At 44.4% G+C, this 52,673-nt stretch overlaps 2 long non-coding RNA genes across 4 annotated transcripts; one reads left to right on the forward strand and one right to left on the reverse strand.

The window, feature by feature from the left end:
• Positions 1 to 7,924: 7,924 nt before the first annotated feature.
• LOC123381569 lies at positions 7,925 to 12,988 on the reverse strand. 2 transcript variants are annotated; one of them, XR_006588717.1, is made up of 3 exons: positions 12,714 to 12,988; positions 11,681 to 11,798; positions 7,925 to 8,287 (listed from the first exon to the last, which is right to left on the reverse strand). It is a non-coding gene; the product is annotated as an uncharacterized LOC123381569 (long non-coding RNA). The 2 variants fall into 2 exon arrangements; XR_006588718.1 differs by lacking the exon at positions 7,925 to 8,287 and adding an exon at positions 9,096 to 11,355.
• Positions 12,989 to 13,011: 23 nt separating this feature from the next.
• Positions 13,012 to 51,242, forward strand: LOC109493685. Of its 2 annotated transcripts, XR_006588716.1 has the most exons (5): positions 13,012 to 13,590; positions 13,972 to 14,075; positions 46,946 to 47,092; positions 47,318 to 47,489; positions 50,545 to 51,242. It is a non-coding gene; the product is annotated as an uncharacterized LOC109493685 (long non-coding RNA). The 2 variants fall into 2 exon arrangements; XR_002147990.3 differs by having other exon boundaries at positions 13,013 to 13,590; positions 47,318 to 51,242.
• Positions 51,243 to 52,673: the final 1,431 nt, after the last annotated feature.

Raw genomic sequence — 52,673 nt, forward strand, 5'->3', positions numbered from 1 at the left:
AAGTGTTCTGTCGACCAAGACATAAGGAATCCAGTGGTAAGCAAAAAATGAGAGTTCCTGTCCCCATGTGATTATCAACTATGGAGTGAGATAGCTTAGGAAAGCAAAACATGCAAACAAGTTATTTTAAATCACAAAATGATTTGAAGGTGAGAAACAGGGTTGGAGAGGAAATTAGTGATGCGTATTTGCATAAGAAAAGGCGCTATGGGAGCTCAGAGCCCAATGCCAGTTGGCCCCAGTGAAGCCGGGCTGAGGAAGCACATTCTAGGTGGAAGGAATAAAAACTGCATGCAAAGACCCAGGCTTCTTTTAAAAATTGGACAAGACCCACTGTGAATGTGGCCGAGTAAAGGAGGGGATGAGAAGGGGCCAGGTGAGTGGAAACTAGGCTAGGGGGGCTTATGAGCACAGATCAGCATGTAGGTCAACTACCCAAGGCAGGGCAAAGAATGACCTCAAAATATCAGAAGGAACAAATCCCTAGAACCCACACACTGCCAAGAAAAATGCCTGGTCCCTCCAGCCAGGCATTTCCATACTGAATGGAAAACCACTCAGTATGTTGGTACTCAGAATGGTACTCAATCCTGAAAAGTGGGGACTCATTAACATCAACCATGCATTGGTTGGACCCCACCTAAAAAGCTTAAAAGCAAGACCCAAAAGGACAAAATTATTTTAAAGTCATTTAATTGCGTCCCAGAACCAAAGGCAAGAATATTTATAGAAATACTAAAATATTCAGCACCAAAAAAGTAAAAATTTCAATGACTGGCATCCATTAGATATTACTAGGTATGCTAAAAAGAGGGACAATTGAACCACAATGAGAAGGCAAAATAATGATCCATTAGAACTGATCCAGAAATGGAGAGATTAAAGCATTAGATGGAAATTAAAATGGATATTATAATTACATTCTATATTTTTGAGAAGTTATAGGAAGGAGTGAACATGTTCAGTAGAGAAAGGAAGGTATACAAAAGATGCAAATCAAATTTCTAGAGATTAAAATAGCTCAGGTCAAAAGTACTTTGGACGGGATCACCTGCAGATTAGGTACTGCAGAAAATAAATAGCGAACTTGAACAAAAAGCAATAGATATTATCCCAAATAAACTCACAAATAAAATTTTAGAAACTTAGAAAAGAAATGAATACCAAGGGGATGAGAAGACAGGCCACAGATAAGGGAGAAAATATTTGTAAAGCACAAATCTAATAAAAGACTCATATAAAAATATACAAAGAACTCTTAAGGCTCAACCTAAAAAAAAAACGGAAGAGTCTCATTTAAAAATCTTAATAAACAAAAAAAACCTTAATAAATGCCTCAACAAAGAAGCTATGAACATGTCAGATAAGCATATGCAAAGATGTTCAATGTCATACATCATTAGGGAATTACAAATTTAAACAACGATAAAGTCCCACAAAAATGTACCTATTAAACACGGCCAAAATCCAGAACACTGACAACATCAAATGTTGGTGAGGATGTGGAGCCACAGGAACTCTACTGCTGGTGGGAATGCAAAATGATACAGCCACTTTGGAAGACACTCTGGCAGTTTCTAAAAAAACTAAATATACACTTAACATGCAACCTGTCAATCAAACTTCTTGGCATATACTCAAATGAGTCGAAAACTTATATACTTACAAAAACCTATACATGAATGTTTGCAGGCTTCTATTCAGAAATTCCCCAAATTGGAAGGAACCAGGATGTCCTTCTTCAGTGGATGGGTAAATAAACCATTCTATACTCATGTTATGGAATATTATTTTTTAGTGATCAAAAGAAATGAACTATCCAGCCATGAAAAGACATGGAAGCACCTTAGGATACATCTTCCTAAGTGAAAGAAGTCGATCTAAAAGGGCTACATACTGTATAATTCCAACTCTATGACATTTTGGAGGGCAGAATTGGAGAGACAGTAAAAAGATCAGTGGTTGTTAGGGGTTTGGGAGGAAAGAGGGATGAACAGTTGGAGCATGAGGATTTTGGAGCAGAAACTATCCTGTATGATATTACGAACTAATACATGTTGTCAGCGTTCCCCAAAGAAAGAGAACTTGCATCGTGTGTGTGTGTGTGTGTGTGTGTGTGTGTGTGTGTGTGTGTGATGGGGAGTTGACTCACACAACAATGGAGGCTGAGAAGTTCCACAATCTGCTGTCTGCAAGCCGGAGACTCAAGAAAACAGGAGGTATAACGCAGTCCCACTCCAGGGACCTGGGAACCAGGAAAACCAGCGATGTAGATTCCAGTCTTGAGGGCAGGAGAAGATGAGAGGAGATGTTCCAGCTCAACAGTGAGGCAGGGGAAAGGGGGAAAATTCTTCCTTCCTCTGGCGCTTATTCTATTCTTATTCTAAGCAGGCCCTCAACAGGTTAGGTGATGCCCACCCACACTGGGGAGAGCAATCTACTTTCCTGAGTCCACCAAGTTCAATACTCATTTCATCTGGAACACCCTCAGAGAGACACCTGGAAATGATGCTTAATCTGGGCACTGCGTGGCCAGTCAAGTTGACACATAAAGTTAGCCATCACAAACAACAAACTCTGTGTCAACGTGACACTCATATGAATCTCCTTAAATAATACTTAACCTCTAAGAAAGACAATAGCAAGGCCATAATTCAACCTGATTCTAACATGACACAACAATCTTACATTCAACAGAAAAGGCACTAGCCCCATCCTCACAAGAGGAGGTAAAGTCCTTGAGTAATATAATGTAAAATCAGTAATGCTTATGTACTATGGTATAAAATAAATTCATCTTGATGTTACATGATAAGGGAATAAGAGAGGGAACCCCCCCACACACACACATACACACACACACACACACACACACACACTCATAACAAAAAAAAGGAGTAAATACTCCTTGCGATGATAGTCCTCATTTTTGTAGCTAGCCATGTGATTGTAGCTGGTATTTGTGACGACTATCTCTTCTGCTGTTCATTCTGTGTTCCCTTAGCTTTTGCAGGCACCCCAGCTGGCCGTGGTTCTTTAGCTGGTGGGGTGACCCAAGCCTTCATTCCTGAATGGTCTGGGTCATTGGTATTCATGCCTAAATCGGGTTGTTGTACGTTTTCCATTGAACCTAATTGCAGAGCATTAGGCCTCACTAAGAGATGCCTTGAGGAATCTCCTGTATATTCCAGATACACTCTCCCACCCTCACTGTGGAATGATAGTCTGCAAGCAGCCCCCTTGGTAGTCAGGATCAATGAACCTTACCTCCCTTCCTTGCCTGTGGATACAGAGGCAGGAGGAGCCCAAGATGGCCGGGTGGCAGTCTTAACTCCACAGTTCAATAGAATCATTTTTGTGACTCCTGGTAGAAGCATTCACCCTTTTGGATCTCAGACTGGCACAGAGCGTAAGATCACAGGAACAAGAAGCAAAAATTTTCTAATGGGTCACCAGGGGTAACAGTGGTACTCCTTCCATTTCAACCCTTTGGTTCCTGGGCCGATGAACACTGGCTATGGAAGAAACAGCACTACAAGATACCGATTCAGATCACATACAACCCTCTGGAGAACCTTACCCAGGACAAGCTTTATCTGAAGGTTATTGTCACCCAGCCAGCACTTAACTGAGTCTTCAAAAGGACATTTAATTGTTCTATCAAGCCAGTTGCTTTAGGATGGCGGGGAACGTGGTATGACCATGAATTCCACAACCATGGGCCCATCGCCACACTTCCTCTGCTATGATGTGTGTTTCTTAATCAGGACGAACGCGGTATGAAATACCATGCCAATGGACAGGGCATTCTGTAAGTCCGGAGGTAATAGTTTTGGCAGAAGTGTTGCATGCAGCAAGTGTCTATTTCAGTGAGCACAAAATGTAGACCCCTACATAATGGAAGCTATCCAATGTCATCAATCTGCCACCAAGTAGCTGGCTTATCACCCTGGGGAATGGGCCATATTGGAGACAGTGTTGGACTCTGCTGTTGGCAGATCGGGCACTCGGTGGTGAGTATGGCCAGGTTGGCCTTGGTGAATGGAAGTTCATGTTGCCGAACCCATGCGTCACCTCCATGATGCCACCATGAGTTGATAAGCTCATTGGGCAATGACAAGTGCGGCTGGGGAAAGAGGCTGACCGGTAGCCACAGAACGAGTCATCCTATGTACTTGATTATTAAAATCCTCCTGTGCTGAGGTTATCCTTGGGTGAGGATTCACATGGAATACGAATATTCTCACATTTTCCGTCCACACAGAGAAGTCTATTCATATACCTGTTCCTCGAATTACCTTATGATCCATTTTCCAGTCAAGTCCCGACCATCCTGCCAAACCATTGGTCACAGCCCATGTCTCTGTATAAAATCACTTGTCTGGCTATTTCTCCCTGCGAGAGTTTGTTTTTCAACCAGGTGAACTGTCTGAAGCTCTGCCCACTGCGGGGATTTCTCTTCACCGCAGTCCTGCAGGGATGTCCCAGAGAAGGTCTGTAGTGCTGCGGTAGTCCACTTTTTGGTGGGGCCTGTATATTATGCAGAACCATCTGTAAACCAGAATTGGGTCTTCTCTTTCTTTGCCAGCTAATTGTAGAAAACTCCTCAAGAGGCCACATGTGCAATGCTGAGAGAGGAAAGGCGGTGTAGCAAGAGTGGGGACCATGGGTATTTGGGTCATGTCTTCACGTAACTTATTTGTGCTTCGGGACCTGCCCTGTACTGATCATGTATACACCACTCCCATTTGATGATGGAGTGCTGCTGTGGAAGCCCAATTTCATGGCTTTGTGGGTAAGAGAGCACTCCGCGTATGATGGACAGCTTGGGTCACATGGTCACTTAGTGGTCATGGTTAAGTGTTCAGTCTCTTGGCCCAATAGCAGGCTAAGAGCTGTTTATCAAAAGGAGAGTGGTTACCTATGGAAGATAGAAGGGCCTTGCTCCAAAATCCTTAGGGCCTGTTCTTTGATCTCCCTATAAGGGCCTGTAAAAGGCTCCAAACAGCAATCCTATCTGCCATTGGCACTTTAAGCACCGCGTGGCCCAAATGGTGCCTCATATGGCCCAGAGCAGCTTGTACAGCAGCCTGGACCTTCTCTTGTTCTGGGTCTCACTCAACACGAGCAGCTTTTTGGGTCACTTGGCAAAAAGGCTGGAGTAACATACTCAAATGAGGAACACGTAGCCTCCAAAATCCAAAGACGGCCACTACCCATCACGCCCCGTTCGTGGTTTTAGGAGGAGTCAGGTGCAACAACTCATCCTTCATCTTTTTTTAAATATTTTTTTAAGTTCATTATTTTTGAGAGACAGAGCACAAGTGGGGGAGGAGCAGAGAGAGAGGGAGACACAGAATCCAAAGCAGGCTCCAGGCTCTAAGCTGTCAGCACAGAGCCTGACGCGGGGCTCGAACTCACGAACCGTGAGATCATGACCTGAGCCGAAGTCAGACGCTCAACTGACCGAGCCACCCAGGCGCCCCCCACTTATCCTTCATCTTCGAAGGGACCTCTCATCATGCCCCACACCCCTAGAAATCTCACTGAGGCAGAAGGCCTCTGCCTATTGTCTGATTTGCTTCCCGCCCTCTGACACACAAATGTCCCACCAATGAGTCTAGAGCAGTGACCACTTCTTTCTCACTAGGTTCAGGCAACATAATGTCATCAACATAATGGACTAGTGTGATATCTTGCGGAAGGGAAAGGCAATCAATCAAGGCCCCTGAGAACGAAATCAGGCTGGAGGGTTGACACGCCCCCGAGGTAGGGCCGTGAAGACATATCGAGGGCCTTGCCAGCTGAAAACGAAATGCATCTGCTGTCGGCCTGGTAGACAAGTAGGGGAAAAAGCCACTTGCCAGATCAGTGGCCGAACGTGAGGTTTCAGAGGATGTGTTAAATTGCTCAAGCGATGAAGCCATGTCCTGGAGTCACTGTCTGGTTAAGCGTGTAATCATCCACTGCCATTCTGGGAGCCAGACAGCGTGTGGCAGAAATCACTGCTGTTTCTCTCAGGTCCTTGATGGGTGCACTGACCTCTGCAGTCCCTCCGGGAATGTGGTCCTTCTCTTGTTTTTCTATTTTCCTACGGAGGGGCAGGGGCTCTTGCGGCTCCCACTTGGCTTTTCCCACATCAGTAGCCCTGACGCTACAGGTCAGGGAGCAAATATGTAGGGGTTCTGCTAGCAGCTAAGTTAGGTCCGTTCCAAACATACATCCCAGAAGCGGGAGAATAACCACAGGATTTGTTTGGGGACCCAGCAGGCCCACTGTGAGACGGAATTGAGCTAAAACTCCGTTGATCACCTGACCCCCATAAGACTTCATTCTGACTTCTGGGCCACCGTGATGTTTTGGGTCTCTTGGAATTAGCATCACTTCAGAGCCGCTGTCCAGAAGTCCTTTAAAGCTCTGATCAGATCCTTCCTTTTCCCCAAGTCACGGTCACTCTGGTACAAGGCGATGGGTCTCTTAGGGGAAAGCTGGGACGAGGAATAACAGTGCGGACTTTCAGTAGTATGCCGGACACCCAGCCTTCCCTTCATTCGAGAGCTTCTGGCTCATGTCATGTCTCGATCGAGGAGCCGTGACTTTCTATTTTATGGTTTAATGTAGGCTTTTGTTCACCTGACCCAAAATTTTCTGCTTATACAGATCACGTAAGAATTTGGTAGGCGTGGGGCGCCCGCGTGGCTCAGTTGGTTAGGTGTCGGCTCTTGAATTCGGCTCAGGTCACCATCTCAAGGTTCGTGAGGTTGAGCCCTGCGTCAGGCTCCGCGCTGAGAGCGCGAAGCCTGCTTGAGGTTCTCTCTCTCTCCCCCTCTTCTCTGCCCCGCCCCCCCTCAAAATAAATAAACTTAAAAACAATTTAGTAGGCTGTAGAGCCAATCAGCGTGGGCCCCGTTTTGGTCCACGTTTTGGTCAACCAACTAACCATTTAGAGCCCCTTCTAATTCCCTGAGCTGTGACATTAAATGCAGAAGCTCTGGACGCTTGTGGGGCTCAGGAAGTTAAGCGTCCCACTTTGGCTCAGGTCATGATCTCACGGTTTGTGAGTTCGAGCCCCGCGTCGGGCTCTGTGCCAACAGCTCGGAGCCTGGAGCCTGCTTTGGAGTCCGGGTCTCCCTCTGTCTCTGCCCCTGCCCCGCTCATGCTGTGTCTCTCTCTCTCAAAAATGAATAAACGTTAAAAAATTTTAAAAAATATTTTAAATGCAGATCTGTTTAAGTTCAGATCCAGACTTTTAATGAGTTCTTTCTTCCATTATCTCACATCCTTACTATCCATTCCCACACACGTTCCTCCTGTATAAATTATAAAACTGTATAAATTTTGTGGGTATAAATTATAAAGCCAAAGTAGTTATTCTAGAGTGTAGCACACCTCCTTATAAGTCATATTGCAGAGGCCATCTCTGCCAGAAGTGAGGAGGACAATAATGCTGATAAAGGAGTCTCACCACAAGAAGGTCTATTCCCCAGCTTCATCAGGATCTTCCCACAGCGCCTGTACCAACTTACAGGATCTTACCCTTTCCCAATCAATGGCCTCATTTTAACAGGAGACCCCCTTCAAGGCTGGGAGTTCAACTTGCATTGTAATTCAACCAGGTGCATGATAAGGTTCTGTGCGTGTGTGCCAGCCCAGTAGCAACAGGAGGTGACGGTCTCCTTTAGGATGCACATAGACACTCTTAGGTCATTTATGTGGCATTTGAACTGGGAATTCGAATCCCTAAGCTCATGCCTTTCTTTCAGCATCTTGTCCAATGACCTTAGGAGCAATCAACCAAAATCATATACGTTAGTTTTCCACAAATGTTCAAAAGTGTTATATAGAGAGTCATTTAGCCTCTTTATAATGTTAGAAGCATCCAATGCAGATATTTTTCATGTTTCTATAAATATTTCACACAATGGACTATCAGTGCTCTCTTTACTACTGAAACAGATTCATTCACATCTTAAAATATCAGATTAGAGAACCAATTCCAGGAAATCTAGAAACAATTCAGAAAACCTACCTTTTTAATTCTGTTTCTCTGGAACCACGGTCAATACCGAGAGAGCGATATCTATATCTATATCTATATCTAATCTATATCTATATATCTATCTCTACACACATATGGAAATTTATTATGTGGAATTGGTTCACATGACTCTGGAGGCTATGAAGTTCCACAGTCTGTTTTCTGCAAGCTGGAGACCCAGGAAAGCTGCTGATGTAATTCAGTCCAAGTCCAAAGGCCTCAGAACCAGGGGAGATGATGGTATAAATCCTAGTCCAAGAGCAGGAGAAAATGAAATGAGATGTTCCAGCTTAAGCAATGAGACAGGAAAAAAAAGGATAAATTTCTCCCTCCTCTATCTCTTGTTCTATTCAAGCCTTCAACAGAGATGGACATTATGTAAAGATAAAAGGGTCAACTCTACCAAAAAGATGTAACAATCCTAAATATATATGCACCAAACAACAGAGCCATGAAATATGTAAGGCAAAAACTGATGGAACTGAAAGGAGAAATATACAAATCAACAGTTATAGTTGGGAGATTTCAACATTCCTCTTTCAACAATTAATTGATAGAAAAGCTAGACAGAAAATTAGCAAGAATATGGACTAACTCAACAACACCATGAATCAATGGGATTTTATTGATATTTATACAACACTCCACCTGCCAATAGCAGAAAACACATTCTTGTCAGAATGTAAACCAGAAAAGACCATATCCTAAGCAATGAAATTAATCTCAACAAATTTAAAAGAATTTAAATCATGTACAATGTGTCCTTCATCCAAAATGGAATCAAACCAGAAATATAAAATAAAGATAACAGGCAAATTTCCACTTAGGAAATAAACAATACACCTCTAATTTCAAGGGAATTTCAAGGGAAATAATAAAATGCATTAAACTGTAAAATAAACTGTAATAAAATAAAACTGTAAAATAAAGATAATAGGAACATTTCCACTTAGAAAATAAACAATACACCTCTAATTTCAAGAAATTTCAAGGGAAATAATAAAATACATTAAACTGTATAAAAATAAAAATATAACATATCAAACTTTGTGGAACAGGCAAAGCCTTTGTTGAGAAGGAAATTTATTTTATTAAATGCGTATAATTAGAAAAGAAAAAAAGCTTCAAAAAATCTAAGCTATCGTATCAAGAAACTAAAAGAATAGTTGCAAAATAAAGTCAAGGCAAGCAGAAGGAAGGGAATCATAAGAACAGAAATGAATAAAATAGAAAAGGAAAATAGAGACTAGCAACGAAAACAAGCTGATTCTCTGAAAAGATCACTATAATTGACAATCCTCTACTAACTGACATAGACAAAAAAGCAAGTTACCAATACCTGGGATACGGGCTATCACTACAGACCCCGGAGATGTGAAAATGATACTAGGAGAATACTTTGAACAGTTCCACCCACATACATCTGATAATTTAGAGAAAATAGATCAGTGCTACAATACTCCCCCGTCCCCATAAACCAGACATTACCACAACTCACCCAACATGGACTGCCTCACTTGAAGAGCCCTAAACCTATATTAAGGATATTTAATTCATAACCGAAAAAACTTCCAACAGCAAAATTTCCAGGCCCAGATGTTTTTACTGGAGAATTCTACCAGATGTTCATAGAAGAATTAGCATCAATCTCCACAATCCCTTCCAGAAAGTCGACAAAGAGAATGGTTCCCGGTTCATATCATAAGGCTAGTAGTACCTTGATATAAAAACCAGGCTGTACGCAGACTCTTAACTGTAGAGAACGAACTGATGGTCACCAGAGGGGAGGAGGGTGGGGGGATGGGTGAAATACACGATGGAGATGAAGGAGTCCACCTGTGATGAGCACAGGGTGATGTACGGAAATGTTGAATCGCTACAGCGTGCCCTTGAAACTAATAGTACACTCTATGTTAACTAATTGGAATTTGAATAAAAAAACTTAAAAAAACCAGATTGTACAAAAGAGGAAAACTGCAGATCAACGGCCCTCATAAACATAGGTGTAAAAGTCCTTAACAAAACATGAGCAAACAGAATTTGACAATATATAAAAGGAATCATACACCGTGTCCAAATGGGGTTTATTCTGGTGATTGCACTCCTAGGCATTTATCCAAGTGCTATTAAAACTTAAGTCCATGCAGATATGTGCTCATGATTGTTTATAGCGTCTTTATTTGTAATAACCATAAACTGGAATCAACCAAATAGTCCAGAATAAGTGAACGGTTAAACCATAGCATACGAATACCCCAGATCACTATTCCACAATCAAATGATCAACTGTTGATATGTGCAGGTACTTGGCTGGATCTCAAAGACCTTAGGCCGAATGATGAAAGCTAATTTTTGAGTTGGCTTTTGAAAGGCACATCTTGTAGGAGTCCATTTATACAGCGTTCTTGAAATGACAGAATGACAAAAAAGGAGACAGGTAGATGACTGCTGGGTTGTAGGGATGGATGGTGGATGGGGCTGGGGTGGGGAGGAGGGCGTGCGTGGCTGCAAAAGGGAGATCTTTGTGGTGATGGAGCAGTTATGTGTCCAGATTGTGGTGGTGGCTACACGTGCAATAAAATGACACAGGTACATCGTACCAATGTCAGTTTCCTAGTTTTGATAGTGTTCCGATGTTACGTAAGATGCAACCACTCGGGGAAACTGGATGAAGATTATATGGAGCTTTTTTTGCTTTATTTTCGCAACTTCCTGCCAATCTCTAATTATTTCCAAACAAAACAATTAAGAAAGCAATGCATGGGGCACCTGGGTGGCTCTGTCAGTTGAGAGACCAATTCTTGCTTTCGGCTCAGGTCACGATCCCAGGATCGTGGGATCGAGTCCTGTGTTGGGCCTGCTTGAGATTCTCTCTCTCTCTCCCTCTGCCCCCTCCCACTCGTGTGTGTGCTCTCTCTCTCTCTCAAAAAAAATCGATGTGCTACAATAAGAAAAATTCTATGTAAAAGTGTTTTTTGAGAGCGCTCACCTGTTCAAGAGAGTTTCAACTTTGAGGCAGTCAGTTTATCATTGGTAATATAATAAAAGAAGCACAGTTTTTGTAAGGGGACTATATTTCAGGGAGAATTTAATGTAACTTTTGACACACTGTATTAGAAATATTACTCTGCTGAATAATATTTGCTCACTTTTGAGATAGGTTAACCATGTGCAGATAAATCTAGTAATCAACGAGTAACGTCAGGACAGGAAGGCAGTCTCTTAAGACACGCGACATTGGGCTATATGGAATTTTTCATTAATTTAAGCAATTTTGTAGAGCTCTGATGTCCAGATCAGTGACAAGTCCAATGCTCCTGAAATTTAAAGAGGACCATAAAAGGTTTACACAGTAAATTGCAGCAAACGAATTCAATGACGAACACAGAGTTGTGGAGCTGGCGGAGAATTTAGCCTTCGCGCAGAGACATTTTCTGGGACACTCTGAAGAGATCTGGTGACATTTCCAAGTTCGCCCGGAACTGGGGACTGGCCAAGTCCAAGACTATTTGGCCCCGGACCCGCGATCTTCCCTGAGAGCCATCCTCTGTCCTTCCCCCCCCTGGCGCCCTCTGTCCTCACCCACTGCCTTCACGCCTGGGTGTGAGGTTTCTGCCAGACGTTGGGGCACAGAGAGCCTACCTTGCATGCGTCCCCCGCACACGTGCCTGATGGCAGGCTGGCTCCGCACTGTCTCTGAAGGATCAGTCCTCAATGAGTCCCATTCCAGCTAACGAGCTTCTCTGCAGCTTAAAATACTCTAGTCAGAAGAAAGAGAAATATTTTAGAAAGTGTCTAATTGGAGCTCTCCCAATCACATATTTTTTTCATCAGGAGCCTTTGTATTTCGAGCTTTCGTAAGCCCGGTTATTCTGAGACACAATTTTACCGAGGAAGGAGAGAGTGGTTGTTTTTTTCTCTTTTAATTTGATTGTACTCCTTCATCCTCTTAGTTGCATGTTATCGAGTGTACCAGACCAAAACCATTCACATGTTCATATTTACATGGGGAAAGATTTACTTGAAAAGGGTTCTAGTAGGGACACCTGGGTGGCTCAGACGGTTAAGTGTCTCCAGCTCTTGGATTCAGCTCAGGTCGTGATCTCATGGATTCATGAGTTGGAGCCCCACGTTGGGCTCCAGTCTGACAGTGCAGAGCCTGCTTGGGATTCTCTCCCCCCCCCTTTCTCTCTCTCTCTCTCTCCCTCCCCCCTCCCTACCCCCAGGGTGCTGTCTCTGTCTCTCTCAAAATAAATCAAATTTTAAAAAAGGTTGTTTTAATGCATTCTCACTATCAAAATTAAGGCAATACCTCCTGCAAGAGGGTGGGAAACGTGGCCACTATTTCCCTGTAAAACCCAATGCGACGTTGGCCAAGTGGCGGGCACTCGATGAGCGTGGGCCTGCGACCGGGCCTGGGGACCAGGTCTGGGACGAGACCCCCGCCGGGGCAGCTGGTCCCCGAGGCTACTCCCTCATCTGTCATCTGTGTCATTACCGGCTTGGCCAGGAGCCCGTTCAGCTTACGTGCGTGATGATTCTATCCCACCGGTTCTCGAGGGGGAGGGGAAATGACTTCAAAAGCAGCTGAAGAAGAAAACAAGGAAACCCCGCCAGACCTCCTCTGGGGGAGGATTACTATTCCTATTTTGGATGCTGTCCCTAAAATCCCTACCCGTGGCCGGCCAGTAAAGCGCTTCTCGGTGAGCACACGCCCCATCCCTGGACCGCTGGCGGGGAAAACGCACAGCGCTGCCTCCACCTGCTTTTTCTATGCCGAGTGTCAGAGACGAGGCCCCTGTAACGACTCCGCTTTTGCAACAGGCCCCGGATAACCAGAAAGTGTGGCATTCACGCGTCCCCGAGTCGCGATCATCAGGCCGGTTCTGCGGTGAATGAGTCACGTGAGCCCCGTGGGGCCCACTTCCGGCCACTGAAAAGAACATTGACGGCGCATGACCGGAAGCTCTCAGGGGGTCCCGGCTTGCTTCTGCGAGCCGCTGGGGAGCAAGGAACGGACGTGTCAACTGCGGGATCGGCTGTTACATTCCGGAGGCTTGGCTTCATGTCGATCGTGGATGGAGGCAGAGTCCCCTTCTGGGAGCTGCTGACGGCCACCAGCTAGAAGGCATAAGCCTCGGACTCGGCCGATGCCATCCTCCAACTCGAGACGCGAGCTGGACCAAGTGGGGCAAAGACAAAGGAGCGGCTGGACTTCATCGTGGTGAAGGCCGCTGTTCTCCCGAGTGCGGGGGGCAGTGGCCCGTCCGGCTGTCTGTCGGTGCCCTGGGTTGCATCCTGACCGATTCCCTGGCGTATTGTTTTACAGGAGCAGGTTAGCACTCGAACTAGCGACCGCTTTCACTTATGAACCATTTAATGATCTGCTCACAAACCCTTTTCTTCCTGCCCCCGAGTTGGGGACCCTGGATTTAGAAACTGTCGGACCCCCGGGGTGAGGGCTGCTTGCTTCCACCCCCAAACGCAACAGTGCTCCCCCTGCATTGAAGCCCCGACTGCCTCCTGGGATACCAGTCACTGCAAATCACTGGGTAAGTTGGGGGGGAAAGGGTTATGGGATGGGCAGGAGGAATCCATCCCGATTATCAAGGGATCCTGTGTCTTGCCTCCCTACATTCTACATCTGGTTAATATTAAGGTCTCAGATTCCTCTGAAATGGAAGTCTGGGTCAGGATAGCGGGGAAAGAAGCCAACGGGCTGAGTGCTGCCTGAGAGCAAAGCAAAGCATGCAGAGAGCAGAGAGTGGCCGAAGGGCGTCACGATGCCAGGACTGTTGCAGAAGTACATGCTGACACTGAATTTCCTTCCACGCTCTGGAGCTAACTTCCCTTCCCCCTCCCCTTGCTTTGTGAAACGTTCATGTAGACTTCTTTATGGATGGTTACATTCACTGTTACTCTGTGGGTTTCAGAGGAGGGAGCTGTGCCCGTGACCATCTTGGAGGAGAGAACTGGGTGGGGCCCAGCGACCCTAGCCCTGGGACAGGAAGCAGAGACTGGAGACTTCCTGCTTTTGGTAAGTCAGTGCGGCACTCTTTACCGTTCAGAAGATAACTACGCTGTTAACCCCCAACATTTGAAGTGTCTCTAATTCTGTGTATAAGAATGCGTATGAATTTTGGGAGGCTGTGCCTGTTCTTTTTGGTCTGTTCGGTACCCACCCACCGGCCCTGGCTCTGACGAATTTCCCCAGATGTGTTCTCCTAAGGAGAGGCACCGTGCTACCTGCTGCAGAGAAAGTCAGGACATGTGAGTAGGATCCCGGAGCCCCCATGAGCTGAGCCAGTGAGACTCTGGGGCAAAGATGAATCCATACACTCCTCCCAGCAAGAGGGACCACCTCCTGGGCCTAGGGTGTGGAATAGTTAGGCCACAAGGTATATTTCCATATCTTTATAAATTCTAGAGGAACACAGGTTTATGAGAAGCCACGAAACGGAAGCAGTTCTCAGAACTACGTCCTGGGATGGAAAGATACAAGCCTAACCCAGTTGTAAATTCAGACTCAGTTCTGAAAGATGCTTACGATTCAGATACCGAAGATGTTCTGAGGGTTTTCTGTCAAACCCTCGGGGAAACAAGAATTCCATATTCTTTGAAGGAGGATGAGAAAAAGACAGCACGCGGACGCGTTCCAAATTTTGAAGTTTTAACTGCAACTAAATGTGAACATGGATCATATGCTTCCCTCCAAACAGACTACATTTAATTGAGAGTAGGAACTCAAAGTCTGTTCCAAGGAGGATGGAGCCTATTTAGAGAAATCAAGAAGGTCACTTTATTTTATTTTATTTTAGTCCTTAGTCTCTTACCTACCAGCTCCTTGGATACTCACAGCATCTTTATACTCATATTTACAGATGAGGAACCGACACGCCGCGAGGTTAAATGACTCCAAAGTCGCACACCTGGTGTCAAAGATAATTGTCAGGGTGAACCTCTTAGCGCCATTTGACTTTCTAAGCTTCGTGCCTGTACTTTTTTTTTGTAACTAAAATTTTTAAAAATTCCACTTGAAGATAGATTTATTTCCTCCCATTATATGTTTCTGGGTCTAACAGTTGCAATATTAGGCTTGCAAACATTGACGCAAAATTAGATCCAAAGATGTTATGCCACGTTTTAAATTCACGTGTGTAACATCAGTCACAGGCTTTGAGAAGTGACCTTTTTGTTAGCCAGAACTCCTTGCATTAAATTCTATTCAGGAATCACAGCCTATTGTCTTAATGCATCTTTAAATAGGATTACCAGAGTGGCTGGGCATACCTATGCTTGAAACATTATTTGTCTAATTGCTTCTGCCTAATTAAGAGGTACATATTACGACAGATTTCAAATTGATTTCAAATTAAGTAAGATCTCGGAAAACGAGGACTAACGTAAACTGAATAAATTTGCTTCTTGTTTTTGCTCTTTCCTTTTTTTTCCCCTTTTCTTTTCCTTTGAGGAATTTCATATCTGTTTTTTCAGAGGAAATCAGGAAACCATACACATGTTAAATAAAGTTCTATCCAGATCATAAGATCTACGCTTCAGATGAAAAAGGCTTTATAAATAATCTTGCTTTTTTTGCAATGTTTGTAATAATTCAGGTCATTCCTTCTGGCCAGTCGTATCATCTAGATAAAAAAAAAAATTGTCCAATCTTTGGTATTAACTTAGTACTTACGGAATATTACATAATGCAGTGCAGTCCAATTTATGGGATGAAACACGAATTTAAATAATTGAATATGGTTTATTTCACCTGTATTTCTTCTACACAGATACGCATACATGTTAAGAGTTGAGCCTTATTGACTTTACACGGACATATCTTTTTACTGAGTCTGATGACTAAAATAAAGGTTCAGAAATGGATTTTGGCTAACAAGTACATTTACATCTATACATATATTATGAAAATACTTTCATTCTATTCTCTGAAACATTACGTACACATCTTTTGCCTGGAGATACTTCCTATGTGAGTCAGCGTTCTTAAAATATATGCTAATAGGTAATGGTCAATGTGCTACAAACATCATTGAGTTAGCATTGAGGTAACCTTCCAGTTACCTCCTTGCAGTTTTCATAGATTATAAGATATAAAACACTGTATTTTGCCCCATTCAGACTTACCATGCACAAGCACTGTCAGTTTTAGCCTGCAGTGTTTCTTCTAACATGTCCACACACACACAAATAATAATAATAAAGTAGGCGCCTATATGCAGAAATTTCTCCAACCCTTCCAGAATGTAAATAATTGATCTATATGCATATGTAATAAGAAAGCTTTAAGAAAGGTGCCTTTGAAATTCAATTGCTTATCCAAATGTTTCTGGAGTAATACATTTGGAGACTATGACTAGAATTTATAACGGCACAGGTTTTTACTGTCAGGTGGTTAAATGCCCTCGTCATAAAGTTACAGTGAAGTCACACCTGCAGAATGTACATGGGAGAGGTGTCACAAATGGACGTCCTCTCCTTGTGACATCACCACCACTGTCTCTTTTAGTCTCTTAAATTCAAACAGGTAATTGACCGATGCCCTCAAACCATCTATATGAGACTCCTCAAGTTTAGATCCGGTCCCCCAGGATCTAAGATTTAATCCCCAACACGAGGGTGGGGGTGTCCTACAAGGCTGAAAAGTACACTGACATGCGATCTTCATTTGGTGAGATGAGAGTGAGCTTGGGCTGGAAACTATGGTAGAAAGCATATGAATCACCTCGAAATACCAGCTGTCTAAACATCCCTATTACGTTAGATTCCCAGGTTAAAATTAAGAACTCAGGAAACAACAGGCGTTGGTGAGGATGCGGAGAAAGGGGAACCCTTTTGCACTGCTGGTGGGAATCCAAACTGGTGCAGCCACCCTGGGGAACAGTATGGAGGTTCCTCAAAAAATTAAAAATAGATGGGGCGCCTGGGTGGCTCAGTCGGTTGAGCGTCCGACTTCAGCTCAGGTCATGATCTCGTGGTCTGTGGGTTCGAGCCCCGCGTCGGGCTCTGTGCTGACAGCTCGGAGCCTGGAGCCTGCTTCGGATTCTGTGTCTCCCTCTCTCTCTGCACCCCCCCCCCACACTCACGCTTTGTTTCTCTGTCTCTCAAAAATGAATAAATGTTTTAAAAAATTAAGAAAAATTAAAAATAGAGTTACCCTATGACCCAGCAATTGCACTACTAGGTATTTATCAAAAGGATACAAAAATGCTGGTTCGAAGGGACACAATGTACCCTAATGTTTATAGCAGCGCTATCAACAATAGCCAAACTATGGAAAGAGCCCAAATGTCCATCGACTGATGAATGGATAAAGAAGATATATGTATATGTGTGTGTGTGTGTGTGTGTGTGTGTGTGTGTGTGTGTGTGTAAAATGGAATATTACTCAGTCACCAAAAAGAATGAAATCTTGCATTTGCAGTGATATGGATGGAACTAGAATGTATTATGCTAAGCGAAATAAGTCAGAGAAAGGCAAATATACGATTTCAGTCCTATGTGGAACTTAACAAACACAACAGATGAACACAGGGGACGGGAAGGAAAAATAAGATAAAAACAGAGAGGGAGACAAACCATAAGACACTCTTCAATGCAGAGAACAAACTGGGGGTTGCTGGAGGGAAGGGGGGAGGGGGGAGGGGCTACATGGGGGATGGGCATTGTCTGGATGAGCAGCAGGTCCTGTATGTAAGTGACGAATCACTAAGTTCCATTCCTGAGACCATTATTTCACTATATGTTAACTAACTTGGATTCAAATAAATTAAAAAATAATAAACTAGGAATAGATACGAAAAAAAGTTAGATTCCCACATGATATTTAAAAATAACCAGCAAGTAATCATATTATCAGTTTTAGCTCTGAGAATCTTTTATAAGATAGCCTCCGTCTAAAGGAATCACACTCATTCAATTTCAGTCACGTAAGAGAATGCAGTTCTGTGCAAATTGTCAGATACACACCCCAAAATTAAACAACCGCATACAGTAATTGGGAGAATTCATTTTCCAAACCTTCTTCCTCTCTCTGTTGCTCTCATGTTTCTTCTTTCTAACATCTAATCTCTCTTCTCGGCAAGTCCTCCACAGTAAGACAGAGCTTATTTTGTGAATCCCTGTAATCTGAACGATCGTCTCCTTTTTCATTCTTCCCATTACTTCTGATGACAAAGCCACCGCTGTTACTGAGCTGATGGCAATAATGGATGTTTGTGCTGGCTCTATCTTTTGTACTCCCTTCTTTGAAGGGGGGCCCTGGGCTGAGCTGGTAGCCTGTTGAAGGAGGATGTGCTCTCTGCCCGAGTGTGGGGGGGGCGGGGATACAGTAATTGTTTCTCTTCAAAAACAAATGCTCAAAACTTCACCCCAAATTAACATTGTAAACAACTTCCACGTCATCAATAATGACATTTGAAAATCTGGTTCTAACAGTCCGGGGAAGGAGAGGAAGGACAATGTTTTAAGGGCTCTTGCCTTTAAAGGATTCTCGAAACCTTCACCGAAATCTGTAAAACATTGATGTTCACTCTGGAGTTTTATACTTTTAAACATTATTGACTTTCTGGTAAGAAGGCAGATGTTAAGACCTTAGAACGTGCACTCTGGCAAGAGGCAAACTATTAAATGCTGTTCGTTGAACTTTGTAACATAGATCTAGGACTTTCAATTTATTTTACCAGCTGTATTGAGGTATAATTCACATATCGCCCAGTGTACCACTTACAGTGCACAATTCGGTAGTTTCTGGCACATTCACAGAGTTTGCAACCAACCCCACCGTTAATTTCAGGACATTTTCATCGCCCCAGAAAGGAATCCCGTACCCTTGGGTGGTCACCCAACCATCTCAAGACCCGAGCCTAAGCCCCCACTAATTCACTTTGTTCAAGCCTCTGAAACCTTCATGAATCAGCACTTTGATATAAATCTCCAACTCTCTGCCACTATTATTTGAATTTAAGAATTTTATTTTGGGGCGCCTGGGTGGCTCAAGTCGGTTGAGTGGCCGACCTCGGCTCAGGTCATGATCTCGCGGTTCGTGAGTTCGAGCCCCGCGTCGGGCTCTGGGTTGACGGCTCAGAGCCTGGAGCCTGTTTCAGATTCTGTGTCTCCCTCTCTCTGACCCTCCCCCGTTCATGCTCTGTCTCTCTCTGTCTCAAAAATAAATAAACGTTAAAAAAAAAAGAATTTTATTTTTTGAGCAGTTTTGGGTTTATAGAAATATTGAGCAGAATGGACAGAGTTCCCATATACTCACTTCAGCCTTGCAACACCCTCGTCCCCTTTTCTCTGTTACTAACGTGTTGTATTAGTGGTACGTTTGTTACAACTGATGAGTCAGTACTGAAACACAATTGTTAATTGAAATTTACATCAGGGTTCACTCTTTGTGTTGTACATTCTATGGGTTTTGACAAATGTATAACGTCATGTATTCACCATTGCAGTCTCATACAGCGTAGTTTCTTTTTTTAAAAAAAAAAGTTTATTTATTTATTTTGAAAGAGAGAGAGAGAGAGAGAGAGAGAGAGAGAGCAGGGAAAAGGCAGAGGGAGAGAGAGAGAATCCCAACCAGGCTCTAGGCTGCCAGTGAAAAGCCCGACTTCTGGCTCGAGCCCATGGACCGTGAGATCATGACCTGAGCTGACCACCAAGACTCGGATGCTTAACCCACCGAGCCAGCCAGGCGCCCCCAGAGTAGTTTGACTGTCCTAAAAATTCTTGCAATCTATCTGTTCATCCCTCCTTCCCTTGCTCTTAGCCCCTGGAAACCACTGATCTTTTTACTGTCTTCATAGTTTTGCTTTTTTCTGCAATGCCATATGGCTGGAAGAATATAATATGTAGCCTTTTCAGACAGGCTTCTTACACTTAGCAATATGCTTTTAGGGTTCCTCTGTCTTTTTTTTTCTCACTTGATAGCTCTTTTTTTTTTAATTGTGGAATAGGATTCTGTTGTCTGAATATAACATATTGGTTTATCCATTCATCTACGGAAGGTACATACAGAGGAGTGTGATTGGTGGATCGTATAATTGGAATATGTTTAATTTTGTAAGAAACTGACAAACTGTCTTCCAAAGTGGCTGTACCATTTCAGGGCGCCTGGGTGGCTCAGTGGATTAAGCATCCGGCTTCAGCTCAGGTCATGATGTCACGGTCCGTGAGTTCGAGCCCCGCGTCGGGCTCTGCGCTGACAGCTCAGAGCCTGGAACCTGTTCCGGATTCTGTGGTCTCCCTCTCTCTCTGACCCTCCCCCGTTCATGCTCTGTCTCTCTCTGTCTCAAAAATAAAAAATAAAAAAAAAAAAACAACACACGTCAAAGTGGCTGTACCATTTTGCATTCCCACTAGTCTGTGGTTTCCCGGAAGTTTTTAACTTAGTGAAATCCAAGTTATCAATTTTTTTCATTCGAGAATTGTGCTTTTAGTATTGTGTCTAAAGAAGTCATTGCCCGGCCCTGGGTGACCTAGATTTTTCTCCTCTGTTAAAGAGCTTTGTGTGTTACATTTAGGTCTGTGATCCTTTTTGAGTTAATTTTTGTGAAAGGCAGAATTGCCTTTGCTCCTTTGTCAAAGATCAGTTGACTGTATTTGTATGGTTCTATTTCTGGGCTCTCTATTCAGTTCCATTGATCTATTTGTCTCTTCTTTTGCCAATATCACATGGCCTTAATGACTGTAATTTTATAGTAAGTGTTGATGATGGGTGGTGGCAAGCCTCCAGCCTTGTTCTTCTCCCTCAATATTATGTTGGCTACTCTGTTTTTTTATGAACTTTGGAATACGTTTGTCAATATCCAGAAAATAACTTGCCGGGGTTTTGATTTGGATTCATTGAGTCGGTAGATCAAGTTGGGAAGATATGACACCTTAACAATTTTTGATCTTCCTATAAAAGGAGAATGAACTCTCTCTCCATGTATTTAAATACCCTTTTGTGCCTTTATCAGAGGTGTGTGGCTTTTAATCATGTATATCTTGTACCTAGTTTGTTAGATTTATGCCCAGCTATTTCATTCTTTTGGTGCTAATGTAAATGATACCTTGTTTTTAATTTAAAGCCCAAGTATACAATGCTGGTATATAGGAAAGCAATCAACTTTTGTATGTGAAAATATATCCTGCAATCTTGCCGTAAGTGTTTTTGGGTTACCAGAATTTTTTGTTGATTCTATAAGATTTTCTGCATAGATGATCTTGTCATCTGGGAACGAAGACAGTTTATTTCTCCCCTTCCAATCTATTTACGTTTTATGCCCTTTTCTTTCTAGTTGTATTGGCTGTGACTTCCAGACAAGGTTGAAAAGGAGGGGCGACAGGGGAGGTGGTTGCCTTGTCCCTGACCTTAGCGGGAGGCCTCTAGTTTGTTACCAGTAAGGATTATGTTTGACGCGGACTTTTGGTAAATGCTTGTTACCGAATTGCAATAGTTCTCTCTATTTCTACGTTGCTGCAAGTTTTCACCGTGAATAAATGATGTGTTTTGTCAGATTCTCTTTCTGCATCTTCTGATGTGATCATATCGTTTTTCTGCTTTAGCCTGTTGAGATGACAAATTTCACTAATTGGCTTTCTAACATTGAACCAGTCTTGCACACCTGGAATAAATCCCTCTTGGGCCTGGTATAGAATTCTTTTCATATCTTGTTGGATATGATTTGCTACTAGTTTATTGAGGACTTTGGTGTCCATATCCATTAAAGATATCTGTCTGAATTTTTCTTGTGTTGTAAGACTTTAGATATTTTTTTTTAAAAGAAAGAGAGAGTGAGGGGCACCTGGGTCGCTCCGTCGGTTAAGCATCCGACTTCGGCTCAGGTCATGATCTCACGGCCCGTGAGTTAGAACCCCACCGTCGGGCTCTGTGCTGACAGCTCAGAGCCTGGAGCCTGTTTCGGATTCTGTGTCTCCCTCTCTCTCTTAACCTCCCCTGTTCATACTCTGTCTCTCTCTGTCTCAAAAATAAATAAACATGGGGCGCCTGGGTGGCTCAGTCGGTTGAGCGTCCGACTTCAGCCAGGTCACAATCTCGCGGTGCGTGAGTTCGAGCCCCGCGTCGGGCTCTGGGCTGATGGCTCAGAGCCTGGAGCCTGTTTCCGATTCTGTGTCTCCCTCTCTCTCTGCCCCTCCCCCGTTCATGCTCTGTCTCTCTCTGTCTCAAAAATAAATAAACATTAAAAAAATTAAAAAAAAAATAAACATTAAAAAAAAAGAAAGAAAGAGAGAGTGCACATGTGGGTACAAGTGGGGGAGGGGCAGAGGGAGAGGAACGGAGAGAATCTTCAGCAGGCTCCACACTCAGCGCAGAGCCCAATGCAGGACTCAATCTCATGACCCTGGGATCACGACCTGAGCCAAAGTCAAGTGTTGAGCGCTTAACCGACTGAGCCACACAGGCACCCCTCTGTGTTTTTGATACCAGGGTGATACTGACCTCATAAAATGTATTAAGACGTATGCATTTTTGTTCTATGTTTTTGGAAAAGATTTTAGAAAATAAGCGTAATTTTTTCCCCTAAAATGTTTGGTAAAATTCACCAACGAACCCATCTGGCCCTCGTGTTTTCTGTTTGTCAGATACTAAGCATTGATTCAAATTCTTTAATAGAGGGCTAGACAGACTGTCCATTTCCCTGTGTGACCTTTGGTGCTGAGCAAATGGATATCGCCATGCAAGAAAGAGATGTAGACAAAAACTTCACACCTTGCACATATATTGACTCATGGGGGTGCCTGGGGGGGTCAGTTAAACATCCGACTCTTGATTCAGCTCAGGTCATGATCTCATGGTGTGTGGGGTCAAGCCCCGCGTGAGGCTCTGTGCTGACAGTGTGGAGCCTACTTAGGATTCCTTCTCTCTTCTCTCTCTCTGCCTGTCCTTGCTCTCTCTCTCTCTCTCTCTCTCTCAAAAATAAATAAATAAATATGTTAAAAGACAGATCCAAGAATTCAATATAAAATGCAATGGAACTTTACGAAAATTAAGTACTCCTGCTCTGAGAAAGACACTGTTAATAGAATGAAAAGTCAAGCCATAGTCTGGGAAAAAATATTTGCGAAAACATGTGCCCGATAAAGGGTTGATATCCAAAATATAGGAAGAATCTTTTTTTTACAACATTTAAAAAAATTTATTTATTTGTTTCCAAAGGAAAAGAGAGTGAGCATAAGCAGAGGAGGGGCAGAGAGAGAGAGAGAGAGAGAGAGAGAGAGAGCATGAGCAGGACAGGCACAGAGAGAGAGAGAGGGAGAGAGAGAATCCCAAGCAGGCTCCGCACTGTCAGCACAGACGGTGGGCTCCAACTCACAAACCATGAGGTCACGACCTGAGCCGGAAACCAAGACTTGGATGCCTAACCGTCTGAGGCACGCAGGTGCCCCCCAAATACACAAACAATCTTTAACCCTCAACAATCGATTAAAACTGGGCGAAAAAAAAAGTCTGAAGAGACACCTCATTAGAGAAGATACACAGATGACAAATAAGCTTATGACAAGATGCTTAACATCGTATGTCACTAGGGGATTGTAAATTAAATCAGCGGTGAGATGTCACCACATGCCTAACAGAATTATGTAAAATCCAGAACCCTGATAATACCACACGTTCTTGCGGAGCAAGAACTCTCACTTACGGCTGGTGGGAATGCAAAATGGTGCCACCTCTAGGGAAGACAGTTTGGCAATTTCTTACAAAATCCATTTACGCTTACCATATCATCAAGCAATTGTACCCAAAGGTGTGGAAGGCCTCTGTTGCACAAAACCTGCACGTGAATGCTTATAACAGCTTTATTTTATACTTGTCAAACTGAGAAGCAGTCGCGACGTCCTCCGTGGGTAAGTGGACACATACACATCCAGGCGATGGAATGTGAGTCAGCAGACTAAAGACATGAGCTGGTAGGTCACAAAAACACGCGGAGGAGGAAACTTAAAAGCATATCACAAAGTATAAGAAACAATCTGAAGAGGCCCCGTACCGAATGATTTCAACTCTAGGGCATTCTGGGAAAAGCTGGTGGAAGAATCAGTGGTTGCAGGGGTGAGGCATAGGGGCTGGAAGGCAATGGAAGTATCCTGTGTTTGTCATGGTGGACGTGTGTCAAGCCTGTAGAATACACAACACAAAGAATGAACCCTAATGTCAACCATGGCAACAATAATGTGTTAATATTGGTTCATCAGGTGCAATAAATGTGTTCTATATATATATATATGTATATGTGTATATATATATATATATACATATTTATATACATGCTATTTCTTGTATATATATTTTCCATGTAGAAAAATAAACAATAAGCTAAAGACTTGGGTTTTTTTGAGAAGGAAACTGGTGATAAGAGCTATGAAAAGTGTCTTACTGCCTTGCACATTGGCAAATGTGTTCATTGCCCAAAACGGTACAGTCTTAGATTGATGGAACTTCATCGGATTCTTGAAATTCTAGAGTGTCTACTCTATTTCTGAAAAATAAAAAAAAATACATACATATATATTATGTGATAATCGTAGAAGTAGATACCAAACTGGTATTTATAATTAAAGTTTTGAATGTCATATAACAAGCTGTTCTTTGGGGGAGCCTGGGTGGCTCAGTCAGTTAAGCGTCTGACTATGGATTTCGGCTCAAGTCATGATGTCAGTGTTGTGAGATCGAGCTCCCCATTGGGAGTGGAGTCTGCTTGGGCTTCTCTCTCTCCCTGTCTCTCTGCCTCTCCCCCATTCATGCACGCATGTGCTCGCGCAATCTCTCTCTCTCTCTCTCTCTCTCTCACTCTTATGAATAAATAACCTTCGGAAAAACAGCTTTTCTTTGAATTGTTTCTACATGAGGTAAAGCAGTGTTTTTCTGTTTGTTTAATTAAAACTATCTCCGTAGTTTGAAAATATTTTTTAGTATCATTAGCCTTTGAAAGCCAACCAATTCCATATTAACTTTTATTAATTTCAATAATACTGATTCCTAATATAATATTTACAGAGGATGGGGCGCCTGGGTGGCGCAGTCGGTTAAGCGTCCGACTTCAGCCAGGTCACGATCTCGCGGTCCGTGAGTTCGAGCCCTGCGTCGGGCTCTGGGCTGATGGCTCAGAGCCTGGAGCCTGTTTCCGATTCTGTGTCTCCCTCTCTCTCTGCCCCTCCCCCGTTCATGCTCTGTCTCTCTCTGTCCCAAAAAAAAATAAATAAACGTTGAAAAAAAAAAAATATTTACAGAGGAATGACCGTTCATATTTTCACATGTGAAGAAGGACTTTCTTCGGGAAGACACCGTGTTAACCATGGATCTTAATCAACAAAATAATTCATATTTATTAATAATCTATAGTTAACTGACTGTTACACTGAAGATACTGACATTATGATCAATAAGGTTAGCTTTGGAAGAAAGAATAGTTTCAAAATAATGAAAAAAAATCTATATTCTGGTCTTCAATATCCATATGATGAATTAGACAAATTTGAGGGTGTAACTCCTAAAATCTCACCCTTGTACTCTGACTTATGCCTCACTTTTATGCAATTTATCCTCACATCCAGTAATGCAGAATTTCTTTTTAAAAAATTTTTTTTAATGTTTTATTTATTTTTGAGACAGAGAGAGACAGAGCATGAGCAGGGGAGGGGCAGAGAGAGAGGGAGGCACAGAATCCGAAGCCCGCTCCAGGCTCCGAGCTGTCGGCACAGAGCCTGACGCGGGGCTCGAACTCACGGACAGCGAGATCATGACCTGCGCTGAAGTCAGACACTTAACCAACTGAGCCACCCAGGCGCCCCCAGAATTTCTTTGTAAGAAACCTAACACTGAAGTAAAACTGTTCCTTTTATTGTTATCTTGCTTTGGTTCCGAGAAATCTATTATGACAAAGTAACAGCTTTTTCATTTATGCACTCTCTTGATTTTTTGGTTGCTTTATGTGTTTCGTGAGTGTGAAATAATGGAATAAGGACATGGTGCAAACAGTCATTGTCGGCAAGTGTGGGTGGGACAGTGCGTGAGGCCGAGCTGCCAAGCTGCAGGAGAAAGCTGTTCCCCTGAAGTCACTGTGGGGTTTGGGACTGGCTGCTCGCAGAGGCTCACCTGGTTTGGGGCCGTCCAAAGTACACCGCTCAGGGACAAAGACTTCTGAAGTTCACCTGACCCTACAGGATATGAGGGTCATAGGCAATAGGGCACACACTTTCTGCTGTACTTTTTCTCGCCTTGGAAGAGAGAATACTTCATTGAGAGTCTTTCCAGAGCCCTGGATTCCTAAACCCATTCGGCATTAACCGAGGGGCGGGTCTCTGAGAGAAGGAAAGGCCATGCAAACTAAGATTTAATCCAGGACCCCTACAAAGCTACAGAATTTATACCGGTTTTCTTCACTTTAGTTTTAACTTTTTTTCAGTGTTTATTTATATTTGAGAGAGAGAGAGAGAACGAGCACAAGCGGGGGAGGAGCAGAGAGAGAGGGAGACACGGAACCTGAAGCAGGCTCCGGGCTCTGAGCTGTTAGCACAGGGCCTGGCATGGGGCTTGAACTCAGGAATTGAGAGATCATGACGTGAGCCGAAGTTGGAGCTTAACCCACTGAGCCCCCTGGGCGCCCCATCTTCACTTTAGTTTTGGAAGAGCCATGTAAAATTGGTACTTCGAGTTGAAAATATTAAGATTGAAAAAACAGAGTTTGTAGAAATAGAGTGTGTGATTAATACATACAGATCAATAGCATTTCTATACAGCAGTAAGGATGAGAACATGTGGTGTTTTGAGTGATCCACCATTTACAACTAAAATTTGCACCTGCTGGGGGGCGCCTGGGGGGCTCAGCTGGTTAAGCGTCTGACTCTCGTTTTCAGTTTAGGTCACGATCTTGTGGTTTGTGAGTTCGAGCCCTGTGTTGGGCACCGTGCTGGTTGTCATTATCTCTTATCTCTCTCCCTCTCTCTCTCTGCCCCTCCCCCACTTGTGCTTTCTCTCTCTCTCTCTCTCTCTCTCTCTCTCTCAAAATAAATAAAAAATAAACTTAAAATAAAAGAAAGCACCTGGGAAGAAGTCCAGCAATACTATGCCACCCACCTTGAATGTGGAAAACAGTAAAAAATTGAGTGAAATATGTGTAAAACTTAATGGTGAAGGTAAGCCCATGCTCACAGATACGAAGTCTTAAGTTTTTATGATGTCATTTCTCCTAAACTGATCTGTGGGTTTGGGGCAACTTCAAGAAAATTTTGTAGAAATTTTCAAATAACTTGGTAATATGATTGCAAAACGGATATGGAAATAAAAAGACAAAGTAGGGAAGGAAGTTCTGCAGGAAAAAAAAAAACCCTGATGAACATTCAAGCAACAAAAGCAAAGATCAGACAATATTGAAAACAAAAAACCAACCAACCACAACGACCCTGAGGAAATCCTGCCTCTTGTAACGACGCATAGACCTTGGGGGCATTATGCTAAGTGCAATAAGTCAGCGCAGAAAGGCAAACACTGTATGATTTCCTGTTCGTGTGGAATCTAAAAAAAATCAGACTCACAGAAACAGCAGAATGGTGGTTTGCAGATGTGGGTGGGGGAAATGGGGGGGGATGTCGGTCAAAGGGTACAACTTTTTGTTGTCGTTTTCACTGTTTTTTATTTTTATTTTTGAGAGAGTGAGAGCAGAGGAGGGGCGAGGGGGGGGGGTGTCAGAGGATCCGAAGCAGGCTCCCCTGTGCTGACAGCAGAGAGCCCCACGCGGGGCTCAAACTCATGAACCGTGAGATCTTGCCCTGAGCTGAAGTTGGACGCTTAACCCACTGAGTCGACCAAGGGCCCCGATCAGCATTTATTAATCTATTTACTGTATGAATCCTTCCAGTATGTTTTGGGTTTCCAATTGGGCCAAATTGTGGACTTCTGTGTTAGTTCTTTTGTTCCTTCCCTCTGCATCCAGGTTTCTTTCTTTTTCTCCTTCTCTCTTTTCCTCCCCCTCTCCCCCTTCCTTTCTTCCTTTTTTCCCTTCCCACTCCCTCCTTTCTCTCTACCTTCCTCCCCCCTCCCCTCCCCTTTTTTCCTCCCTTTCTTTCCTTCCTTCCTTCCTTCCTTCCTTCCTTCCTTCCTCCCTCCCTTCCTTCCTTCTTTCCTTCCTTCCTTCCTTTCTTTCCCTTCCTTCCTTCCTTCCTTCCTTCCTTCCTTCCTTCCTTCCTTTTCCTTCCTTCCTTCCTTCCTTCTTTCCTTCTTTTCTTCCTTCCTTCCTTCCTTCCTTCCTTCCTTCCTTCCTTCTTTCCTTCCTTCCTTTTCTTTCTTTCTTTCTTTCTTTCTTTCTTTCTTTCTTTCTTTCTTTCTTTCTTTCTTTCTATGCTTCGGGGCATAAACCCTGCTTCTTATAAGTTTCTTCCTCCAGAGACCCTCAAATCCGTGTCACACCATGACAATGGTGTCATGAACTCCTACGCTGTACCACATGGGGTGCCATGAGTGTTTTTCCTCTAACTCTGAGGATCAGGATTAGACACAGCCAATAGCAGGAAAGGGAAGGACCTAGTGAAGCCACTGGCTTCTGGGAGTGTTGCAATTGCCACCTCCAGTCCGGGCTCAGGACCGTGACTCCTGTCCTCAAGTGTCTGTTGAAAGCTCTGACTTCTTTCAGTTAAATCTGTAACAGAGGCTCGGGAGGACTCAGCAAAGGCAGGACAAACCAGTACCGTGCTAAGGGAAACGTTGCCAGTGAGCAGCGGCTCTGGGCAAAAAGCACGCTCTCTGGGAGGCAACGGAGCAGCTCAGCACAGCCGGACAAGAGGGTAAAGCCCCCAAGCAGTGGTGACCGCTGTCTAGGTATTCTGTTGCAGCGTGGACTGTGTTCAGTCATCTGCAGAAACGGGATGGATTTCCACCCAAAGTTTGGTTCTGTTGTCAAAAATGATGACACACACACACACACACACACACACACACATACACCACCACCACCACCCCCCCCAAGAGGGTATGAAAAGGTTTATACTTCTCTGTGAGACTTTCGGGGGAAAGCAAGGAAGACTTCCCAAGCTGGTCCAAAACCGGCTTGGAGGTTTTATGATGGTTAGGGCTCGGGGCTGGGGTTCAGATGGAGATCCTAGCTCGTGGCCCAGATCTCTCACCCGCACCAAAGGAGGGGAACTGGCATGTCTTATCAGCTTGTCCAGATAGGGGCACAGAGGGGAAGAGGCACGAGTGAGACGTGAAAGCCTCAAACGTCAAAAAACGGGGCCAGACTCTTTATTACACCTTTGACGCTAACAATTCCCAGGTATGCAAGAAAAACGAAGAGATATAAAGGAAGGTTTGCGATAAGAAAAAGAGTGACATCACCCGAATGCCTGAATGCACGTGGATCATCAGATTGTAGATATCCTCACGATGGATATTGACACACCTGTGAAAATAAATGTGCTACAGTTCTGCAGGACGATGCGGAGAGAACATAATAAAATATTGCTGAGTGAAAAAAAGTCAGACAACATTCATTATAATATCCTTTTTAGAGAGATCAAGAGCAAACACAGTCAAAGAATAAGCGTTGGGAAACATCGTCATCGAAAAGACGTGCCTGCTGCCTGACCTGTGAGCTGGACGCTGGCAGTCGGAGGCTCCTCACCCCTCTCCGCCCTTGGAATGTGGGTTCTGCTTGCCTTTCCCACTCCCAGAGGCTCCAAGGACATGGCCTTGAGACAGTGATGTGGTGCTGAGAACACCTGCATGGTATATGTGACTGAACCCAGTGAGGCTCTCTTCATAAATGTTTAAGATTTGGGGATCCATTCATCCACTTCTTTTTTTTAATGTTTATTTATTTTTTGAGAGAGAGAGAGAGAGAGGCAGAGGGAGAGGGAGACACAGAATCCAAAGGAGGCTCCAGGCTCTAAGCTGTCAGCCACGGGGCTCGAACCCACGAACCATGAGATCATGACCTGAGCTGAAGTCGGACGCTTAACCAGGTGAGCCACCCAGGTGCCCCCATTCATCCCACTTCTGCCCAAGACAAGCCTTGTATGTAAGTTCCCTTTGCTTTTTTAAAGCTGCCACCTTCCAACTAGAGTAACTCGCCTCTTTCTTTGGTTTCTCCCTGCCCTCTGTACAGGAGTCAGGCTCAGATTCACCAGCTCCCAGGAGAGTTACGAACCAACAATAAGTTATTTAGATGGGTGTCTCTATTGATAAAAGGGGGGCATTATGAGGGAAAAATACATTGACAGCTATTTTGCTTTTGGGGTTCTGGGTAGCATCACAAGTATTTGTTACCTTTATTATTTTTATATGAATATTAAAATTTTTAAATGTTTATTTATTTTGAAAGAGAGAGAGAGAAAGAGACAGAGAGTGAGCATGTAGAGGGAGGGGCAGAGAAAGAGGAGAGAGAGAACCCCAACCAAGCTCTGAGCCGTCAGCACAGAGCCCGATGGGGAGCTCGATCCCGTGAACCACTAGATCATGACCTGAGCCAAAACCGAGAGTCGAATGCTCAACCCAACTGAGCCGCCCAGGTGCCCCTATGTGAATATTTTAATACTCATTGAAATATAATTTGTTAGCAAATCTATTCAAATAAATAAAATCAAGTTAATAAAATCAGGCCAACACATGAACCAATGATCAGTGGGATTAGAGGTGAACACAAAGTATGTGTTCAATCAAGGGAAAATCTAGATTGTTCTCCGTGCTTAAAATTCTTCCAGTAAAAAGGAAGCTAAGTTTCCAAGAGTTTCACTTGGCGATTGTAAGCAGCACAGGCAGAATGGGACCGGGAGTCGGTAGGGCTCAGACTGGCTCTCCCAGACTCCTCCCTGCTCAGGGGCCCTGGTAGCGCCCTTGACCTCCTCTGCAAAGCCTCTCTCCAATGTTGCGCCATATGCATTTTTACAATGTTTGGTTTTATTTTCCAGGATAGCGGGGGCACAGCTTAAACCCCTGTAGTTATAATCTGTTCACCTGTCACGAATCTGGTCCCGGGACGTGCGGTAGGCAGGATCTCCCGGAGCTCCTGGCGGCTGCCAGAATCCCCCCAAACCACTGCTGGGGGACAGGGCAGCGCTCAGACGGAGTCGCAAAGGAACCCCTTTTAGAGGTGCAATCCACAATCGAGTACTGACAGCAGGCTTTTTATTCACAGTTTTAGCCTAATTCTGTATAAAGGACGGGAAAGGAGGATTTTTAACCCCAGGAATCTATGAAGATGGGGACAGGGGGAGTCGGACACCTCCTGTGAATGAAATTGCCTTTCAGTTTCTAGGTTTCGTGGATTTTTATTCGGTCCAATAAAAACACCACCACGAGAATAGCTTTTGTTTTTGTAATTACCATGCTGCTGCCTGTTCCCTTACCCACTCCCCCCCTGCCCCGCCCTTGGTGGGGGGCTCCCTTTGATTGAATGGATACGTTGTAATTACCTCTAAATCCTAAAGTGAAATGCAAGCTTAAAGTGAATCACATTTTCCTTTTTGTTTTCTTCTGTTAATTTGTCGGTAGGAAAGACAATTACCCTCTAACGACTTTTGAACCCAAAATAATGAATAAATAAAATAAATAGTAATATTTGATTATGTCGCCATTGTGTGCTCGGATTTTTGTACAGACATCTGAAAAGTCATAATGAGACTTGAGACGCACTTACTCGCTTATTTCAACAGATGTCAATTTACATTTTGGAATATGCTTACTATACTCAGAATATGGCAGATACCATCACAAACACCGAGAATAATTTTGGAATTCTCCCAGAATAATTCATGGAAACATTAAATCTTGCTTCTTCCGCCCACATCGTCCCCCCTCCTCTCTCATTTTATTCTCACCACCCAGCTCCGTAATTCCTTGCCTGTGGCTCTCCACCGGGCTTCCTCCAAGACGAGAAGCCCGACGCCAGTCTCCAAGAGCGATTCTGGTTTGTTTGAGGGCAAGAGAGAAAGAGGGGCAGGAGACAGCAGTGCCCAAGAAGGTGACAAGGTCTCAAAAGGAGGGTGGCCTTTTGAGGCACCTGCGGGGGCTGCGTGTGGACGGGACTCGCCGGGACCCCGCACGGGGGCCGCTGGAGACTTGGTGTGACCCTGGATCCAGGAGGGACGAGAACGATGAGGGTTTCATCTGCCTGCCGCCCGAGCCTGGAATGTCACCTGAGCGGATTTACCGAAAATAAAAACACGCAAGATGCCGTAACATTTCCCGCACCCCCGAGTTTGGGAAGCTGAGGCCAGCCGGCACGTGCTACACAGCTGGTGGTGTTCTACACTCGCAGGTGTTTGTGGCTGTGCACTTCCCCATCCTCGGATTTGTTCACCTCCGCCAGCTTCCCGTGTGTCCCCCCCCTTGGAGCTGTGACCACCGACGCCTCCTTATTCAACAACAGTCCAGACTTTCTGTCCCTCCAGCTCAATTCAGCAGCCCACCCCACGTTTTCCTAGGTCACTGGGAAGCCAGAGGCAGCCCTTCGCGGCTGGTTTCTGCCAATTCTTGCCTTGAGTTTCCTCCTCGTTCGGGTCAGACTCCAGCCTGTGACAGGCGCCACGCACAGACCCTCCACGGTGCAGATCCTTCTAGACCGAACCCCACCCAACACCAGCGGAAGCCTTCCTGTGAACACAACAGCAGGAGCACATCTAGTCACCGGACTCGCCAGACTCACTTTGAGATTTTGGTCCCTCACAAGACGCAGACATGTGACACTTCCCCGCAGGCTGCTTGCTCAGTGATTGGGACAGTTTCACCCCCCGCCCCCGACGACCCTCCCTTCCCCTCAGCTGGTGGCTTTACTTCCTACCTAATTAAGAAAGTAGAAGTGTTTGGAAGGATTCTCTCTTCCCTCCACGAGCCACCTACTTCCTGCCAACTGCATGCCTCTTCCGTCCCTTCAGGGGATAAAGTCCCCTCCTCCTGTCGAAGACAGGCCTTGCCTGGCACCCCTGCTCTCAGTCTCCTGCCCTCTTGACTTCCTGTCTCTGATCAGTTGCACTCTTTTTGGTGTCACTGAGGCTCCTCTGTAAACTGGGTTCTTCCCAGCACGACAGACATGTTCCAGGATCTTTTTAAAAAGTCCGTCATAAAACCGTGTATTTCCACTCCTTTCCTGTCCAAATTCTCTTCCTCTGTCTCAGTAGAATTTTTACGAAATAATTGCCCGTGTTTGCTGGGGCAACTTCCTCACGCCCTCGGATTGGTTTTTTTTTTTTTTTTCTATTTATTTATTTTGAGAGAGACAGAGACAGCACGAGTGGGGGAGGGGGGCGGAGCGAGAGGGAGAGAGAGAATCCCGAGCAGGCTCCGCACTGTCAACGCAGAGCCCGATGCAGGGCTCGAACCCACACGCCGTTGAGAGCGTGACCTGAGCAGAAACCAAGAGTCAGCCGCTCAGCCGACCGAGCCTCCCGGGCACCCCTTTCTCACCCCCTCTTAATTCTTCACCTTATTCAAATCTGGCTTGTGTCCCAGCACTCCTGGGGAGTGACACGGTCACTGATGGCCCTCCTCTGCCAAGCACATTTCTCCCTCAGCCCAGCCCTAGTGATGCACCCGGTTAAACGCTCTTGCCTCCTAGAAACATCTGCCCCTCGTGCTGTGGATGCAAACGAGCACCATCAAAGCGAGGAGAAGCTGTCGAGCCTGAGCTCGCGAAAGCAAGGGAGTCAGCCACCATCGCTTGCCTCCGGCACAGACTCAGAGGCAGAAGGGCGGAGGGGGAAAACTTTCTGGTGGGACGAAAAGGAAGGTTCGGGTGTGCCCTGGGCAGAAGCAGTGGGCTGGGGGAAGCTGGAGGCGGCTAACCGGCAGGGGCGCATCCTGGGGATGGGGGTTCGGGGAGCGCACTCGGCTGTCTCTGGCTGGTCCTAGGCTGGAAAGTAGGACCCGAGCTAGGAAAGCTGGCAGTTATCAGTCAAGTCCTGGCCGTTTTGGCCTCATCGTTTCAGAAGTTACTGTTTGGGGGCGCCTGGTTGGCGCAGTCGGTTAAGCGTCCGACTTCGGCTCAGGTCACGATCTCACAGTCCCTGAGTTCGAGCCCCACGTCGGGCTCTGGGCTGATGGCTCGGAGCCTGGAGCCTGTTTCCGAGTCTGTGTCTCCCTCTCTCTCTGCCCCTCCCCCGTTCATGCTCTGTCTCTCTCTGTCCCAAGAATAAATAAATGTTGAAAAAAAAAAAAAAGAAGTTACTGTTTGGCTTCCCGAGGTGTATACGGAGTTACAAGTCCGGCTCCCTTGCTGGGCCAGTTATTAGAGACAAAGGGTTGGCCTCCTGGCGGTGACTGCAGGTTTGGGGTCAGAGTTCAACGTTCACATATGCTCTGGCCATGGTGCCCGTGGAGAGTCAGTCTCCCAGGGCCTTGCCGGTCCCGTATTCTCCCACCGGCCTTCCCCAGCTGCCCTTCTCAACAGCCTTTCTGTCCCCTGCCCTTCTGGAAACAGCGAAATACCTTGTGCATGCGCCCTGCCTCCCAAGCGCTCTCCTGTTTTCTCTTGACGCACCCCTTTCTCCATGACCTCCTCTGGTCACCCACCCCTCCTATAGCTTCCCAGGTAGGGCTGGAACCCGGTTTTCTCTGATGGTGCCCCGTGTTACGTCCACAGCCTCTCCGCCAGAGCTCCCCCTCTGCACCTGCCCAAACATTCTCATCCCACCCGCCAAAGGCCAAGGTTACAGTCCGTGGTCAACTGGGACTGCAAGCTATTTCTTTCGGCTTTTGGCTTTCGATCTGGTTCTGGGTGACCTGTGGAATTTTCATTATTATGGGCGATTCGGGATTTGGGACGCAATTTGAGAAGGTGCGAGAGAATGCCGAATGTTCCAGGCGTGTCTTTGAGAGGCAGGAGATCTGCTGCTTCCCCTGGGTGCCTTCTCGGGGGCGCACGGCTAGGCCTCCTGTTCCGGCTCTCGTGGCCTGTGGGTGACACTTCTCAGATGGTGATGGGCTTGGGGGGAGGCCGGGAGGAGAGAGAAGGTTGCTTGGAAATCAGAGAAATCATTGTCTTTATTGTGTGTCTTTAAACAGGCCCCCATTTGAAAATGCTCCTTGTAGGGGCGCCTGGGTGGCGCAGTCGGTTAAGCACCGACTTCAGCCAGGTCACGATCTCGCGGCCCGTGAGTTCGAGCCCCGCGTCAGGCTCTGGGCTGATGGCTCGGACGGAGCCTGGAGCCTGTTTCCGATTCTGTGTCTCCCTCTCTCTCTGCCCCTCCCCCATTCATGCTCTGTCTCTCTCTGTCCCAAAAAATAAATAAACGTTGAAAAAAAAATTAAAAAAAAAAAGAAAATGCTCCTTGTAATCAAAATCAAAAGGTGATACCGTGCTTGAGGGAATCTAATTCAAATAGAGCCTCAGTCTACCTTAAGAAAAATTTTTTTTGGTAAAAATAAGTCTTTCGAGTAATATCGTATCTAAGTAATGACTGCCAGTGATGGTGACATTTTTAGGGGCACGGAAAAGAAACAGGCTGTTCCTTCTTGAACAGGTTGCTTCCTCACCTGGGTATCCTTTCTTCCCATGCTGATTTTGACTTGCCCTAATTAAGAAAACAAATTGTTAACGTTTATTTTTGAGAGAGAGAGAGAGAGAACAGAGCATGAGCAGGGGAGGGGCAGAGAGAGGGAGACACAGAATCCGAAGCAGGTTCCAGGCTCTGAGCTGTCAGCACAGAGCCTGACCCAGGGCTCAAACCCATGACCTGAGTTTGTGACCTGAGCTGAAGCCAGCCGCTTAACCGACTGAGCCACCCAAGCGCCCCTGACTTGCCCTATTTTAATCAATTGCGGGAAGCCCAGTTAAAATTTCACGCCCTTGAAACCTTTGGAAGTGCTTCTCCCCGATCATGCCCTATTTTCACCTGGTCTGTACCTCTCTAATACTTATGAGCCAGACCCTCTGTGTTCTGCGTGTATGTCTGTGAACCCCGTTGGACGGGGGCCTTCGTGGGTGCTGCTGGGATGCCTTGTTCATCTCCAGACCAAGTTCAGCACATGTTCTGGTACACAGCACTAAGTAGGATACATCCTTTGACTCGAATAACCAGGAGTCTTTGTTAATTTAAAACTCAGTTTCACAGATCGACAAGGACCGAGCAGTGCAGGGACAGAAAATTGTTTACAGGTATAAACTTCACCAGGACGTTTACAAAATCGCTCTTGTCTCAGCTTTCCTAATAGCAGGATGGATCCCCATCCAGCAGGTAAGATATTTGATTAGTTCTTTTTGAAAGTGGGATGGTGTCGGTATCCACCAGAGTAATTGCAATGAAACTGAATGTATGGGAAATAGCCCCTTTATTTTTTTTTCATTAAAAAAAATTTTTTTTTAGGGGCGCCTGGGTGGCACAGTCGGATAAGCATCCGACTTCAGCCAGGTCACGATCTCCCGGTCCATGAGTTCGAGCCCCGCGTCGGGCTCTGGGCTGATGGCTCAGAGCCTGGAGCCTGTTTCCGATTCTGTGTCTCCCTCTCTCTCTGCCCCTCCCCCGTTCATGCTCTGTCCCTCTGTCCCAAAAATAAATAAACGTTGAAAAAAAAATTAAAAAAAATTTTTTTTTTATTTTAGAGAGAGAGAGGGAGAGAGAGAGCACTAGAAGGGCAGAGAGAGAGAGGAAGAGAGGGAATCCCAAGCAGGCTCCATACTCTCAGCACAGAGCCTGACACGGGGCTCAAAACCACAACCCTGGGATTATGACCTGTGCTGAAATCAAGAGTCAGACACTCAACTGGCTGAGCCACCCAGGCGCCCCCAAACTTAACATATTTACCAGATATTGTGAAATCTTAGCTCTTATGAACCAGAATAAAAGCAGGGGAAGATTGCAGAGATACTTTTCGAAAGGGGCCAGTCTTCCTGTGTGTATGTATCTGAACAGGTGACCGTTCTCCACGCGCCCTTAGCTTACCGACTGGTGCAGGCATCGCGACTCACATTTGCTCTTTGTTAAAGTGCAATTTTTGAAACTTAAACCCAGGACTCTCAAGCCAGTGTAACATGAGTACATGTCATAGGCTTTATTAGCTCATTAATCAAAGACCCAGCATGACGGTAACACTGGTGAGAACTGGAGGGAGCAGGAGCCTCTACAGTGGCTGGAAAAGAGAATTCTTTTAAACAAAAATTTTTTTTTCAACGTTTTTTATTTATTTTTGGGACAGAGAGAGACAGAGCATGAACGGGGGAGGGGCAGAGAGAGAGGGAGACACAGAATCGGAAGCAGGCTCCAGGCTCTGAACTGTCAGCACAGAGCCCGACGCGGGGCTCGAACTCACGGAGCGCGAGATTGTGACCTGGCTGATGTTGGACACTTAACCGACTGCGCCACCCAGGCGCCCCGAGAATTCTTACACAAGATTACTAACTTTCGGTAAAAAAACCAGCCAACGTTCCTTAGGAGACACCAGCTCAAATTCTTCACTTGGGGGATTCTCGTCCCTTTCAGACAGGAATCAGTTGTGCTGAACAAAGTTTGTCTGTATTGCTGTCTGGCAACAATCGTTTTGGGGCGCCTGGATAGCTCAGTCGGTTAAGTGTCCTACTTCGTCTCAGGTCACGATCTTGTGGTCCGTGGGTTTGAGCCCCGTGTCGGGCTCTGTGCCGACAGCTCAGAGCCTGGAGCCTGCTTCGGATTCTGCGTTGCCCTCTCTCTCTGCCCCTCCCCTGCTCACGCTCTGTCTCTCTGTGTCTCTCAAAAATAAATAAATATTAAAAAAAATTTTTTTAAGATAGATTTTGTTGGGTATAAATTTGAGTGAAAGCGGAAATTGCTCTTAGAAAGCACGGTATTGGTGAAATCTTGCAGGCTCCCAGGGAAGCACATCACTGGGAAGAATGAAGCCCCAAAAGACGTATTTTGCTCCTGCTTGGCCAGTACGAGGGAGAGCAGCGTTTTCTGCTTTTTGACACAATCCTGGGGCGGATATTGATCTCACACCTGGAGTCCCTGGGCGTGTTGCACTTTCTCAAGGTTCTGCCATGTGGGCTGAGCCGCTGTCATGCTTAGAACATGAATTTAATGGCTTTACCTCGAACGTGTTTTAGGGGAAGTATGGAAGTCGTTTCTAAAACAACGTCTGTATATGGGACTCGCATTGCAGACAGCACATTATGTTCCTGGACGCGGCAGGTTTCCCAGGTGTCTTGAGAAGCAGGGGCAGGACAAGGACACCAAGGGAGGGGTGCTAAGGACATAAGACTGATGTGACTCAGGTAATGATTGCATCACCTCCCAAGTTTATTCTTATCTCACCACTAAAGCACGTTTCCTCCTTTTTCTCTAGTAGAGAAGAAAATCGTTTCCTCTACCCTCTTTGCCTTGGTCCCCGGGGGTGTGCAAATTAAACTAAGAGAATACAGATTAACGGGAGAAAAGACATAAAATTTTTATTGATATTTTATTATGGATGAGAGTCCACAGAAAGGAAGTGAAAAATCAAAGAATCAGTGAGACAGTGGTGGCTGGGGAACTTACATTCCATTTTTAACAAAGGAAAGGGGGTTCGGGCTTGAAGAGACAAGTCGTAGGAAGGTGACTGGGAAATCTATGAGAGAAATGGTGGGAGACGAGCTATTTTGGTAAGGTTGGCTTATGTGAACTCATCTCAGTGCTGACGGTCTCTGGTGATGGGTTGTCTGGGAGCAGGTGCACCTTCATAAGGGATATTGAAGCTCTGATTTTAGGCGAAAAAGAGGGGGGGAGGGGAGAGTTCTTGCTGCACCTGTTGATTTCCAGTTGCCTTTAGCTCAAAAAACAAAACAAAACAAAACAAAAGACAAACCTTGATGCTGAAGTGGCATATTTTGGGGGTGGCATACCCCGATCGCCTTCACTGATGTTTCAGCGCCTTCAAGCACGTGAAAGAGGCCTCTCTGCCCTGACAGGAAGGATCAATTCTGTTCTGTTTTCAGAAATCCTTTTTGAGGGTTTATTAGTGAAGATAAATTACGTGCTTTAATCCCACCACTTGCCTGCAAAGAGGAGAGGTTCCTGGATGCTGTATCGGTCTTTCTCAATAGGCTTAATTCCAACGAGCTTCTTGTTTTCATTTGATTGCTGGAATTCTACAAGCTTTGTCCTCAGTACGCTGGTTTGTTTTTCTGAGTGGGGGATACACTTCTCAGAACAGCTTTTCCATCGGTGCACTGGGGTGGGGTGATGGGGAAGAAAGAGGCTGGGCATTCTTCAGGGCATTTTTGGACTGTAGTCGGTCTTTTCTACACTTTTATTGGGTAGATGTATGTTTAATGGTGGAGCAGGATGTGACAGAAGGAGTAAGTGGAGTGTGTTATCTGATCCCTTGAAATGTGTCTTAGGAGTTGTTTTTTTTTTTTCCACACCAAAGAGGACACTTTACAACATTTCGCTGAAAAAGTACCATTTAACAAAGTGGCTTTGAGAATTCTAACTCAGTAAAGGTAATAATGCTCATTCGCTAATATTTTTACATTCTCTTTTTTGTAAGAATATTTTTCTTTAGGGGCGCCTGGATGACTCAGTCGGTTAAACGTCCGACCTCGGCTCAGGTCATGATCTCACAGTTCGTGGGTTCAAGCCCCATGTCTGGCTCTGTGCTGACAGCTCAGAGCCTGGAGCCTGCTTTGGATTCTGTGTCTCCCTCTCTCTCTGCTCCTCCCCCATTCATGCTCTGTCTCTCTCTCAAAAATAAGTAAACATTAAAAAAAAGAATATTTTTCTTTATAAACAACTTTATGAACGTGTAATCTATATGAAATAAACTATTTTGAAGTGTATAATTTGATAAGTATTGAGATATATATGTATACACCCATGACCCCACCTTCACAATCTAGATAAGGAACATATAACCATCTCCACCCAAAGATTTTTCTTACTCCTTTATAAACTTTTCTTGTCAACCTCATCAACTGACCATAAGTGATCTATTTTCTGCCCCTAGATATTTTCTGCCACAAGTTTGTGTTCGTATAGAATTTCATCCAGAGTTCACAAAATATATGCTACTTTTTGCCCGGTTTCTTTGACTTTTTGTAATTATTCTCTGATTCATTACCTTCCTATACTTACCTGTAATGCACTTATTTTTATTGTCATATATTCTGTATGGCTATGCCCCCATTTATTCATTGATAGATACTTCACCTACTGACAGATATTTGTGTTGTTTCCGGTTCCAGGCTATTACAGATAACACATTTGCGTATCGTCTCTGTCTTTTTAGCTTTAGCCATACTAATAAGCATGTAGCGTGATTCCATTGTGAATTTTATTCACGTTTCTGTAATGACTGTGAATCAGAGCATCTTTTCCTGTGCTAATTTGCATTCTATCCGTCCCTGGCGACGTGTCTATTCAAATTTTTTGGCCACTTTTTGAAAAGTTGGGTTGTTTGATTATTATTTTTTTTTTATTCAGGTGTCGTTGATATCCTATAACATCATATTAGCTTCAGATGTATAACCTAATGATTCAGTATTTGTATATACTGCAGGGTGATCATTCCCCTCGGTCTATTTAGCACCTACACCATACATAGATAACACATTTATTTCCTTGGAATGAGAACTTTTAAGATTGACTCTCTCAGTAACTTTCAAAGCTACAGTCCAGCATTATCAACTGTAGTCACCATGTGGTACATTAATGCCCAGGACACACTTATTTTACAGCTGGAAGTTTGCTTCATTTGACCCCCTTTCACCTTTTCCGCCCCTCTCCTTCCCGCCCTCCCATCCCCCACTCTGGCCACCACCGATCTGTTCCTCGGAGCTAGGAGCTCAGTTTTTTTGTTTTCTTTTTCTACTCCACACACAAACGAGATCATTTGGTGTTTGCCTTTCCCTGCCTGATGTATTTCATGGTAGAGGGTGTCCTCAAGGTTCATCCCTGTTGTCACACGTGGCAAGATCTTATACTTTTTACGGCTGAGGAATATTCTGGTGTGTATGAGCGTACCCCTCCCCCCACCTTACTCACACAGACATACTCTTTAACCATTGATTTGTGGATTGACATTTGGGTCGTTCCTACTTCTTGGCCAGAATAAATAATGCTGTAGCCAACATGGGGGTGCGTATACCTTTCTGAGTTGGTGGTTTTCGCTTGGATACATATCCAGAAGTAGAATTGTAGGAACATACGGTAGTTTGATTTTTAATTTTTTGAGGAACCTCCACGTTGTTTTCCACAGTATTTTGCATTAATTTACATTCCCATGAATAATGCATGAGGGTTACCTTTGCTCCACTTGCTCATCGACACTCGTTACTTCTTGTCTTTTTGACAATAGCCATTTTAACAAGGGCGAGGTGATATCTTCTTGTGGTTTTGATTTGTATTTCCCTGATGATGAGTGATGCTGAGCATCCTTCGTGTGTCTGTTGGCCATCTGGATGTCTCCTTTGGGATAATGTCTGTTTATATCTACCCATTCTTTTTTTTTCATTTGAGAGAGAGAGAGAGAGCACAGGTGGGGAAGGGGGGCAGAAGGAGAGAGACAGAGACAGAGAGAGAGAGAGAGAGAGAGAGAGAGAGAGAGAGAGAATCTTAAGCAGGCTCCAGGCTCAACACAGAGCCCGATGCGGGGCTTGATCCCACGACCCTGGGCTCATGACCTGAGCTGAAGTCAAGAGTCGGATGCTTAACTGACTGCGCCACCCAGGCGCCCAAGTTCTAACTCTCTTTAAATTGAATTGTTTTTTTGCCATTGAATTATAGAGTTCTTTATATATTTTGGCTCTTAACCCCGTATCAGATATAAGATTTACAAATATTTTCTTCCATTCCGTAGGTTGCCTTTTTATTTGTTGGTGGTTCCATTTGCTGCGCAAGACGCTTTTTAGTTTGATGTAGCCCACCTATTTATTTTTGCTTCTATTGCCGTTGTTTTTGGTATCAGACCTCAAAAATCACTGCCATGACTGATGTCAAGAAGTTCACCATCAGGGCGCCTGGGTGGCTCAGTCGGTTGAGTGTCTGACTTTGGCTCAGGTCATGATCTCACGGTCCGTGAGTTCGAGCCCCGTGTCGGGATCTGTGCTGACAGCTCAGAGCTTGGAGCCTGCTTTGGATTCTGTGCCTCCCTCTCTCTCTGCCCCTAACCCACTCGCATTCTGTCTCTGTCTCTGTCAAAAATAAATAAACATTAAAAAAAATATATTTAAAGAAGTTCACCATCCATGTTTCCTTCTAGGATTTTTATGGTTTAAGTCTTTCTAGTCTTCAATCCATTTTGAGTTAGTTTTTGTGTATGGTATAGGATGGTGGTCCAGTGTCACTCTTTGGTGTGTGACCCTTTTCGACACCATTTCCTGAAGAGACTGTCCTTTTCCTATAATACATTCTTGATTCTTTCATCATGAATTCATCGGCTATATGTGTATGGATTTATTTCTGGGGTCTCTGTTCTGTTCCATTGATCTATGTGTCTGTTTTTATGCCAGCACCCTACCATTTTGATCACTATAGCTTTGCAATATACTTTGAAAGCAAGGAGCACGATGCCTCCAGCTCTGTTCTTTCTCAAGATTGCTTTGTCTCTTCAGGGTCTTTTGTCATTCTATACCCATCTTAGGACTTCTTTGTTCTATTTCTGTGAAAGATGCTACTGGAATTTTGACAGAGGTTGCCTTGGATCTATAGATCGTTTTCAGTAGTACGGGCATTTTAACAACATTAATTCTTCCAATCAATGAGCGTAGAAAAACTTTTATTATTTGTTTCCTCTTCAATTTCTCTCGTTAATGTTTTGCAGTTTTCAGCGTATAGGTCTTTCACCTCCTTGGTTAAATTCATTCTTAGGAATTTTATTATTTTGGATGCAAATTTAACTGGAAATGTTTTCCTAATTTCTCTTTCTACTAGTTTTTTTTTTCATAGTGTATAGAAACACCACAGATTAGAAACACCACTTCACTATGTTGAGGTATGTTCCTTCAGTACCCACTTTGCTGAGAGTCTTTAGTATGAATGGATGTTGACTTCTGCAAATGTGTTTTCTGCATCTGTTGGATGATTATATGGTTTTTACCCATCATTTTGTCACTGTGTGTGTCACATGGATTGATTTGCAGATGCCAAACCATTCTTGTATCCCTGGAATAAATTCCACTTGTCAGGGCATAGGATCCTTTTAATGTATAGTTCGGTTTGGTTCGTTACTATTACGTCAGGAATATTTTTGTCTGTATTCATCAGGGATATTGACCTCGAATTTTTTTTTGATAGCCTTATTGGCATCCTTACTTTGGCATCCAGTGAAGCTATTTGGTCCTGGACTTCTTGTGGTGGTTGTTGTTGTTGTTGGGAGGTTTTTGATTACTAGTTTAGTCTCCTTACCAGAAATTGGTCTGTTCAGATTTTATTTTATTTATTTTCATTTTTTAATGTGTTTATTATTTATTTTTGAGACAGAGAGAGACAGAGCATGAACAGGAGAGGGGCAGAGAGAGGGGGAGACACAGAATCCGAAGCAGGCTCCAGGCTCCGAGCTGTCGGCACAGAGCCCGACGCGGGGCTCGAACTCATGGAGTGTGAGGTCATGACCTGAGCCAAAGTCGGGTGTTCAACCGACTGAGCCACCCAGGCGCCCCTGTTCAGATTTTAATTATTGAGTTTTAAGAGCTATTTATACATACAATTTTTTTAAATAAAATCTGTTACTTGCAAGTAGTTTTTTAAACCAGTTCATGGCTTCTATTTCTATGAGATACAAATAATTCATAGAAATACGAACTGTGAATGCTTCTTTCAAAGAGTAGGTGCTTTCATCTTGATAAAACCCAGTTCATTGATGTTTCTTTTATACATTGTGATTTTGGCGTCCTAAGAAATATTTGCCTAATCCAAGGTCACGGAAATTTTCTCCTACATTTCTTCTAGAAGTCGTATCGTTTTAGGTTTTCTATTTAGGTCTGTGGTCCATTTCGAGCTAACTTTTGTCCAATCTATGAAGTACAAATGAAAGCTCATTAAAAACAATGACACAAATCACTCCCATGGTATGTGTTGAGAATGCTATCCTTTGTCCACTGAATTGCCCTTGTCCCTCATAACGAGCCTCAAAATCATAACTCTCATGTCAGAAGAGTTTCCCAAACCCAGCCAGATTCTCGTGTTGGAACATCCACCTCAAACCCTTTGAGTTCCCATTCCGAGGCCTATAAATGTGCTCCCACGACTTGCGGCCTCCCACTCCTGCTATGATTCTGTCAAGAGGGTCTTCACTGCTGGAGGTTTAATTAATTTAGGTCTGCTTCGCCGAGAGATTACCAGCTGACAGAGTCCGATCCCATCTGATAATTTCCCCCATCCCACATCCCAGTACTTATTTAGGAGTGTGTTTAGCTGGGGGATGTGAGGTTTAGTTGGAGTTGTTTTTGTCAGGTGCGATTTCCACAAGGAATGTTTCTATCACAACTTAAGATTCTCTGCGGTGAAGAGAGCAGCCTCTGAAAGGCACCGTAGTCAGATTTTCACTTATAATTGTAATTCTTTTATTATCAAATTAGAATTGCTCCCACTTTAATATTTAATATGCATTCTACAGGAAGGTTTCTTACTTTTAATTGTTTATTCATATAAAAAGTACTCCTGGGGAGCATCCTTCTGTGACACTGCAACGGGGAACTACAGGAATATGGGGCCAAAAACAGTAACATTTCATCCTGGCATGTCTTGGCAAATGTAGGATAGACTACGGTTTAGAGGCCACGGTAGGAGAGATTAAATCCTTGGATCTCGCGGTTCCTGGGTTCGAGCCCCGCGTCGGGCTCTGTGCTGACGGCTCAGAGCCTGGAGCCTGCTTCCGTCCTGTCTCCCTCTCTCTCTCTGCCCCTCCTCTGCTCATGCTCTCTCTCTCTCTCCCTCTCAAAGGTAAATAAACGTTAAAAAAAAATTAATAGAAATGGGTAACCCAAAAGGCATTAGGTTATTAGGCATGTTTTCATGAGATTCTTACAGTTATTTCTATTACTAATAATGTGCATTTATTGAATTATCATTCTGTCACTGGGCCTGGCCATTTTCTACGAAGCGCTTTTATAAAATACAGGCGATTTCACTTTCCCATCAGAAGTGCGGAGACAGGTGTACGGGCCTCCGGTGAGGGGCGCCCCGTGCCAAGCTGTCGTGTCCTGACTTTTGGCCTCTGTACCGTCTCTGTGCCCAGACACTCGGGAGCCTCAAGTCCCCACTGACTCTGCTCTGGTCCTCTGTCCTCAACGCCAACCAGCTGGTTTCCTTATTTCTTCTTTGGTCTCATACACCATGTAGGTCACGGCCCATTTGTGTGCAGCGTTGTTTACCGTGCACGGCAGGAAATCCCTTCACCTGCGTTCTTCAGTCTCTGGCCAGGCGGCTGGCAGTGGTCTAGATTCATTCCTTCACCATCACCGCTCGGCTGCCGAGTCGGGGAATCCGGGCAGCTGATACGCTTTGAGGGATCGCTCCTCCTTTGACCCTTCGTAATCTGAAAATTAAACGCAGACATTGTACAGGTAGACTGGAAATAGAATTTTCGTCTTTGATTTTGGTTTGCAAACTAGATTTTCAAACCTTGAGCTGCCGGGCGAACTTCATCCTGTTTCTGCCTGCCATCCGCGTCAGCAGACGGGGGCGACTTTGGTCCCCAGGCCGCTCTCGCGTTACCCACCCACCAAGCCGGCTTCAACCCAGGGCACCAGGCTCGTGTCGGTTCCCTGAGGAATAAGACCCCACTTTCCACGTGAAGGCTTTTTCTTCCAGCGACTCACCGGCGCATCAACAGACTCTGTAAGCCCGCCTTTTCTTCTTCCTACTTGGAGATTAATTCTACAGTTCCCTCCTTCTTCCAGAACCACAGTGATTCGCATGAGAATGAAACAGTTGCTTCCTTAAGCCACTTGGAACCACAGTGGGTAGGAAATGTCCTGCTGAAGACTGGGAGAGCTGGTGGGCGGGTGGATTGGATTTCCCCCGAATCTTCCATAATATCCTCTGCTTCATTGTGCCGAGATTAAAGGTCGCCTCGAGGCTGTCTGGAGCTCTGAAACACAAACGGTGACGTAGAGGACACTTTCTCAAAGCTCTGTTTATCTTTCTTCAAGTAACATGACGGTCTTATGTTTAATCCCGACGAGTAAAATAGTATCACTGGTTTAATATCCTACATATTTTCTGCTTTGTCACGGAGGGCACGCTTATGGAAAGAAGCCTTTCAGCAGAGATGACAATCACAAGTATTTACGATGACAACTGTCATTTCAGGACTTTACCTGGGACAAAAGCGTGGTCAGCCTTCTCTGTAAACGGTCAGATGGTAAATATCTTAGGCTCTATGGGCCATACTGCATTTCTTGCAGCTTCTGGACTCTGGTGAGTGGGAGCGGCCTTAGACTGTATCCAGAGAGTGGATGTGGCTGTGTCTCAGTAAAACTTCATTGAGACCAGATTTGGCCCTGAGGCCAGAGTTCGCTGACCCTTGCCCTAGACAAAACAGTGAAGTATCATGTTTATTACTTCTGTGCCCCCCCCCCTTTTATCACCCCCATCTCTGTATTGCACCCTAATGGAGAGTTGCCAGATTTATATTTGTTCAGGATAGAGGTGTCCCCCAAACTACATGTTCTCTGACATTCGAATTCATCCGGGCCTGCTATATTTTATCTCGGCAAACCCTATTCCAGTGATCTTTTCTTTACATACGTTACCCTTTCTCGGGGCTTGATGTCCTGCCCCGGATCAAAGCGGAGGGATTGGATGAGGGAGCCTTTACAGCAACATAGCCTGCCTTACAGTCGCCGTGGCTACATGTTTGAAACAATAACGAGGCAAAGGAGACAAGGGTTTTGTCTTAGGCTAAATGTTAGCAAGTCTGTAGCAAACGGGAGAGATTTGCTGGGGTCAGAAGTTCATTTGCACTCGCTGAAAATCTGCCCTGCTCACAGGCACCTATCACTTCCCTGTAAGGTTCATCCTGACGGAGTCTGCAGGGCGGACGATGTTTCAAGAAGAGAGGTCACAAAGGACATCTACGGGATGCTTTCAACTTTACGGGTGGCGACATCACAATGTGCTACATCGTGAAAGAAAGATGAAAGAATCTACGTAGCACAGGTAGGTGCCTTTCCACACGGGCCCGGTACTGCCTGTTAGCCTTTATACCCCAATTCGTGTTGTTAATTCAGCATAAAAAAATGCAAGGAAAAACTCTCCTCGCCTCCTCTGCATTTGCCCGATTAGTAAATAGTTTCACTGGGGATAACATTTAGAAGAGTGTGGTCGCACAAGGCAGTTTGCTGATTTCCCAAGATTAAGGAACTTCGTTAACTCCTCTTACAGGACATTGGGCTCGGTCTTCGAGTTCACATGACATTCCAGGCTGGCTCTGAACGGGACAGAACTGTTGTCCAGAAAACGTTGGCCAAGTTGTGCTCGGCTGTGAGAAGTCGGTTCTCATGTTCTCTGGCGTGTGAGAGGATGCTCTGTCTTTCTCCATAAACCCCAAGGGAAGGTAAATGAGTTGGGGAGGGGGTGGCAATGAAAGGCGCCTTCATACCTCTGTTGTTCAGCACCATTAACCTTCCCGGTAATTGGAACACACGAAAGGGGGAGGTGAGTGAGAGCAGAGCTCCGGTCTCCTTCCTGGCAGGTACAATTACTTAAGCCTCCCAGTAAAGGATCGGCTTTAGATTCCTACCCGGAGCCACCACTTTCAAATCACTCCCTACAAAATCAACCACAGCACCATTTAAAAAAAAAAAAAAAATCTAATGATATAATCATTTCTTTCTTCTGATCCTTGCCTGGGGATGAAAAGTGTACCCAACAATATAAGGTGGGCGTTTGTTACATAATTCATGTAACTGATCCAGTCCATCACGCAGAAAATGTAACAACAAAAAAAGGAGGTCTTAAAGGCTGACCACGTGAGACCCATTTAGGATTCAAAGTCATTTTAGACCGCCAGGCAAAAATAGGGTTTCATTTCCCACATAAGAAGCCACTCTCTGCAAATAAAAAACGCAAATCCAAAACTTTAAGGCAGAACGAGATGCAGAAAGACATCACAGTCTAATTACAACACAGATAAAATGAACCTAGTCTGGTCAACGAACATAAAGAGTTATCATGTGTTCTATCAATGACATAGCACTTTTTACCCACAGTCTAGAGCTGTGGGGGTGTGGGCGGGAGCGGGCGTTTTCCTAGGCCAGTTAGACTTGTGCGTACAGGCATGCATTTCAGTGATAAGAGAAGAATATTTAGAAAGGCACTTTAAAAAGTAGTTATCTTTGTAAAAGCTAAAATTTCCTATAATTAAAAGGCAAATCATCAAGCTGGATTCTCCGTAGTCTGGCCGTAAGCATCTTTGCCACAAGCTTTTTTTTTTTTTTTTTTTTTTTTTTTTTTTTGCTGCAAACGCTTTTGCCACATTCCTAATTGGCCATAAGGCGATTTTGCCATAAAAGCTAAAAATCACGAAAAGATTTTTAAGGAGAGACATTCCTTAAAAAGGACACGATGAAGCATTGAAAAATCAATAACAAAATTGAAAAGGCTTTGTTGAGAAGGACAAAATAGTTGAATGCATTTAAAGTGTGTGTAGGGTCATGGTAACACTGTGCAAATAACGGATTTTATTTTGTGGTTTGTACTTAAACACTTGTCTTTAAAGACTTCATTCAGAGTATCCATATGTACATATTTGCTCATCTTAAGTTGTCTCCTCGTTTGGCGTCACGCTTTTTCTTTTTTTTCTTTTTTTCTTTTGCTAACATTCCTTCCTTCTTTAAGAGAGGCGTCAGTTTCCAAATACTGGGATACATATTTGTAACTGATTTTGCTAGCGTGCTGTGAAAGCGCCCTTGTGAAACACTGTTGTTTTCCGACATGTCCTCTGATAGACGTTCCAAAGTTCTAATGGAAATGTGGGTTCAAATCCGTGCCCCCGTTTGGACCGTGATGAGGGCTAAGATTTATAGGCTGTAAAAATGAGAGTATCATGTCAATGGAGAAATGAAACCAAACTGTCAACAGTTATTTATTTTTTTTATCTCTTTAAATTTTTTTATGGCAAAATTGCCTCACCGCTAAGTGGCACAGCAAAAATGCTCAGTGGTGAAAAATACTTGCAGCAAAGACATCTTGCTACAAAGATGCTTTGGAGAGAAGATACCAGACACAGTCAAGGCTCCCATCACGCACAGTATCGTCCGGGGGCATTGATATCAGAGTGTGCTGTTACATATCAGATTCTAGTTGCTTTTAAATCTACTTGAATGATGCGGTCATGATCCAGCTGAATTACAAAAATGTTAAATGTTTCTATTATTTAAATCAAGATTAAACTGGGGGAAAAAAAGGCAAGATGTCTCAAAGTTTCTGATATAATTGTAGTGGGGAGGAAATACAGACGAGGCAGAATTTGCTCTCCTGACCCCGGATTCTGAGTTGGGCCCCGAGATTTGCTTTGGGTAGTGGAACGCTGATACATGAAGAGGTTTGGAACAGCCTGGCCTTTTTCCCCATTTCTTCTCTTGCTTCCCTGCCACCATTGTAAGGGGTGCCTGGGTTCGTTGGCCACATGGTGAGTCAGAACTGAGTCATTCCAGAGGGGGCCATTCTAGATCAGCCCAGATGGGCCAAGTGTCCCTACTCTCGGGGCCACGGTTCGCTCAGCACACCTGTCTTGGGGACACTTGCAAATTGCCTGCCACTAAAGGGGGGGGGGTTGTTTGACAGCATTATGACGGCAAGAATTACCTGACGGAGCCGCTTATGGTTTTGAATTCTCGTTACATTTCTATTTGGGATAGCCGTGGTAAAGTAGATGTTAATGGCTTCAGTGTATTTCTAGAGTTCCTGTATTCTTTTTTAAAAATAGCTTTGAGATCACCTACCACCCAATTCCCTTCTTTCAAGTGTTCAATTCAATGGTTTTTAATATATTCACAGAGCTGGACATGCAACTCCCACAATCCACTTCCGGGTACTTCCGTTACTCCAAAAAGAGTGCTCTGAAAATAGCTACTCCCCTTAGATGTTATCCTTCTATCCCTTCCCAGCCCTCGGCAATAGCTTGTCTGCTTTCTGTCTCTATGGATTTGCCTTTTCTGGGGAAGTTCCTATCTATGGACCCATATAATACACAGTCCTCGAGGCTGACTTTCACTTATGTGTTCAAAGCCCCTCTATGTTGGAGTACGCACCAATCCTTTATTAGCATTTTTTCTCCAGTCAGCATTTTTGTAGCCACAATCAATCCAAATTAAGATCTGTAAATCTTACTAAGGTTACAACTTTTGTATCTAACGAAGCTATATTTTCTTCCTTTTTTTAGAATTGGGATACACTATGCATAACACAAAATTCACCATTTTAATCATAAAATTCAATGGCATTACATTCACAATGCACAATGCAACCCTCACCACTATACCTTCCAGAACTTTGTCAGTTTCCCCAGCTGAAGCTCTGTGTCCATTAAACATCATCTCCCCATCCTCCTCCCCACAGCCTCTGGTGACCACTACTCTGTGTTCTGGCCCTGCATTTGTCTCTTCCAGGTGCCCTATGGAAGCGGGATCATATCATGTTTTGCCTTTTCGGACCGGCTTCTTTCACTGAGCGTGATGCTTTCAAGGTTCACCCGGGTCGGAGCGTGTATGAGAATATCCTCCCTTTTAAAGGCTGAATACTATTTAATTGTATGTCGCAGCCATATTTCATTTATCCGCTCACGTGTTGATGGACTTTCGGGTTGTTTCCACTTTTTGGCTACTGTGCATAATGCTGGTATAGACATTCGTGTACAAGTTTTTGCGTGGGCATGTTTTCTCTTGCATATGTCGCTGGGAGCCACGCTGCTCTGTATCATGGTAATTCCACGTTGAACCACCTGAAAAACCCCCGGATTTCGTTCCAAAGAAGCTTCTCTAGTTTACATTCCTTCCAGCAGTGTATAAGGGCTCCCGCTTCTGGACATCTTTACCAACATTTATGATCGTTTCTCTCTCTTTTTTTTTTTTTTTTTTTTAATTATAGCCATCTTGTGGGTGTGATCTCTGCGTGGTGAGTTTCAATATTATCCAATTCCGCACAGTTCGGGACGTGCTTTATTGTCAAAGTAAGGGTCAGATACAGACTGACCACAAATGGTCCCCTTTCTTCACCAGTGATCAAATCAACATAAATGGCATTTACCAACATCATTTCGGGACTTTAAGCCCTTTTTATCCCCCCGTCCCCCCCACGGCCCTCCAAACAAAAGATGGTGAAATTAATGCAATGTCTTATCCAAGTATTAACCTAAAAGGAGAAAAGAATACAACAATTTTCATGCTGGTTTCTCTCTGAAGCACGAACCTTATGCTTCTTGACTACGGCAAATAAAACACGGTGCATATCATCTCTGGGAACAGTTCAGTGCCTTCTGGTAGATTTCACATGGAGAGTAAAGCCAATTTTATTCTCAACCAAATTTAGAAAGTAAGTTTTGTACCTGGAATTGGATGCTCAAGGTGATATTATTACTTGTCCTACCCCGTAATAAAACTTCACACAGACCCCATTTTCTTTGCTTTCCTCTCTTTCTCTCTCTCCTCTTTTTTACATTCTTCCTATCTTGTTTGAGGTGGCCACGATTTAGAGATGAAGTATATACTTCTAAAAAAGGGTTTCTTTAGCTTTTCACCGCGAAGCCTACCAATTTCAACAGCTAAACTCGTACAAATTTTTAACTCCCTTTCAGTTTCTACTCAAACGGCATTTTGTTTTTGGGCAAAAAGCTCCAGATCTCTCAATCCAAATGCATTTATTTGTTTGTTTATGTATTTACCTATGTATTTACCTATTGATTTATTTTTGCTTCCTATGTTGGAAGAGGTATCATTTAGATTCTGGATGTATAAAATTATATTTAGAAATCGTGCCTCTTCAAGTAGAGCTCTTAAGATTCTTTTTTTTTTTTAATTTTTTTTTCAACTTTTTTAACTTATTTTTGGGACAGAGAGAGACAGAGCATGAACGGGGGAGGGGCAGAGAGAGAGGGAGACACAGAGTCGGAAACAGGCTCCAGGCTCTGAGCCATCAGCCCAGAGCCCGACGCGGGGCTCGAACTCACGGACCGCGAGATCGTGACCTGGCTGAAGTCGGACGCTTCACCGACTGCGCCACCCAGGCACCTGAGCTCTTAAGATTCTTATGTCCGGATCGCGTGTTGATTTCAACGTTAAGTGAAAAAACCAAAAAAACAACTTTTTCAGATACACTCCACCCCGCCTCTTTCCTCCTATCCCTAAAGAAGTGAGGAAAAAACCCAATTACCTTTCATTGCCTCCCATAAAATTAGACGTCTGGTTCAAAAGGTACCAAGGTATCTCATTTTATTTTTAAAGGAAAAGAGAAATGTCTGTGGAAACTCGTGTAATCGATCCCATGAGTGTATCCGCCCGCGTGTCATGATTGAAAGAGATTCCAGTGTCTCCTGCCTCTCCTCAAGGGTGCGCCCTGACTGTTGCCATCAGTGGGTATGTACAAGGATTGGCACTGGAGCGTGGAGTGTTTGAATTGGGTGGACTGCTGGCCAGCTGACTCCGAGTTCCAATTTAATCTAATTTAATTTAATTATTTCTTGTAAAGTTAATTTATTTATTTTGAGAGCGAGAGAAAGAGAGACAGTGCGAGCAGGGGAGGG

This window comes from Felis catus, chromosome D4 (assembly GCF_018350175.1).
Source record: "Felis catus isolate Fca126 chromosome D4, F.catus_Fca126_mat1.0, whole genome shotgun sequence".
Lineage (NCBI taxonomy): Eukaryota > Metazoa > Chordata > Mammalia > Carnivora > Felidae > Felis > Felis catus.